We start from the raw sequence: 72,089 nt of genomic DNA, 5'->3' as shown, positions 1-72,089 counted from the left end.
ATGTGTCACGTGACCCGTCTGAAGGAAACCCATACAAATGAATGGAAGTATGGAGGTAGTTGACCTCTCTTATATCTTATAGATATTGGATAAAATACTTCAAAAACCTCATTCCTTATGATTCATTTTTTAACTCTCTTTTTTGCCATTTATAAATGCCTTATTCAATGCATTTCTCTGGGCTACAGTAGTAAAGGCCCAATTCTATATTTTATCAAATCATTTATATTTTTTATACCTGAAGGGATGCTTAAATTAAAAATCAAATAGCTAAATGGTCAATGGTATGACCATCTTAAAACAATTCCAATTTGTTGACCCCCTTCCCCATCCCAACGGCTTAGACTTTTAGAGGTGTGTGTGTGTGTGTGTGTGTGTGTGTGTGTGTGTGTGTGTGTGTGTGTGTGTGTGTGTGTGTGTGTGTGTGCGGTCCATCACATTGTCAGGCAGACAACTCAGACAAGTGAGTTAGGGACAGAAAGAACCATGCCCTCAGTCCATCAACTCCCCATTCCACACACATACCTTTCTCTCTCTCTCATCCACCCCTCTCTCCATCCTTCTCTCAATCGCTCTCTCCATCCCTCTTTTCTTCACTCTCTTATCCCATAACATAACGTACTGTCATGACGTTGCCCTCTTTGGACACAGTGAGCACCATCCCCCTACCTCTGCACCATCCCCCTTTCTCTGTCTCCTACACCCAGGCTCTGTGGTCAGAGAGGTCGACAATTCCTAGAGGAGATCCTCTCCTCATGGCCAGAGTATAGAGAGAGAGTGAGTTTTCAAAGAAAGAACAAAGGAATTTCTTCCACCTCACAGAACTTGAGGTCCGTACAACATTTATGCTCCGGAGAAAGTATAAAAGATCGGTGAAGAATCCAGCTACGAACTGGTCCGTTTGGTACAATTTTGTGAAACTCATGAGAGACAATACGGCCACATTACCATAACGCTGTTTATACAATAGCCTCAGTTATGAGGCTTTACATCTAATTGTTGTATAAAATGACTGACTAAAGATGAAACTATTTGTGAAATTATGTGATGCTATGTAATGATGTTGATGTGAGAGAATTGTATTTCTGTTTTAAAGATTCACAAAGTCATTGGCACGCCCCCAGGGGCACAGACAGGACCTGGGGTCATGGGACAGCCCTTTTCTATGTTACGAATAAAAAAAACACCTGGGTGTTCCCACTTCAGACCGAGCTTACCTCAATTACTAGAGGGTTGAGACCAGCTTACCTCGATAAAGAGAGGGCCAAGGTTTGAGACCAGACCTGTATCACAGAGGGAAATAAGGTTTAAGTAGATTGCTGAATCTTTTAACCATCCCATGTGGTTAACCTGTTGCGTGTAGGGGGCAGTATTTTGATGTTTGGAGAAAAAACGTACCCAAATTAAGCTGCCTATTTCTCAGGCCCAGAATCTAGAATATACATATAATTGTCAGATTAGGATAGAAAACACTCTAAAGTTTCCAAAACTGTCAAAATATTGTCTGTGAGTATAACAAAACTGATATTGCAGGTGAAAACATGACGAAAATCCAACCCTGAAGTGGCTTCTATTTTGAAAGCTCCATGTTCCATAGCCTGCCTTCGCTCCATTTAAAGGGATATCAACCAGATTCCTTTTCCTACAGTCTTTAGTTATGTTCACACCATGTATTTAGACAAAGATCACATCGCATCATTGTATGGCTGTGTCACGGCTGGCTGAAGGACTGGACCAAGGTGCAGCATGGTAAGCGTACATTTGAACTCAATTTAAAAATGCCGCCGACAAAACGAAGAACAAATAAACAACCGTGAAGCTTTGGGCTATGTTCCCTGAACAACTACACAGTTAACTTCCCACAAAACAAGGTGGGGAAAACGATACCTAAGTATGGTTCTCAATCAGAGACTGAGAACCATACCAGGCCAAGACATAGAAATACAGAACATAGAAAAAAGGACATAGAATGCCCACTCTAGTCACACCCTGACCTAACCAAAATAGAGGATAAAATGCCTTTCTATGGCCAGGGCGTGACAGGCTGGGTGCCAGCAGCGTTTTTTATGCGCAACAGCTTGGAGAAGCCATTTTCTCTCTCTCTCTCCTATTGAAGAAGCTACAGTCCCAGTTGATTTATTATCGATTATATATTGTAAAAACAACCTGAGGATTGATTATAAAAAACGTTTGACATGTTTCTATGAATATTACGGATACTATTTGGAATTTTCGTTTGCGATGTCGTGACCGCTCGAGCCTGTGGATTTCTGAACATAAGACACCAACCAAATGGAGGTATTTTGGATATAAAAATAATCTTTATGGAACAAAAGGAACATTTATTGTGTAACTGGGAGTCTCGTGAGTGCAAACATCCGAAGATCATCAAAGGTAAGATATTTAATTTATTGATTTTCTGACTTTCGTGACCAATCTACTTGGCTGCCAGCTGTTTGTAATATTTTGTCTACTGAGAGAGATGTCCTTACATAAACGCATGGTGTGCTTTCGGCAAAAAGCTTCATTAAAATCTGACACGCCAGGTGGATTAACAACAAGTTAAGCTGTGGTTTGCTATATTGCACTTGTGATTTCACGAAAATTAAGTATTTGTAGTAATTTAATTTGAATTTGGCTCTCTGCAATTCAGTGGTGGTTGACGAAAATGATTCCGCTAATGGGATGGGTGCATCAAGAAGTTAAACCCTTAGACTATCGATACCGACAGAATAAGAACAAGTCTTTGATATTAATTACTAGTCTGCAGCTAGGAATTCGATATCATTCAGCGCGAAGACCGACAACCACCGAAACATCGATTCTAATACAGCATTTCTGAATGGGACTCTCAAGTATCCATTCTAACCACGAAAGACAGGCGGCTGAACTTCCAACAGAAATCAAATCAAATCAAATGTATTTGTCACATACACATGGTTAGCAGATGTTAATGTGAGTGTAGCGAAATGCTTGTGCTTCTAGTTCCGACAATGCAGTAATAACCAACGAGTAATCGAACCTAACAATTCCAAAACTACTACCTTATACATACAAGTGTAAAGGGATAAAGAATATGTACATAAAGATATATGAATGAGTGATGGTACAGAACGGCATAGGCAAGATGGAGTAGATGGTATAGAGTACAGTATTTTCATCTGAGATGAGTAATGTAGGGTATGTAAACAAAGTGGCATAGTTTAAAGTGGCTAGTGATACATGTATTACATAAAGATGCAGTAGATGATATAGAGTACAGTATATACATATACATATGAGATGAGTAATGTAGGGTATTTAAACATTATATTAAGTAGCATTGTTTAAAGTGGCTAGTGATATATTTTTACATCAATTTCCATCAATTTCCATTATTAAAAAGTGGCTGGAGTTGAGTCAGTGTGTTGGCAGCAGCCACTCAATGTTAGTGGTGGCTGTTTAACAGTCTGATGGCCTTGAGATAGAAGCTATTTTTCAATCTCTCGGTCCCTGCTTTGATGCACCTGTACTGACCTCGCCTTCTGGATGATAGCGGGGTGAACAGGCAGTGGCTCGGATGGTTGTTGTCCTGATGATCTTTATGGCCTGCCTGTGACATCGGGTGGTGTAGGTGTCCTGGAGGGCAGGTAGTTTGCCCCCGGTGATGTGTTGTGCAGACCTCACTACCCCCTGGAGAGCCTTACGGTTGTGGGCGGAGCAGTTGCCGTACCAGGCGGTGATACAGCCCGACAGGATGCTCTCGATTGTGCATATGTAGAAGTTTGTGAGTGCTTTTGGTGACTAGCTGAATTTCTTCAGCCTCCTGAGGTTGAAGAGGCGCTGCTGCACCTTCTTCACGACGCTGTCGGTGTGGGTGGACCAATTCAGTTTGTCTGTGATGTGTACGCTGAGGAACTTAAAACTTACTACCCTCTCCACTACTGTCCCATCGATGTGGATAGGGGGGTGCTCCCTCTGCTGTTTCCTGAAGTCCACAATCATCTCCTTTGTTTTGTTGACGTTGAGTGTGAGGTTATGTGTGAGGTTATTTTCCTGACACCACACTCCGGGGGCCCGGAGTAAAATATATCACTAGCCACTTTAAACAATGCTACCTAATATAATGTTTACATACCCTACATTATTAATCTCATATGTATACGTATATACTGTACTCTATATCATCTACTGCATCTTTATGTAATACATGTATCACTAGCCACTTTAACTATGCCACTTTGTTTACATACTCATCTCATATGTATATACTGTACTCAATACCATCTACTGTATCTTGCCTATGCCGCTCTGTACCATCACTCATTCAAATATCTTTATGTACATATTCTTTATCCCCTTACACTTGTGTCTATTAGGTAGTAGTTTTGGAATTGTTAGCTAGATTACTTGTTGGTTATTACTGCATTGTCAGAACTAGAAGCACAGGCATTTCGCTACACTCGCATTAACATCTGCTAACCATGTGTATGTGACAAATAAAATTTGATTTGATTTTGATTTGATTCATTATTATTTGACCGTGCTGGTCATTTCTGAACATTTGAACATCTTGGCCATGTTCTGTTATAATCTCCACCCGGCACAGCCAGAAGAGGACTGGCCACCCCTCATAGCCTGGTTCCTCTCTAGGTTACTTCCTAGGTTTTGGCCTTTCTAGGGAGTTTTGCATCCTTCTTTACAACAAGGCACTAGACTATTTATTTTTATTTAACCTGTTTGGGATAGGGGGCTGCATTTTCACGTTCGGATGAAAAGAGTGCCCAGAGTAAACTTCCAGCTACTCAGGCCCAGAAGCTAATATATGCACATGGTTAGTAGTATTGGATAGAAAACACAAAAGTTTGTAAAACTGTTTGAATGATGTCTGTGAGTATAACATAACTCATATGGCAGGTGAAAACCTGAGAAAAATTGTTACGAGATTTTGATGAATAATTACTAAATTAGGTATACATTATTTAGCTTAAAACTACAACTAAACAGAATACTACTATGTTACTGTATGGATGTATGAATCTTATCATAATCATAGTACTGAATATAATGAGTGTAATTATAATCAAGAGTTAGTACAAGGACTGTCTGTTCATTGTTAGAAACTAATGGAGCTATCGTCAGACTGGCTGGAATGATGAGTTCCTTACAAGTCATCCTGTCTCTACACAGGGAGAGGAGAGACCTTGGGCTAGTAGTAGATTATTTAACAGGTGGTGGACAATGTGGGAAGGCTTGTGAACTATATTGCCATTGTATCGGAGTGGAGGAAGGACAGTTTTTAACCTATGATGTCATTTTTAGTTTATAACCTGTTGTAAATTGAACAATGATCAGTAATCTCGAGAATAAACGCTATTGATTGATTTTGATACTGGTCTATGTCTATTTTATGCAAATAAAGTATCTTATAAATTCTTAGAAATGGGCAGAGTGTTTTAATTGAATTGGTTGATAAACATATAGGAATCAAATTCCTTTAACAAAAATCCAACCAGAAAGTGGGAAATCTGAGGATTGTAGTTTTTCAACTCATTGCCTATCGAATATACAGTGTCTATGGGGTCAAATTGCACTTCCTAAGGCTTCCACTAGGTGTCAACAGTCTTTATAACGTTGTTTGAGGCTTCTACTGTGAGGTGGGGGTGAATGAGAGCTGATTCAACCAGAGGCCTGCCAGAGTGCCATGAGCTGATCACGCGTGCACACGGGAGAGCGATCTGCGTTCCATTGCAATTCTAAAGACAAATTAATTCTCCGGTTGGAACATTATTGAAGATTTCTTTTAAAAACATGCTAAAGATTGATTATATACATCGTTTGACATGTTTCTACGACCTGTAATATAACTTTTTGAACTTTCCACCTGAACTTTTGCTGGACTTGCCCGCGCCTTGTGAGTTTTGATTTGTTTACCAAACGTGCTAACAAAAGGAGGTATTTGGACATAAATTATGGACTTTATCGAACAAAACAACATTTATTGTGGAACTGGGATTCCTGGGAGTACATTCTGATGAAGATCATCAAAGGTAAGTGTATATTTATAACTCTATTTCTGACTTTTACTGACTCCACAACATGGCTGGTATCTGCATGGCTTGTTTTTGTGTCTGAGCTTTGTACTCAGACACATGATGGTTTGCTTTTTCCGTAAAGCTTTTTTGAAATCTGACACAGCGGAATGTTGTCGAGACAGCCGTAAGAACTTCTTTATTATATCCTTTATTTAACTTGGCAAATTCTTATTTACAATGACGGCCTACACCGGTCAAACCCGGACGACACTGGGCCAATTGTGCAGCGCCCTATGGGACTCCCAATCGCGGCCATTAGTGATGCAGCCTGGATTCGAAACAGGCTGTATGTAGTAATAGCCCTGGCCTCATCTCTTGGAGCCAAACACAAGGTGTGATGCTTCAGTTGTCAAGGCCTCACATATCCCATCTTATCAGCTGGAGAAGGCCAAAAGGAGTAGTCTCACATCTCCCCTCTTATCAGCTGGACAAGGCCAAAAGGAGTAGTCTCACATCTCCCCTCTTATCAACTGGACAAGGCCAAAGGGAGTAGTCATGTCAAGGAAGGATGAAAGTCTCACATTTCACCTTTATTGGCAGGTATTCTATTGAACATGGAACAGCACACATACAGACTCACACAAAGGGGAAGGATTCTCTCTCTGGTTTAGTTCACTATATTCTATCTCTGTCTTAGTTCCCTATATTATCTCATTTTATCTCTCTGTCTTAGTTCCCTATATTATCTCTCTGTCTTAGTTCCCTATATTATCTCATTTTATCTCTCTGTCTTAGTTGCCTATATTATCTCTCTGTCTTAGTTCCCTATAGTATCTCTCTGTCTTAGTTCCCTATAGTATCTCTCTGTCTTAGTTCCCTATATTATCTAGCTGTCTTAGTTCCCTATACTATCTATCTGTCTTAGTTCCCTATAGTATCTATCTGTCTTTGTTCCCTATAGTATCTATCTGTCTTTGTTCCCTATAGTATCTATCTGTCTTTGTTCCCTATAGTATCTATCTGTCTTAGTTCCCTATATTATCTCTCTGTCTTAGTTCCCTGTAGTATCTATTTGTCTTAGTTCCCTATAGTATCTATCTGTTTTAGTTCCCTATATTATCTATCTGTCTTAGTTCCCTATATTATCTCTGTCTTAGTTCCCTATAGTATCTCTTTGTCTTAGTTCCCTATATTATCTTTCTGTCTTAGTTCCCTGTAGTATCTATCTGTCTTTGTTCCCTATATTATATATATCTGTCTTTGTTCCCTATAGTATCTATCTGTCTTAGTTCCCTATATTATCTCTCTGTCTTAGTTCCCTGTAGTATCTATTTGTCTTAGTTCCCTATAGTCTTATTCTATCTGTTTTTCCCTAGTTCTATCTGTTTTAGTTCCCTATATTATCTATCTGTCTTAGTTCCCTATATTATCTCTGTCTTAGTTCCCTATAGTATCTCTTTGTCTTAGTTCCCTATATTATCTTTCTGTCTTAGTTCCCTGTAGTATCTATCTGTCTTAGTTCCCAATATTATCTATCTGTCTTAGTTCCCTATAGTATCTCTTTGTCTTAGTTCCCTATAGTATCTATTTGTCTTAGTTCCCTATAGTATCTATCTGTTTTAGTTCCCTATATTATCTCTGTCTTAGTTCCCTATAGTATCTCTTTGTCTTAGTTCCCTATATTATCTTTCTGTCTTAGTTCCCTGTAGTATCTATCTGTCTTAGTTCCCTATAGTATCTATCTGTCTTAGTTCCCTATAGTATCTCTCTGTCTTAGTTCCTATATTATCTCTCTGTCTTAGTTCACTATATCAACCTGCAGCAGGAGGCTTATGCTGCCCTCTTCTGGATTAAGGGAGCACTTACAATGCTACAAGTCGGGTGTGAGATTTGCACCCATTTAGGAATGGCACCAACTCACTCTGTCTGTGTGTGTGTGTGTGTGTGTGTGTGTGTGTGTGTGTGTGTGTGTGTGTGTGTGTGTGTGTGTGTGTGTGTGTGTGTGTGTGTGTGTGTGTGTGTGTGTGTGTGTGTGTGTGTGTGTGTTTGTGTGTGTGTGTGTTTGCGCATATGTGCTTGCGCGTGCATGTGTGTGTATTTGCGCATGCGTGTGTTGAACCTGGCCCACGGGAGATGTAGAGGGGGAGGGCAGGGGTCGGGAGGGTTGGAGAGGGGTAAAGTAACGTGTTGTGACTATCTAATAGAAAGAGAGTTGTTTTGTTGATGTGAGCGCTAAAGCTTCTGCCTACTCACCACGACACATAATTGGAGAGTTGATCTGAGGATAGAATCATCTACATGAATAATGCTGTAGTCAATCATAATGCATTAGAAACATGACCTCGTGGGGAAAAACACCATTAACCTCCAGCTTTAACAAACACTGTGAATGATAGAATGTGTTTTTTTTACCAGTAATGTTTCACCACTTACTGTTTACTAGTGTCTGATTTGCTTACAGGACCTCATTGTTCTCAAGCTTCCTATGAGGTAAACATATATATTGCAGTATGACTGCATTGATAGCAGGCTACCTTATAGTGCATTATAACACGTTCTATAAGCACTTATAACAGCTCCTAGTGCATTATATCATCATGGTATCTGCTGTGTCCTGCCACCAGAGAGCACTGTGGTACAATACAAGGATAGTCTACATACTGACAGATACTACACGTTGGTGCTCATCTCTCTGTATCGGCCTACAAGAGTTAACTGTGATTGGACGTTGTTGCACCAGACGAGCTAATAAATGCATGCTCTGCAATTCAACCTTTGCTAAGCCCCACCCCATTGCGTTATTGTTTCTACCAAGGTCAACATTTTCCCGGGAAGCTCAAATAAAGCTCAAGCTCAATTCCTGTGAAGCTCGATTGGTTTGTTTCAAGAAAAAGTTGATTAAGGATGACAAGGGAAAGCCACCCGAGTCAACCCAATACAACACTGGACAGGAAGTGATAACAGACCAAGGTTCCTAGACAGGAAGTGATAACAGAACAAGGATCCTAGACAGAAAGTGATAACAGACCAAGGTTCCTAGAGAGAAAGTGATAACAGACCAAGATTCCTAGACAGAAAGTGATAACAGACCAAGATTCCTAGACAGAAAGTGATAACAGACCAAGTTTCCTAGAAAAGTTATTTGTTATTGGTTTTTATAGTCAACCCCCTCACATATTCCCCCCTAGAGACAATGTCCTCACACGGGCACAATCACAATTTTTTAAATATTTTAATCACTGTTTATTAATAAAAATCCATCTAATTAAGTTAGACGTCCTGGTTTTTGTATGAGCTGAGTCTCAATCCACCGCGTCCATCAATGGCAGCCTTCCTCATCTGTGTTGGAAGGTGGCTGAGGTATAGCGCTGTTTGTCTGACCAATAGAAATCTGTAAAGTCTGACCGGTTTGAGCTACAAACTAATATGGAAAGCTTTAGACCCTCATGAACAGGGATGTGTTTTGCTCTACAAGGCCGACAAGCTTCACAGGACTCGTGGGAAGGCTTACCTTTGACTGCAGTAAAACATTTATGAAAATGAATATACTTTTTGGGAACCATTTAGCAGACACTCTTATCCAGTGCATTTTACACATTCAATTGAGATTAAGTGCCTTGTTCAAGTGTGCATGAATGGATTTTCCAACTAATCGGCTCTGGGATTTGAACCAGTGACATTTCAGTTATTAGCTCAACGCACCAGGGCTACACTTATTTTACACATGCAACTTTCCTATATCTGTCAGATGCATTTCAAACACCTCAAACCATATCTCCTTATAATGTATGTATTTTGTTGCCATATATGAATGTATTAGTCAATTTGTTTTTATGGGATTAAAGCAGTAAAAGCCAACATTCAATGTTTCATCAGATAATTGTTTTCAAAATTCTTCAAATGCAATAGCTTAATGGTCCATCTTATGACCAGGGCATTGGTAGCACCGGTGTTCCCAATGGTCCATCTTATGACCAGGGCATTGGTAGCACCGGTGTTCCCAATGGTCCATCTTATGACCAGGGCATTGGTAGCACCGGTGTTCCCAATGGTCCATCTTATGACCAGGGCATTGGTAGCACCGGTGTTCCCAACTGAAGTGTTGATACAAACACCTGTCTTTGAAAATACAAAGTCATTTGTGTGATATTAGGTTTCTATATTGTGTAAAAGGGCTCCATTTTAGTCATTTATCAGACACTCTTATCCAGAGTGACTTACAGGAGCAATTAGGGTTAAGGGCACATCCACCGATTTTTCACCTAGTCAGCTCAAGGATTTGAACCAGTGACCTTTCTCTCACGAGCCCTATTGAGATTTATTACATTGAAAATATCTACAATGTCTCTTTAAGAGCGTCAAGTTTGTGAGCTATGTCGTGCAAGAGATCAGTCTGTCATTCATTGCTATGATCATTCTTCTTCGATAGAAGCTTTCCCTTTTTCATTTCTTTCTGTGCAACCCAAATATTTAAATATACTGGTAAAGTAACCAGGTTGTTAGCTAGCGAGCTAATGAGTTAACATGACTGAACAAGGTGTACTGGTAAAGTAACCAGATTGTTAGCTAGCTAGCTAATGAGTTAGTTAGTGTTAGTGTTTCTTACTGGAGAGGGAATGCAAATCAACGGCGCTGGACAGAGTGGAATCAGGTGTATCAAAAAGGCCGTTTATTGGTCAAAGATATCTTGTTTTACATCGTGCACGGATCTAGTTAATATAACCCGATGAGGGGTCAGGTGAAAAAGAGAATTTACAGAGGTTACATTCATTTTTATACATAGAATAAAGTAGGTATAGCCTTGTCGTGACGTCTTCTGAATGGTCCCGTAGGGTTGGAGGCGGACCCGCTGTAGCCAGAGTAGAAGCCCCCATTGGTGCACAGCAGTCTTCTGTTCTGGTCACCCGACCAGTAGCAGGAGAGAAGAGTTGTTTATTCTAGGATGCTGTTTGTGTCAGGGGTTCGTGAGGTAGAGGGCAGTTTACTATGGCTGGGTGTATGTGTTCATGCGATGGCATGTCTTTGTTTCCTGGGGTCGTAAGACAGCAAAGCTGAGGAGATAGTGTTAGGGGGTAGTTTTATTGCAGGGAGAGTGACCTGGTTCCTGTTTTAGCAGGGGTACGTAGTTAGGCGGTTTGGCTTAGCGCTGTATAATATATAAGCTATGTGTATGAATATTTATATAACATTAGCTAGCGAGCTTGCTAATGTGGTAACATGACTGAACAAGGTGTACTGGTAAAGTAACCAGGTGGTTAGCTAATGAGGTAACATGACTGAGCAAGGTGTACTGGTAAAGTAAACAAATGCCGGTGAGAGATTTATGAAGACGGCTTCAAGGGGTACTGAACTTCCTTATTTGGCTTAGTTTTTTAGCTTGGCCTTTAAGAAATGCAACAGCCTTGACTGAAGCTAAACCAGAGTGGTTTTGGGAGGGTGGTTTAATGTGGATGTCCCTTGTGTGTGTGTGTTCCTACGTGGCAGACATTTGCATATGAATACACTGAGTGAACAAAACATTAAGAACATCTTAACATTCAGTTGCGCCCTCTCCTTTTTCCTTTAGAACAGCTTCAATTCGTTGTGTGCGTGGACTCTACAAGGTGTCGAAAGCGTTCCACAGGGATGCTGGCCCATGTTGACTCTACAAGGTGTCGAAAAGCGTTCCACAGGGATGCTGGCCCATGTTGACTCTACAAGGTGTCGAAAGCGTTCCACAGGGATGCTGGCCCATGTTGACTCTACAAGGTGTCCAAAGCGTTCCACAGGGATGCTGGCCCATGTTGACTCTACAAGGTGTCCATGCTGCTGGCCCATGTTGACTCTACAAGGTGTCCGTTCACGGGGGATGCTGGCCCATGTTGACTCTACAGGGATGGCCCATGTTGGCCCATGTTGACTGGCCCATGTTGACTCTAAGGTGTGGAAAGAGTTCCACGGGATGCTGGCCCATGTTGACTCTACAAGGTGTCGAAAGCGTTCCATGCGGGTGATGCTGGCCCATGTTGACTCTACAAGGTGTCGACAGGGATGCGTTCCTACAAGGGATGCTGGCCCATGTTGACTCTACAAGGTGTCCAAAGCGTTCCACAGGGATGCTGGCCCATGCTGGTGTCGAAAGCGTTCCACCCCATGTTGACTCTACAAGGTGTCGAAAGCGTTCCACAGGGATGCTGGCCCATGTTGACTCTACAAGGTGTCGACGTTCCACAGGGATGCTGGCCCATGTTGACTCTACAAGGTGTCGAAAGCGTTCCACAGGGATGCTGGCCCATGTTGACTCTACAAGGTGTCGAAAGCGTTCCACAGGGATGCTGGCCCATGTTGACTCTACAAGGTGGATGCTGGCCCATGTTGACTCTACAAGGTGTCGAAAGCGTTCCACAGGGATGCTGGCCCATGTTGACTCTACAAGGTGTCGAAAGCGTTCGGGATGCTGGCCACAAGGGGATGCTGGCCCATGTTGACTCTACAAGGTGTCCAAAGCGTTCCACAGGGATGCTGGCCCATGTTGACTCTACAAGGTGTCCAAAGCGTTCCACATGCTGGCCCAGGTGTCGAAAGCGTTCCACAGGGATGCTGGCTGGCCCATGTTGACTCTACAAGGTGTGACTGCTGGCCCATGTGGACTCTACAAGGTGTCGAAAGCGTTCCACAGGGATGCTGGCCCATGTTGACTCTACAAGGTGTCGAAAGCGTTCCACAGGGATGCTGGCCCATGTTGACTCTACAAGGTGTCGAAAGCGTTCCACAGGGATGCTGGCCCATGTTGGCCCATGTTGACTCTACAAGGTGTCGAAAGCGTTCCACAGGGATGCTGGCCCATGTTGACTCTACAAGGTGTCCAAAGCGTTCCACAGGGATGCTGGCCCATGTTGACTCCAATGCTTCCCACAGTTGTGTCAAGTTGGCTGGGCGTCCTTTGGTTGGTAGACCATTCTTGATACACACAGGAAAGTGTTGAGCATAAAAAAAACAGCAGTATTGCAGTTCTTTACACAAACCGGTGTGCCTGGCACCTACTACCACACCCCGTTCAAAGGCACTTAAACATTTTGCCCTGCCCATTCATCCTCTGAATGGCACACACACACATTCCAAGTGACCAGTGCCATGAGTCAGAAATGATAGATTTCACCTGGAATCACATGGTCAGTATGTCATGGAAAGAGTAGGTGTTCTTAATGTTTTGTACACTCAGTTGTACATTATTATAATCATTTAAAAAATGCATCTGTAGACTTAGTAGATTTTTATCTTTATTTAACTAGGCAAGTCAGTTAAGAACAAATTCTTAATTTCAATGACGGCCTAGGAACAGTGGGTTAACTGCCTGTTCAGGGGCAGAACGACAGATTTGTACCTTGTCAGCTCGGGGGTTTGAACTTGCAACCTTCCGTTTACTAGTCCAACACTCTAACCACTAGGCTACCCTGCCGCCCCGTAGTAGATATCACCATCTAGAGGCTTAGACTCTGACATAAACAACTGCCACTCCCACAACAGGTTGTTTAAGGACACATCTTTTCAGCCCTCTCCCTCTCTCTCTGCAGAAAAAGCTAAATACATATGTTGGCATACCTGCTCCCTCTTCCCCTCCCCCTCCTTGGCGCTCAAAGGTGCCAGGCTCCCCAGCATTACTCACTCTTACCACCATCATTACGCACACCTGCCCCCCCACTGTATCAATATATTTGACTGCATCCGTAAATGTTTCATGCTCTCTCTCTGTTTCCAAGTAGACCATGTGGTTAGTGCACCGTACTACATCTCTGTTGCCAAAATAAACCATGCACTGCTGGGTCATTGATGGCTGTTGAGTCATTGATGGCTGTTGGGTCATTGATGGCTGTTGGGTCATTGATGGCTGTTGGGTCATTGATGGCTGTTGAGTCATTGATGGCTGTTGGGTCATTGATGGCTGTTGGGTCATTGATGGCTGTTGGGTCATTGATGGCTGTTGGGTCATTGATGGCTGTTGGGTCATTGATGGCTGTTGAGTCATTGATTTGGAATCTTTGCCTTCCAAGTGCAACACTGTAGGATGCAAAATAACAGCAACTTCCATGTGTGTCATATCCTTGGATGCGTGCTAGCATATATCAAGTTTTATGCTTTAATACGTTACCCAATGAGGCCATCTTGATAACTCCTCATACAGAATGAATGGCACAAGGACAAATGCAAATATTTATGTAACCTGATTCATTAGCAAGCCAAAACCACAACATATGAAACATATTTACTACATTAATCTATAATAAGTTTTATGTGAGCCTAACTGGTTTGCATGTCCAACCATGTCTGCTTGTAAAGCCACAATGCAAAAAAAAGGTGTCCTCTGTTGAACCAGTCAGCACTTTCCTCAGCCAGCCAGTATTGGTTAGTTTGCAGCCTGTTTGCAGTCAAAACAGAAGCTTCATTCACTGCCTACAAAAAGACTCCTACCACACAAGACAGAACAATGGTAAGACACACCTGTTAATTAAATAATATGTCATAAAGAAGAGATGATTGAGATATCTTAAATTATTTATCAAATGTATGCCAATATGTTATGTCATGTTTCACTGTGAAATCACACGTTTATATAAAAACAGAACATCTCTATGAGACCCGCTGTACTGATTGGTAGAGTAGTTTGTGAAAGTTGAAGGTTGGATTGGCTTATTTATTGATGTTTGTACACTGCCTATGGTATCCAACAACTAATGTATCTACTAACACATAATAGAATGCAGTACTTGTATTATTGATGTACTAGACGCAAGAGTGAGTCAAGGTTAGCGAATGAAATAGCTACAGTGTTGAGGTGAATCAGCTTCTGGATATGCCACACCTGTCAGGTGGATGGATTATCTTGGCAAAAGAGAAATGCTCACAAACAGGGACGTAAACACATTTGAGAGAAATAAGCTTGTTGTGCATTATTTCAGCTCATGAAACATGGGACCAACACTTGGTCGTTTATATTTTTGTTCCGTAATAAATAACATTCAGTCCTTAAACAGACTGATCATTACAGAGGTGCACCTTGTGCTGGGGACAGTTAAAATCTATGAAGTGTTATATGAATTTTAGAAATTGTTGTGTGTTTTGTTTATGTTTTGGTCAGTATACATAGCTCATGCACAAAGCAGTACAAGTTTACTGAGTGACTAATTCAAAACAGCAATATTTTATAAATAACCAGACAAATACATTTGCAGACCTTTTAGATACACAAGTACCAGTCAAACGTTTGGACACACCTACTCATTCAAGGGTTTTCCCTCATATTTTTCCTTATAGTGAAGACATCAAAAACATGAAATAACACATATGGAGTCATGTAACCAAAAAAGTGTTAAACAAATCAAAATATGTTTTATATTTAAGATTAAGATTCTTCAAAGTAGCCACCCTTTGCCAATGATGACAGCTTTGCACTCTCTTGGCATTCTCTTATGTAAAAAAATAGCACCAAAATGAGTTTGGTGTGTCCAAATTTTTGACTGGTACTGTTTTTTTTTTTTATACAAAAAATAGTGCAGTGTAAAACCATTTTTTAATACGCAGGTCAAGTGGTGAAGAGAAGACTAAGTAAACACCAGTAACATGGAAATGAGGAAATGAGTCGATGTAAAACAATGTAATACGCAGGTCAAGTGGTGAAGAAAAGACTAAGTAAACACCAGTAACATGGAAATGAGGAAATGAGTCAATGTAAAAAGTCCAGTAAGTGATCCACCACCTTAACGTGTGAATAAGAAAATCAAACCAAATCCAATTTGTCACAAATGTAGACTTTACCGTGAAAGGCTTACTTACAAGCCCTTAACCAACAATGCAGTTCAAGAAATAGAGTTAATAAAATATTTACCAAATAAACAAAATGTTTTTTTTTCACCTTTATTTAACCAGGTAGGCTAGTTGAGAACAAGCTCTCATTTACATTTACAACTGCGACCTGACCAATATAAAGCAAAGCAGTGAGACGCATACAACAACAGAGTTTGAGAGTCTGCCCCTGAACAGGCAGTTAACCCACTGTTCCTAGGCCGTAATTGAAAATAAGAATTTGTTCTTAACTGACTTGCCTGGTTAAATAAAGGTAAAATAAAAAAATAAAATAAAAAGAGTTACACATGGAGTAAAACAAGGGTACAGTCAATAACACAATAGAAAAAATAACGTCTATATACAGTCTGTGCAAATGGCATGAGGAGGTAAGGAAATAAATAGACCATAGTAGCAAAGTAATTACAATTTAGCAGATTAAAACTGGAGTGATAGATGAGCAGATGATGGTGTGTAAGTAGTGGTACTGGTGTGTAAGTAGTGATACTGGTGTGTAAGTAGTGATACTGGTGTGCAAAAGAGCCTTGCCCTAATTAAAAGCAGTGGTTCGCACTTTCAGTTTTGTGCGAATGCTGCCATCAATCCACGATTTCTGGTTGGGGAAGGTTTAAATAGTCGCTGTGGTTACAACATCACCAATGCACTTGCTAGTAAACTTGCTCACCGAATCAGTGTATTCATCAATGTTAGTGTCCGATGCCACGCGGAACATATCCCAGTCCACTTGATCAAAGCAATCTTGAAGCGTGGAATCCGATTGGTTGGACCAGCATTAAACAGACCTCTGGCAGCTCCTGACTGACGGGCGGCTCTGGCAGCTCCTGACTGACGGGCGGCTCTGGCAGCTCATGACAGACGGGCGGCTCTGGCAGCTCCTGACTGACTGGCGGCTCTGGCAGCTCCTGACTGACGGGCGGCTCTGGCAGCGCCGGAGTGACGGGCGACTCTGGCAGCGCTGGAGTGAAGGGCGACTCTGGCAGCGTCGGAAGTGAAGGGCGACTCTGGCAACGCCGGAGTGAAGGGCGACTCTGGCAGCGTCGGAAGTGAAGGGCGGCTCTGGCAGCTCCTGACTGACGGGCAGCTCTGGCAGCTCCTGACTGACGGGCGGCTCTGGCAGCTCCTGACTGACGGGCGGCTCTGGCAGCTCCTGACTGACGGGCGGCTCTGGCAGCTCATGACAGGTGGGCGGCTCTGGCAGCTCCTGACTGACTGGCGGCTCTGGCAGCTCCTGACTGACGGGCGGCTCTGGCAGCTCATGACAGGCGGGCGGCTCTGGCAGCTCCTGACAGACGGGCGGCTCTGGCAGTTCCTGACAGACGGGCGGCTCTGGCAGCTCCGGACAGACGGGAGAACCTGGAGGGAGGAGATGGAGAGACAGCCTGGTGCGTGCGGCTGCCACAGGACCCACCAGGCTGGGGAGACCTACAGGAGGCCTGGTGCGTGGAGGAGGCACCGGATGGACTGGGCTGTGGAGGAGCACTGGAGCTCTGGTGCGCAGCCTTGGCACCACTCCTCCAGGCTGGATGACCACTTTAGCCCGGACCCTCCAGAGTGCAGGCACAGGTTTAACCGGGCTGTGGGTGAGCACTGGAGATCTGGTGCATATCACTCGCACCTCTCCCTTAGGCTCAATTCCCACATTCGCCCGGCACGGGCGGAGCGCAGGCATAGGACGCACTGCACCCTCCCAGCACCCCGGAGACACAGCACACAGAGCCGGCGCAGGATACACTGAACTGAAACGGCGTACCGGAGACCAAACACGCTGGGCCGGCACAATACGCCCTGGCTGGATGCCCACTCTCGCATGGCACTCTCGCGACACCATGCGCTTGACCACATAACACAGTGCCTGACTGCACTTCTTCCGGTAAGCACGGGGAATTGGCTCGGGTCTATCGCCTGACTACGCCAATATCCCCAAAACATTTTTTGGGGGCTGCCTCTCTTGCCTGTTGCGCTGCCTTACCTTATATCGCTGCCGCTCAGCTTTCACTGCCTGCAGCTCTTCCTTGGGGTGGCGATATTTCCCTGCCTGTGCCCAGGGTCCCTTGCCTTCCAGAGTCTCCTCCCATGTCCAGGAGTCCAGAACCCTCTGCTCCTGGTTACCACGCTGCTTGGTCCGTTTGTGGTGGGTAGTTCTGTAACGGTTGTCTTCCTTTTCTGATGAGGAATATGATGGATCAGACCAATGCTCATCGTTGTAAGTGTTCATATTATATTTATTAAACCGAACACAAAAATAACAAAGGGGAAAACACGACAAAAACAAAACAGTTCTGTAAGGTGCAACAAAAACACTAAACATAAAATAACTACCCACCACCCATAGTGGGAAAACAGGCTGCCTAAGTATGGTTATCAATCAGAGACAACGATCGACAGCTGCCTCTGATTGGGAACCATACCAGGCCAAACACAGAAATACAAAACCTAGAATACACAAAATTGAATGCCCACCCCAACTCACGCCCTGACCAAACTAAAACAGAGACATAAAAAAGGAACTAAGGTCAGGACGTGACACAGGCTTGAATAAATTAAGTAGCCAATAGGCTGGCTTCATTTGTCTGATTCTCTGTAATGATGGAATGGGATTAATAATGCATTTTATTCTGTTAAGTGGTGTCTTGCATCAAACAACACAACTACATGTTCAGTCACCTCCTTGTCTGATGTCGATAAACAGGGTAATGTCAAGCCTTCTATGTTTTTTTCCCAAAAGTCTCATGGAATGTAGGCTTACATTGAACACCACACATTAGCTGCTACTGTAAGCTGAATGAAAGAACAGCTATTTCTATGTTAAAACGTTATGGGATGCATTTTCTCCATTCTTTTTGGTGGTAGGCCACTCTGATACAGTAGGCCTATATTATGATCCAATAGCCACATTAGCCTATTGTTAAAACTTTAAATAAAGCAGGTACATCCTCAGTTTTCACAGCAAATGTGTGTGTGAAGTTGCACAGAATATTCACAATTTTCAAGTTTGTGCTCAGCTGACCTGAAATTTGCTCAGTACCTACATTTTTTTTAGGGGGGTGGGAATTGCTTGCAAGTAGTAGAAGCGAAGTTGCAGAACGTCCATCTCTTCTGTGTTTATACCAGAAGAGATACTGGAAAAAATGACCACAGCAATCTGGAGTACATCCGGGCGGCGAGGAGATTGAATCCTTGCTAGGCAAGGTGGGCCATGTTTTTCACCCGTTTTGTGTTCACTCTATCATACAGACCAGGTTCCCAGAACGCTAAGGCAGACGCACTGTCTTGGATGTATGACACAGAAGAGCGGTCCACGGATTCCACTCCCATACATACGGCTTCTTGCCTAGTGGCACCGGTGGTATGGGAGGTTGACACGGACATTGAACGGGTGTTACGTGCGGACACATACCCAGTGTCCAGTTGGACGTAAGTACGTTCCGTCTGATGTTCGTGATCGATTGATTTGTTGGGCTCATATGTCACCTTCCTCTGGTCATCCTGGCATCGATCGGACACTGCGCTGTCTTGGTGGAAAGTACTGGTGGCCCACTTTAGCTAAGGAATTGAGGATGTATGTCTCCTCCTGCTCAGTGTGAGCTCAGTGCAAGGCACCTAGACACCTACCCTGAGGGAAAATACAACCCCTACCCGTTCCACAACGGCCGTGGTCGCACCTATCGGTGGATTTTGTGAAGGATCTTCCTCCGCCACACGGGAACACCACGATTCTGAAGTTCCTTTGCCCGGTCTCCCTATGGCCCTACAAACTGAGGAGGCCCTGTTTACGCACGTCTTCCGGCACTACGGGGTGCCTGAGGATATAGCGTCTGATCGGGGTTCCCATTTCACATCAAGGGTCTGGAGGGCGTTAATGGAACATCTGGGTCAGTCTTACCTCAGGGTTTCACCCACGAAAGTAATGGGCAGCTGGAGAGAGTTAACCAGGATGTGGTTAGGTTTCTGCGGTCTTATTGCCAGGACCGGCCGGGGGAGTGGTCGGTTTTCATCCCCTGGGCAGAGATGGCCCAAAACTATCTCCGCCACTCCTCCACTAACCTGTCTCCATTTCAGTGTGTACTAGGTTATCAGCTGGTTCTGGCATCAGAGTCAGATCGAGGCACCTGCGGTGGATGATTGGTTTCGGCGTTCGGAGGAAACCTGGGACGCAGCTCATGTACGCCTGCAACGGGCCATCAGGCGACAGAAGGCGAGCGCCGATTGCCACCGCAGTAAGGCCCCGGTGTATACACCGGGAGACCGGGTCTGGCTCTCGACCCAAAACCTGCCCCTTTGCCTGCCCTGCCGGAAGCTTGGTCCGCGGTTTGTGGGGCCATTTAAATTCCTGAGGAGACTGAACGAGGTATGTTATAGGTTATAACTTCTCCCTGATTATTGTATTAACCCCTCGTTCCATGTGTCTCTCCTCAGGCCGGTGGTGGCTGGCCCGCTCCAGCAGTCCAAGGTGAGGGAGGCTCCTCTGCCACTTCTGGACATCGAGGGGGTTCCCGCGTATACGTTGCAGGCCATCATGCACTCTAGGCGTTGGGCGAGGGGCCTTCAGTACTTCGTGGAGTGGGAGGGGTACTGTCCGGAGGAGAGATGCTGGGTGCCGGTGGAGGACATACTGGACCCTTCACTACTACAGGAATATCATCGTCTCCACCCAGATCGCCCTGCGCCTCGTCCTCCGTGTTGCTGGAGGCGCGCGTCAGTGGGGGGGTACTGTCACGACTTCCGCCGAAGTTGGTGCCTCTCCTTGTTCGGGTGGCGTTTGGCGCTCGTTTTCGGGTGGCGTTTGGCGCTCGTTGTCACCGGCTTTATAGCTTCCACCGATCCATGTTTCTGTTTTCCATTTGTTATGTCTTGAGTGAACACACCTGGTTCCCATTAAGTTATTCTTATTTCTCTATTTAACCCTCTGGTTCTCAGTATGTGTGGTGCGTGATTGTTCCTGTTATCCTTTTACGGCTGCTGTCCCTGTACAGGAATCAAAATCAGCAGAAATTTCAGAGCGCCAACTAATAGTACTCGATACAACTCAAACTTTCATTAAAACACACATGCAGGGTACTCAATTAAAGCTACACTCATTGTGAATCTAGCCAACATGTCAGATTTGTAAAATGCTTTTCGGCGAAAGCATGAGAAGCTATTATCTGATAGCATGCAACCCCCGGAATACCCAAAGGGGATGTAAACAGAATAATTAGCGTAGCCGGCGCTACACAAAACGCAGAAATAAAATATAAAACATTCATTACCTTTGACGAGCTTCTTTGTTGGCACTCCTATATGTCCCATAAACATCACATTTGGGTCTTTTTTCCGATTAAATCCGTCCATATTCCAGTCTGTGCTAGCTTAACCTGTTGCTTCTACTCGGGACGCTTGCGTCCCAACTAGAGCTCTGGAAATGCAAATGCGCTACGCTAAATGCTAATAGTATTAGTTAAAACTCAAAAGTTCATTAAAATACACATGCAGGGTATCGAATTAAAGCTACACTCGTTGTGAATCCAGGCAACAAGTCAGATTTTTAAAATGCTTTTCGGCGAAAGCATGAGAAGCTATTATCTGATAGCATGCAACACCCCAAAAGACCCACAGGGGACGTAAACAAAATAATTAGCATTTCGGCGTTACACAAACCGCACAATAAAATAGAAAACATTCATTACCTTTCACCATCTTCTTTGTTGGCACTCCTAGATGTCCCATAAACACTATTTGGGTCTTTATTTCGATTAAATCGGTCCATATAAAGCCTAGATATCGTTATATGTAGACTGTGATAAACGAAAAAAACATCGTTTCAAAACGTAACGTCATTTTTTAAAATTCAAAAAGTCGACGATAAACTTTAACAAAACACTTCGAAATACGTTTGTAATTCAACTTTAGGTATTAGTAAACGTTAATAAGCGATAAAATTCATCAGGAGGCGATGTAAAGATCATTAGCTGTCCGTCTGGAAAAATGTCCGGCTAGAAACTCAACGAAAATATCCGGTCCTAGACCGGATTAGATACGGTGTCCTGTATGTGTTTGACCAAGAAAAAACTCGAAGGGAAATGACAAGACTCTAGACACCCTGTGGAAGCTGTAGGTACTGCAACCTCAGTCAATTAATTGTGGTTCACGTTTATCAATGGGTTCAAGTAGCGCATGGATATATTTTCCCCATTTTCAGTGATCAGTTTTTCCTGTGCTTTTCGATGTAAATGCCGTTCTGGTAAAGCCACAGCAGTGATTTAACCAGTTTTTTAAACGTCTGAGTGTTTCCTATCCACACAGACTAAGCAAATGCATATACTATATTCCTGGCATGAGTAGCAGGGCGCTGAAATGTTGCGCGATTTTTAACAGAATGTTAAAAAAGTAGAGGGTCGACTGAAGAGGTTAACAGTCCTGTAGTTTAGCATATGCTTCATCTGACCACTTTTTTATAGACCGAGTCACTGGTGCTTCCTGCTTAAATATTTGCTTGTAAGCAGTAATCAGGAAGATAGAATTATAGTCAGATTGCCAAATGGTGGGCAAGGGAGAGTTTTTTATGTGGAGTAAAGTTGTTCTTGAATTTTTTACCCTCTGGTTGCACATTTAACATGCTGATAGCTTAAACCGATTTAAGTTTCCTTGCATTAAAGTCCCCTGCCACTAGGAGTGCCGCCTGTGGATGAGCGTTTTCCTGTTCGCTTATGGTGGTATACAGCTCATTGAGTGCAATTTTAGTGCCAGCACTTCTCTTCTCTCATCTCCCCCTCTCCTCTCCTCCCCTCTCCAGGTGTATAACTGTACAATGCTAGATGACTTCCTGTTGAAGAACTACCTGACTCCCGCCTATGCCCTGGAGTTTGCCCTGGGTTTCCCCAGCAACCTTCTGGTGGTTCTGGGTTACGTGTTCTGCCTGCCAGAGTGGAAGAGCACCAATGTTTACCTGTTCAACCTCGCTGTCTCTGATCTCCTCTTTCTGTGCACGCTGCCATACCTCTCCTACCTGTACGCCAACGCCAAATCAGAATACAGCGGCTTCGGCTGCATCATCAACCGCTATATCCTCCATACCAACCTCTACTCCTCCATCCTTTTCATGGTGTGGGTCAGCATGGACCGCTTCCTGCTCGTACGACACCCATCACGACTTCACTTCCTGTTGACCAAGAAGTCTGCCCTCTGCTTGTCTCTCATGACCTGGGTGGCAGTTAACATGCAGGTGGCCCCCCTAATATTCTACATGGTCCAGGACATGCAGAAAGGGAACTGGAGCTTATGTAAGGACTTTGGGAGCCTGGGGGTTATGGAGAACTTGCTGGGATACAGCCTGGGCCTGACGGTGACTGGCTACCTGCTGCCTCTGCTGGGGCTTGGCTTCTTCAGCTACCAAATCAACCGGCTTCTCCGTGTCCAGGCAGAAGTGATTCAGGGCACAGGGACATCGTTCCGCAAGCCCGTACGGGTGGTCTCTGCTGTAGCGACCATGTTTCTGGTACTGTATCTGCCCTATCATTTGATGAGGAATGTGAGGATAGCGTCGCGGCATCCCTGGGCAGGGCTGTCTGACTGCCACAAGATATATATACAGAGTGCATACATCCTGACCAGGCCGGTGGCATTCGTCCATAGTGTTATTAACCCTGTGTTCTACTTCTTCATGGGAGACAAGTTCAGAGAGCTCCTATTGGCCAAGATCAGAGTCCTAGTGAGACAGCTAGAACAGAGGACAGGGACCTCAATGTGAGATCCTGTTGAACACTCACTCACACATACAAACAAACACACACAGTGTCCGGGAAAATATCATGGTATGTTTGAAATATTATTCAAGTAGGCATATTTAACCAATGTTGTGATGTCCCGATCTGCAGGGGAGGGGTGGAACCAGCCACGCTAAGCATTTTTATGTCTACTATATAAGACCTGAGCATTTCTTGTATTATTGGGTTCACTACAAGTCACCTACGATTGGTCCTTGACCAGCTCCATTATTGCAATTCTTGATAATAAATATTGATTGTTTGAAAAAATAACAGTCTCTCTCACTTAATATATTTTTTTATGACAATCTGCTGACAAGGATGGGATCCAGCGGGTGGACAAGGAATCCCGAACATAGAGAAATAAAAAGGTGAGACTGGAATTTCTTATAACAAGCATATGAAAGGCCTAAAAGAAAAAGAGGTGTTGACACAGAGCAATATCTGTGTGAGTTGCCAGGGTCAGAATCTGTGTGAGCGGTTCAACCCCATCTGTGTGAATGGTTGATATTCTGTTTAGAATATCCGACTGGAGTCTGTGTGAGCAGTTGTTCGTATTTTTTTCAATTGCTAACAAGCATCGGTCAATACTGAAGCCACTTTTTCAAAACTCTTGCATTACCAACATGCATTTTGGCCAAACAGTTAATCTCACCGCAAACTCACTCAAACCACCAAAACACTTCATGCATGTCTCAAAATAAGCTTGTTCGAACATAACACTGGCAACAATTCTCACTCAGAAAGAATATATTGTCACTCATAACACACTGACCTAAAAAACACCAATATAAATGATGAACTTTCCTCTTTGAAGATTGAATGATTTCACATAAATCAGTATTTCATTATAGAATTAGAATAACATCTTTTCACTTTGACTGTACTGAAGTATATGGAACAAGAATGAATCAGAAATGCAGCAATTTGCTACAATAGCCTGTATATTTTCTCTATCTTTGCATATAGTAATTTACTTGTGAAAAATAAACAGTTGAAACAAAAACTAATTCCTGACATTCCAGGGCTGCAAAAATAATTACCAAAAAACCATGAACCACATGTATAATCACTCATACTGTGCTGCGAGGGTTCTAGTTCTCCCTCTCCTCTGCATTTGGCCACAAGTTCTCTTCAAATTACATCTATGTGTTCTCTGGCGATGCATCTTGCAAAGTATCTTCTGGAATGTCTAATAACCCTGTCAGACTTCAGGAGAAGTGTCTCCACACCCCACATTCATGGCATCCAGTAAGGACATCTGGTCATATGGATGGTGGTCATTAACCTTCCACCTCCATGCAGAGAAAAACTCCTCTTTGGGGTTTAGGAAGGGGATGTATGGAGGCAGGAATAGTACCGACATCCTGGGATGTGCAGCAAACCAGTCTGTGACTGCAGCAGAGTGGTGGAACGCCACATTATCTCACACAACAATGAAGTTAGGGGAGTTTCTTTTCCCCCTTTCGTCCGCTGGCACAAGTCAATCATGCAGTTCCCCCCAGAAAATAAATTAGCCTCTCTGTATTGTAGGGGCCAAGGAGTGGTTTGTGTAACTGCAAACCATCATTGGACGGTGCCAAGCTGCCCACTCTACCTCTGCTCCCAGTGGTGTTCATATGCCACAGTTCATTACTGCAGGCGTGACTGTGCCTCAGGGCCAAAAGGGCACAGCATGGAGGCGTCGTTGTGTTCTGTGTCGCATGAACTGCACCACTTGTTCAGTTTGCCTCTGCTTTACATCAGAAAGAGACTGCTATGGGACATGGCACAGGCAGCAAAATATTGTGTAGAGGACTTCCAAAGGGTGTACTGTTTTTTAAAAATATTTATTTTCTAATATTTTTTTAAACATTTTTTTTGGTGTGTGTGTTAGTATTGCTTTTTGATATGTTGTATACAGTTATTTGCATTGTTATATATAGTTATAGGTCATTTCACCAATTCGGCCACGGGTACATTTGGGCAACTTATGTGGGACACCTGGGTGACTTCATGCTAAATGTCATGTAGCTCACCCATTCCTGAAGTTATCTGTCTAAAACTTTGCCACACCTAAAGATGCCCTCTTGTGTTATCCAACAAAATGATCTCCAGCATCCTATCTGACTGTGTGGCTATTCTAGTACATGTGAAAGATGATGCTACAACAATAAATAAACAGAAAACGTATGCTCTTTCTTTCTCTTTTCTTCCACAAGATCTACTGTGTTATATTCTCCTACATTCAATTAACATTTCCGCAAACTTCAGAATGTTTCCATTCAAATGATACCAAGAATATGCATATCCTTGCCTCTGGGGCTGAGCTACAGGCAGTTAGATTTGGGTATGTCTTCAGGTGGAAATTGAGGACAAGGGATGCAGCCATAACAGGTTAAAGTAGTTAAACTTGCGCCCCGGTTTGTCATTATATAAGGAACAAACAGAACAGAGTGTTTGTCCCATTTGGCGAAATCCTCTGCTGTAGGCAATGTGCTGTGGGTGACAGCAGGCATAGTGTCACGACTCCGACCGAAGGTGGCTCCCCTTCCCGTTCCGGTGGCGCTCGGCGGTCGTCGTCGCCGGCCTACTAGCTCCTTATGTGTTTATTGAGTACACCTGTTTTGAGTTGGGTTTAATTAGTGAGGCTTTATTACTCAGCCTGGTTCTTTGTGCGGGATTCATTATTGTGACCATCTGTTTTGTAGTAGAGGAACGTGTTTGTTCCTGGTCGTGTATTCTGGTTGTGAGCACCCTGTGTTTTGTGCATTAAAGAGTGACTCCACACCCACGACACCCGGAGCGTTACACATAGGGCATTTGTGAAGAGCAGGCATTTAACCTCTGAATTGTGGAGCGACTATGCATATATGATGAACAGAGGGTTGAGGATTTTTCTATAATAGTGACCAATTTGTTGATGTAAATATTGCAGAGTAGAGGGCTCAGATTGCAACCCTCATGTTATTGTCTCACACAAACACACTCACACACAAACACACACTCACATAAACCCTCATGTTATTGTCTCACACAAACACACTCACACACAAACACACACTCACATAAACATACACACTCACACAAACCCACACAAACACATCGACACAAACACACGCACACTCATACACTCCAACACACACACACACACACACTTATTGCGTCCTTCATCGCTCTGTTTTCCACTGTTTTCTGTTTTGAAAGGTATTGAAACACAAGCCTTACATAAGCCCATCCCTAGACAGCTAATAGCATTAATATTAATTTCATCTCTCCCCCACAGCCCAGCATTCCTGCTTGGCTTCAGCCCTCTCCAGGCTATTCCCCCACAGCCCAATATTCCTGCTTGACTTCAGCCCTCTCCAGGCTATTCCCCCACAGCCCAATATTCCTGCTTGGCTTCAGCCCTCTCCAGGCTATTCCCCCACAGCCCAATATTCCTGCTTGGCTTCAGCCCTCTCCAGGCTATTCCCCCACAGCCTAATATTCCTGCTTGGCTTCAGCCCTCTCCAGGCTATTCCCCCACAGCCCAATATTCCTGCTTGACTTCAGCCCTCTCCAGGCTATTCCCCCACAGCCCAATATTCCTGCTTGACTTCAGCCCTCTCCAGGCTATTCCCCCACAGCCCAATATTCATGCTTGACTTCAGCCCTCTCCAGGCTATTCCCCCACAGCCCAATATTCCTGCTTGACTTCAGCCCTCTCCAGGCTATTCCCCCACAGCCCAATATTCCTGCTTGGCTTCAGCCCTCTCCAGGCTATTCCCCCACAGCCCAATATTCCTGCTTGGCTTCAGCCCTCTCCAGGCTATTCCCCCACAGCCCAATATTCCTGCTTGGCTTCAGCCCTCTCCAGGCTATTCCCCCATTAGAGAAAATGCAGTTGTCCTAAATGATGGTGCAGTGAAACACATCAATCGCTGGGATGATGACTTCACAGTGCAATTTAATTTTGTTAATCATTTTCACAGTGTAGCTGTCAAACAATGCTCATACCGCTTTCCTGCAGACGAAAGACCAAAGCGCCCTTTAGTGGTCTCATGAGTTAAATGTTATTAATATTTTTAGTAATTTCATAATGAATAAAATAAAATGTTTCTATGTCAAATGATTTTGTTATATTTCAATATTCTGTGATGTATATAAAGTGTAATATTGGGACGTAAACTCAAAATGGAATACATTTCAACTCTATATCTGACCTGGTACAGGTGTCTTCTTTTCTTTAAGCCTATGATCATGTGTGTGAGGTGTAGACTTTGGTTTCAAAGTAGATATGTTTAATACTACCACTCTGTGACCCTGATTTAGCCCACTGCAGTACAACGTTAACAAACAACGAGCAAACAAACAAAGAAAGCAAGCAGAACAAGGTTTAGAAGATTAAGAAACAGACATTCTGTAGGGTTCATTGTTATAGTTCATCTTTTACTTCAAATCAATTCTAGGTGCATGACAAAAATGTCACCTCTCCCTGGTTTTATACTTCACTACCTAGCCCAACTAAATGCATCATAATGTTCTCTGATTGCATACTGACCCCCTTGACACATTCACTCAGCCCTGCCAACAACTGTCAACACAACAGCCGGTTATAGAACTGTACCAATATCCTCCCACACAGTCGTGACAAATCAATCTTCATTCACAACAACACCAGGATTTATCTTACAATGATCAGCCCTCCATCACCAGCAAGGTGGAAGGATGAACTCCTGTGTTGTGTTGACAAAACCCCATGATGAGTTCAGAACCTGTGTCGCTTCTGGCTATGGTGGTATAATCAAAGTCAGAGGGAGAGATGGAGAGAGAGACAGAACCCAGCATGGATCCTCTCTCTCATGTTAGAACTATGGGTCCTGAGGTGGAATTCATGTCCTATTCCAAGGGCTTTAAAACCTCTCCTCAGGGAACCCTGGCAATTCCATCTCCTCAGGGCCCCCTGGCCGTTCCATCTCCTCAGGGACCCCTGGCCGTTCCATCTCCTCAGGGACCCCTGGCCGTTCCATCTCCTCAGGGACCCCTGGCCGTTCCATCTCCTCAGGGACACCTGGCCATTCCATCTCCTCAGGGACACCTGGCCCTTCCATCTCCTCAGGGACACCTGGCCCTTCCATCTCCTCAGGGACACCTGGCCATTCCATCTCCTCAGGGACACCTGGCCATTCCATCTCCTCAGGGACACCTGGCCATTCCATCTCCTCAGGGACACCTGGCCATTCCATCTCCTCAGGGACACCTGGCCATTCCATCTCCTCAGGGACACCTGGCCCTTCCATCTCCCCAGGGACACCTGGCCCTTCCATCTCCTCAGGGACACCTGGCCATTCCATCTCCTCAGGGACACCTGGCCATTCCATCTCCTCAGGGACACCTGGCCATTCCATCTCCTCAGGGACACCTGGCCCTTCCATCTCCTCAGGGACACCTGGCCATTCCATCTCCTCAGGGACACCTGGCCATTCCATCTCCTCAGGGACCCCTGGCCCTTCCATCTCCTCAGGGACACCTGTCCATTCCATCTCCTTAGGGACACCTGGCCATTCCATGTATTTGAACTCTTCCTGAGATAGCACACCTGATTCAGCTTGTCAACTAATCATCAAGCCTGTGATTGGTGAATCAGGTGAGCTAATTCAAAAGTCTGAAACATCTGAGGGTCCCCAGAGACAGTTCTGAAAACCACTATCCTACACTGTCTGCTGTATGTCACCAGTCTCCTTGGCCCTGATGGTGATCTCAGCGGACCATCCACCATCTTCCTGTTCAACCCCTCCTCAGGGTCAGGAAAAAAATGACTTACTTTGACTGTGAAATGTGGCTGTCACAGGAGGCTGCTGAGGGGAGGATGGCTCATGACAATGGCTGGAATGGAGTAAATGGAATGGTATGAAATGCATGGGAAACATACGTTTGATGTGTTCGGTACAATTCCATTGATTCCGTTCCAGCCAGTGACGGTGCCACCGGCCGCCTGTGCTGGTTGTCTTATCTTAAAGTTAGCTTTCTTTCAACAAAATCTCTATTCACTTCCTCATCCTCATTGTGCAGTACAGGGGGCTCTGAAAAAAACATAAACAAACGCTCCATAAACACCCCGTCCTTTTAGAAACGGAAACGCTCTCAGTATATTGATGCAGACCTTAAGATGTTATACACATGAAAATGTGTGATTTATAACTTAATCGGCAAAATTACAGTGGGTAATTTAAAGTAGAGTCATTTTAAAGTAGAGTCATTTTAAAGTAGAGTCATTTTAAAGGAGAGTCATGTTAAAGTAGAGTCATACTGCAGCACAGCTTGCGAGATGTTGTGTAATGTTATGGCATGTTTGAGTGCATGATGTCATAGTATTTTACTGTGAGCCATTGTTGCATTTAATGCTAGTTTTGACCACCAGAGGGCATCTTTGAGGGCATCTTTATGAAGCTTGTTGGTGCTTGCTTACTTTTCCAAATAATCCTAGAGGCCCATGCAGGTCAGACGTTTTGATTGCTATATCCTATCCAAAATAGCACATTCTAAGGTTTTTAAGTTAACATACTTTCAGACAGAAAATATTTTACAGATGGTCTCTCTTTCAAAATATGTTTTCCTAGAATAACCATAACTCCATGTCTACTAACGACAATAAACAAATAGCCATCTGGGGAAAAATATCCTTTCCATTGTAGTCTGTTATATTCCATCATATATTCATATTGTAAAAGGCTGGGGAATATAAGCATGTGATGTCTGCTAATGAACAAGTTATTTTCATACATGGTGTAGCCAAAGCCTCAGCTATTATAGCACATGGTGCTTTGAGGATGAAATGCTCAGAAAACATGTGCATTTTACGATATGTATCTTCATGTAGGCCTACGGCTAGAGTGTAAAATACAGATATTTAGGAAAAGTCAGGGACAGGTGGGTTCAAGGTTTTTATTGAGATTAAGTTATTGAAATGACATGGAGCTGTAAGTCTAAACTATTGAATTCACAAATGCATTTTACGGTTTTTAACATTAGCTGTACTAGAGACTATAAGGGATTTATAGTAATTTGTCTGTAAATTATTATTGTATTTGTTGTGCTGTTTGTACTGTTAGAAATTGAGCTTAATTCAATTGATTAATATTATGGTGTTTCTATTACACTAAAAACTCAAATGCATTTTACAGTATCCTATTTAGGCCTCAGGATTTCCATTAGGAAAATATGGCGCTGTACAACGTGACCGGTCAGTAGTAGACCGAGGTGCGTCACCTGAGTGGGTTGATTCACTGATTTGGTCATCTTGTCTGGGTTGGCGCCCCCCCTTGGGTTGTGCCATGGAGGAGATCTTTGTGGGCTATACTCAGCCTTGTCTCAGGATGGTAAGTTGGTGGTTGAAGATATCCCTCTAGTGGTGTGGGGGCTGTGCTTTGGCAAAGTGGGTGGGGTTATATCCTTCCTGTTTGGCCCTGTCCGGGGGTGTCCTCGGTTGGGGCCACAGTGTCTCCTGACCCCTCCTGTCTCAGCCTCCAGTATTTATGCTGCAGTAGTTTATGTGTCGGGGGGCTAGGGTCAGTTTGTTATATCTGGAGTACTTCTCCTGTCCTATTCGGTGTCCTGTGTGAATCTAAGTGTGCGTTCTCTAATTCTCTCCTTCTTTCTCTCTCTCGGAGGACCTGAGCCCTAGGACCATGCCCCAGGACTACCTGACATGATGACTCCTTGCCGTCCCCAGTCCACCTGGCCGTGCTGCTGCTCCAGTTTCAACTGTTCTACCTTATTATTATTCGACCATGCTGGTCATTTATGAACATTTGAACATCTTGGCCTTGTTCTGTTATAATCTCCACCCGGCACAGCCAGAAGAGGACTGGCCACCCCACATAGCCTGGTTCCTCTCTAGGTTTCTTCCTAGGTTTTGGCCTTTCTAGGGAGTTTTTCCTAGCCACCGTGCTTCTACACCTGCATTGCTTGCTGTTTGGGGTTTTAGGCTGGGTTTCTGTACAGCACTTTGAGATATCAGCTGATGTACGAAGGGCTATATTCATAAATTTGATTTGATTTGACCTAGGCTACTAAGCGACTGCAAGTGAAGAGCAAAATAATCAAAACAGTTCCACAGCCTAATTGTAGTCTAACCAATATCCAAACGGAGATTCAGTGAAAACAAAAATCCCATTGACTTACAAAGACCAGTCCCAATGCAAAGACCAGTCCCAATGCAAAGACCAGTCCCAATGCTTGTCTCAAATCCCATTATAACAGTTGGATGACTTTGGGTGTTTCGGTAAGCAACACTTGGATACCTTCAATTTCAGTAGCCTACATTATTCCAATATTTTTGTCATTCAGTGATATACAGTACAAGTCAACATTTTGGACACACCTACTCATTTGAGGGTTTGAACTATGAAATAACACATAGGGATTCATGTATTAACCCAAAAATTGTTAAACAAGTAAAAAATATGTTTTACATTTGAGATTCTTCAAAGTAGCCACCCTTTGCCTTGATGACAGATTTGCACACTCTTGGCATTCTCTCAACCAGCTTCACCTGGAATGCTTTTCCAACTGTCTTGAAGGAGTTCCCACATATGCTGAGCACTTGTTGGCTGCTTTTCCTTCACTCTGCGGTCCAACTCATCCCAAACCACCTCAATTTGGTTGAAGCCGGGTGATTGTGGAGGCCAGTTCATCTGATGCAGAACTCCATCACTCTCCTGCTTGGTCAAATAGCCCTTACACAGCCTGGAGGTGTGTTGGGTCATTGTCCTTTTGAAAAACACTGTAATGTCGCACTAAGGAAAAAAACAGACGGGATGGAGTATTGCTGCAGATCGCTGTGGTACCCATTCTGGTTAGTGTGCCTTGAATTCTAAATAAATCACAGACAGTAGCTGGCCTGATGTTATCTACAGTCTTGAGCTGCACTGTCCCACTCAGTGGGGGATAACACCCACTCTTCCTTTATGTTATGGACTGCAAGGCACAAGTATCCTATTTTTTGAAAATGGTCAGTCCACATGTCAAGTGTAATTGCTCCATGGAATTCAACCAAGTTCTCTCTCAATTCCGGGACCATCTGCCAGCTGATTTTTTGTTGTTGTTGCCTGATGGAGGACTCTAGTGCAAGAGGAAAGAGACTCTGGGACTGAAACATTCACACCTCCATTAATTTACAAATGGATAGTCTAATAGCTGGGCTAGGTGTGAAAAATCCCCCAATTTGTGCCACAGTTTAGACTACCGATAGATCAACGTTATAACTCCCTCCTGTGATAATGTGGCACAATGACAGAATGACGCAATTTACCACCATCTGTTACCGTCTACCAACAACTTGCGGCATAAGCTCGAAACGTTTAATTCATGAACCTGTATGTTCTATTTTATACGACTCAAGCTGTTTCCCTATTCAGCTGTTCCCGTCTCAACACACTATCACAGCTCATTGTGAAATACAGTAGAAACAAACTATATATTTGAAAATAGTGACAGGCACACAAACAATAAATGTATTCATTATGCATTTCAAATCAAATCAATCAAATCAAATGTAATTTGTCACTTGCGCCGAACACAACAGGCGTAGACTTTACAGTGAAATTCTTACTTGTGAGCCCTTTTCCAACAATGCAGAGTTTAAAAGTAAGAATAAATAAATAAAGAAAGAAAGAAAGAGCAGTCAATGACACCGCCAGGTATAGAGGACCCGGATGGCAGGTAGCTCAACCCCAGTGATGTACTGGGCTGAACGCACCTTATAGTCTGCCAAGCATTTGCCATAGCAAGCGATGATGTAGCCAGTCAAGATACTCTCGATGGTGCAGCTCTATAACCTTTTGAGGATCTGAGGACCCAGTCCAAATTCTTTCAGCCTCCAAGAGGCATTGTCCTTCGCTCTTCACGACTGTGTTGGTGTGTTTGGACCATAATAGGTCCTTAGTGATGTGGACACAGAGGAACTTGAAGCTCTCTCATTTTGTGTGTATTACATGGTTTTCTATTTTCAGAACCTAGATTACACAAATTCCAATTTGGCTAATGTTAGCTAGGTGAGCTAGGTGGCTAAAGTTAGCTAGGCTAAAGGTTAAGGTTAGGCTTAGGGCTTAAGGTTAGTGTTAGGTTCGGTGTTAGAGGTTAAGGTTATAGCTAAGGTTAGGTAAGGAACCTGGGACTAAAGACCTCCCTCTCAAACTGGATCCTGGACTTCCTGATGGGCCACGCCCAGGTGGTGAGGGTAGGCAACAACACATCTGCCACGCTGATCCTCAACACTGGAGCTCCCCAGGGGTGCGTGCTCAGTCCCCTCCATTACTCCCTGTGCACCCACGACTGCATGGCCAGGCACGACTCCAACACCATCATTAAATTTGCTGATGACACAACAGTGCTAGGCCTGATCACCAACAACTACGAGACAGCCTATAGGAAGGAGGTCAGAGACCTGGCCGGGTGGTGCCAGAATAACAACCTATCCCTCAACGTAACTAAGATCAAGGAGATGATTATGGACCACAGGAAAAGGAGCACCAAGCACGTCCCCATTCTCATCGACGGGGCTGTAGTGGAGCAGGTTGAGAGCTTCAAATTCCTTGGTGTCCACATCAACAACAAACTAGAATGGTCCAAACACACCAAGAAAGTCATGAAGAGGACATGACAAAGCCTATTCCCCCTCAGGATTCTAAAAATATTTGTCATGGGTCCTGAGATCCTCAAAAGGTTCTACAGCTGCAACATCGAGAGCATCCTGACCGTTTGCATCACTGCCTGGTACAGCAATTGCTCGGCCTCCGACCGCAAGGTACTTCAGAGGGTAGTGCGTACGGCCCAGTACATCACGTTGGCTAAGCCCCTCTGCCATCCAGGACCTCTACACCAGGCCCTGAAAATTGTCAAAGACCCCAGCCACCCCAGTCAAAGACCGTTCTCTCTACTACCGCATGGCAAGCGGTACCAGAGTGCCAAGTATAGGACAAAAAGGCTGCTCAACAGTTTTTACCCCCAAGCCATAGGACTCCTGAACAGGTAACCAAATGGTTACCTGGACTATTTGCATTGTGTGGCCCCCTCAACCCCTCTTTTTACGCTGCTGTTACTATCTGTTTATCATATATGCATAGTCACTTTAAACTATACATTCATGTACATACTACTTCAATTGGCCGACCAACCAGTGGTCCTGCACATTGGCTAACCGGATTATCTGCATTGTGACCCACCACCCGCCAACCCCTCAACCCCACGCTACTGCTACACTCTGTTCATCATATATGCATAGTCACTTTAACATACCTACATGTACATACTACCTCAATAAGCCGGACTAACAGGTGTCTGTATAGAGCCTCGCTACTCTTTTTTCAAATGTCTTTTTAAGGTTGTTTTATTTATTTACTTGCCTACACACACATGCTTTTTTTTCTCCGTAACTATTGGTTAGAGCCTGTAAGGTCACTGTAAGGTTCACCTGTTGTATTTGGTGCACGTGACAAATAAACTTTGATTTGATTTAACATAATATCTAACATACTAATAAGTAAGTTGATAAAGGGTTTTAAGGATTAAAGCAAAGTAGTTCAAACATAATAAGTTGTTGCTAAGTTGTTCAAATGCAAAAGTTGTTCATGACGTGATTCGAACAACACAATGTTTGGGCTGCTAGACGGTTACTTCATGTGACCACCCCGACCAACCTCACCCCTATTGTTTGTCTTCAGTAACCTACTGTCTTTATCTGTGATTAAAATGCACTGTCTGCATAATTGTGTACTGCACATGACAAAAGCCTTCTCAGACAAGTTTTTTCCAGACAAAGGCCATCTTTCTCCTCTCTGTAAAAATCAATACACTGGCCTGTGTGTGTGTGTGTGTGTGTGTGTGTGTGTGTGTGTGTGTGTGTGTGTGTGTGTGTGTGTGTGTGTGTGTGTGTGTGTGTGTGTGTGTGTGTGTGTGTGTGTGTGTGTGTGTGTGTGTACTGTATGTGAGTACACTGGCTTAGGGTTGTCTATGATTCATTCTGTGAAAATCCCGGAGTTTATCAAATGTTTTCCAAATCACATTGCTTTCATTAACCATCCATAAAATGGGAACAATCTCGGAAAAAGTTTTCTTAAGGGATTGTTGTTGATGTGCAGAAACAGAGGAAAATGTCTGGCAAAGAACTAGCGCAACACACACACACACGCACGCACGCACGCACGCACGCACGCACGCACGCACGCACGCACGCACACACACACACACACACACACACACACACACACACACACACACACACACACACACACACACACACACACACACACACACACACACACCTACCACTGAATGGAGTAGTTTATTCCCAGCCGTTGCCCGCCGGGTCCAAGTGTTTTAGTAGTCATAGTCAGCAGGGGAAAGAACCAGGTGGACAAATTCTGTTTTGTGAAACCTTTACCTCTCCGAGGATGGAGAGAAAGTAGTCCATGCTATGCCCAGGAGGCTGGGCTGGGCATTTCTGGAAGTCCCCTTCGGGAGATGATCCATTTCTGTGAAAATGGAGGTCGAAGGAGACATTCCATAAAGATGACGGGCGTGGAGTAATTAATCATCATCTCTGCTGGTTGTCTGGAGCGGTTTGCTGTGATTTACAGGGAAATAGGAACACCTTGATTCTCTGGCCTGTTAATATGAATCTCAACAGGTGTTTAATTTGGTAATGCGTTCCACATTGACAAATTATTTGGCACATTATTTGACCGTTTTTCTTTTTGGCTTCTAATCAAAAATCACTATGGTTTTCACGCACACAAACACGCACGCACACACAAACACTCTCTCTCTCCTTCTGGCCCTCCTGCTATCTCCCTTCTGCTCTCTCTCCTTCTCTCCTTCTGGCCCTCCTGCTATCTCTCCTTCTCTCCCTCCTGCTCTCTCTCCTTCTCTCTCTATCCTCTCTTCTTCTCTCCCTCCTGGTTTCTTTCTCCTCTCTTCAACTTTTCTCTCGCCTCTCTTCTTCTCTCTGTCCTTCTCTCCCTCCTGCTTTCTCTCCTTATCTCCCTCCAGCTCTCTCTCTCTCCTCTTCCTTCTGCTCTCTCGCTCTCCTCTCCCTCTCTACTTCTCACCCTCCTGCTCTCTCTCCTTCTCTCCCTCCTGCTCTCTCTCCTTTTCAGCCTCCAGCTCTCTCTCTCCTCTCCCTGACCCCATAACTACTGATCCCACAGGAAATGCTTCAGTCAAGCAGCTATGACTTCTCAGAAGCAATATCTCTCTCTCCATCTATCTCTCTCTTTCCCTCTATTCATCTCACTATCTCTTTCCCTCTCTCAATCTTTCAGGATGGTGTGACAAATCATAGTTACACACACACACGCACGCACGCGCGAGCACACACACACACACACACATTATCCAGACAGTCATTATCTGGGACAGAATGGGCAGCAGACGGTCAAATGTGGGTTCATTTTATTGTGAGAAAACATAACAAAATGATGCATGTCTTCAATTCTCTGTATTTCACATGAAAAACAACAGGCCATGATATTTACAAGGATTTGTAAGGAGAATACTGAAACAAAAATGAAATAGATTAGATTATCAGTCATCAAAGCCATCAAAACACTTTCTCAGAAAAACGCTAATCCCATGATAATGAACACTGAGATATATTTCCCCAACAACATAACAAATCTGCAAATGGTGGTGAGGGGTGTCAGCTGAGCTGGGGAGGCTTTCTAAGGAAACATAGGGAGACCGGTAGGGAGACCATTAGCTCTACAGTAAGATCAAAGCTACTACTTTAAACTGCACTCAATTGACTGCAGCTCTGTTAAACCTCAAAGCCTCAGACTAGAAACACTCCAAACCTGACATACTGTTAGGGGTTTCACCCATTGTCCCTCCCCTCCTCATGTTTGTCCTTCCATGTCACAAGGCAGGTGGATTAAGACCCAGTTAGACAGAGAGAGAGAGAGAGAGGGGGGGGGGGGGAGAGAGAGAGAGAGGTTGGGTGGGTGGGTGGGGAGACACGTGAAGAGGCTGATGACTGGACCTACAGCGCCTGTATGGGATGAGAACTAAACTGAAGAACACAAGTACTCTTTACTGGTCCTCAATAATAGCATGAGTAAAAGTAAAGATACCTTACTAGAAAATGACTCAATTAAAAGTGAAAGTAAAATAGTAAAGTACTACTTGAGAAAAAGTCTAAAAGTATTTGGTTTTAAATATACTTAAGTATAAAACGTAAATGTATTGCAATAATATACTTAGGTATCAAAAGTTAAATTATAAATCATTTTAGGAAATTTAAATGATTTATACATTTACTTTTGATACTTAAGTATATTTTAGCAATACATTTACGTTTTATACTTAAGTATATTTAAAACCAAATGCTTTTAGTCTTTTTCACTATTTTATTAAGCAAAGTAAACACACAATTTTCTTGTCATTTTATTTATTTTATGGATAGCCAGGGGACCAATCCAATACTCAGACGTCATTTACAAACAATGCATTTGTGTTTAAGTGAATACGCCAGATCAGAAGCAGTAGGGATGACCAGGGATGTTCTCTTGATAAGTGGGTGAATTGGACCATTTTCCTGTCTTGCTAGTCATTCTAAATGTAATGAGTACTTTTGGGTGTCAGGGAAAATGTATGCAGTAAAAAGCACATTATTTTCCTTAGGAATGTAGTGAAGTAAAAGTAAAAGTTGTGAAAAAAACTACTTAGATAGTACTTTAGAGCATTTTTACTGAAGTACTTTACACAACTAAATAACAAGTGATACTACAAGTCAGTATTCGTGGAAACCGGACACTGGCCACTAGGGCCAACATTGAGCACTGTTACCTTCAAGTAGGTTTCAGTTTTGCTCGAGTGTTGTGGACAGGGACTGCAGATGGGCACAGGTGGACAGGGACTGCAGATGGGCACAGGCATCTGCTTCTGATTCCAAAGGTTGCAACTTTGAATCCAGTGATAGATAGTTGTTTTTGAGAGTTTCGTTTTAAGCCTAAACCTTAGGAGTCAACGACCTTAAGATGTACATTTTTTAAATGTTATATGTTCTATTATTTTAGCAGATGTTTTTATCCAGAGCAACTTACAGTTAAGTAATAAACAGTAATGAAGTAATGAACACATACATTTTAATACTGGTCCCCCATAGGATTCAAACACACAACCCGGGTGTTGCAAGCATCACGCCACCAGGAAGTTAATGACAAAACTTAACCTTAAACACTTTGAAATGTGATGAGAATCAGCTGCGGTATCAGATGGATGTGTCAGAAATCAAATGTCAATCAAATGTCTTGTATCTGCTATCAGTTGCTTAGCCTCATGTTCTGCCTCATTGGTTGCCTTGGTGATTAGAAAATCCAGACAAACCTGTTTTTGACTGGTATCTGGTATTGTCGTTGGGACACAGTGCCATAGAGAGGAAAACCCCTCAGTTTGCAAGCATAAACAAAAACACTGTCTGTCACTGAATAAACAACCAAACAGACAAAAATCTAAGCAGCACCTAAACAACGGCTATTGAGTTGCTAGGGGAAACAGGAATGAACATTGAAAGATCGTAACTTTTCTTCTGTTTTCTACAAGTTAAGCTGCAGCCATTTGATGAAGTTTTCCGTCATCGTGCGTCCAATCAGGAAGTCGGTTGGCCACACCGTGAACATGAGGGCGCCGTGGAAACCACTGGCGTAGTGTTCGTGTGTCACCTCCACACCCGCGCGGCGCAGGCGCGCGGCATACATCACCCCGTCGTCCCGCAGCACGTCGTACTCACACGTCAGAACGTAGGCCTTGGGTAGCGAGCGTAAAGCAGCGTCTGGGACCAGAAGGGGCGAGGCCCGGGGGTCAGCGATGGAGCGCGATGGCCCGTCCGACCCTGCCCCTCCAGCTGACAACGCCACGACCGGAGCGCTGTAGTTATACTTGCCCCGGTAGGACTCTGGCAGGAAGGCACTCCAGTTGACAAATTTGAGCAGAGCAGCGGACTCTGGGCTGTTGTGAGTGTTGGTCATCATGGCCCTGAAGAAGGTCTTGTCACTGGTGAAGTACTCGCTCCAGAAGCGCACCATTAGGGTACGGGGTAGGATAGGCATATTCTGGTTCTGCTGGTAGGACGGGGTATTGAGGTCCAGAGCCTGCAGCACAGGGTAGAGCAGGGCCTGGACCTTCAGCTGCAGATGCTGTTCTGGATCCTGCTGCAGCTGTAAAGACACACACACACACACACACAAACACACACACACACATACCCACACACACACACACACACACACACACACACACACACACACACACACACACACACAGGACCTTAAGACTTACTGTTCTGTACTGTACTGCAGTCTTGGACTGTTCCTCCTAATCTCAGCTAATTAAAACAACAGTGGATAGATAATACTGCCGCTAACACACACACACACTAACAGCTAACCTGCTGGGACACACACACACACACACACACACTAACAGCTAACCTACTGGGACACACACACACACACTAACAGCTAACCTGCTGGGACACACACACACACACACACACACACACACTAAGCGCTAACCTGCTGGGACACACACACACACACTAACAGCTAACCTACTGGGACACACACACACACACACACACACACACACACACACACACACACACACACACACACTAACAGCTAACCTGCTGGGACACACACACACACACACACACACACACACACTAAGAGCTAACCTGCTGGGACACGGCAGCAGCCAGGTTTCCCCCGGCGCTGTCCCCGGACACAGCGATACGTCCTGGGTCTACAGTGTACTGGGCCAGAACCACCCTCTGGAGGAAGTGCTTCACCACCCGGTACACATCCTCATATGGGACAGGGAAGTGGTGCTCTGGGGCCAGGCGGTACCTGGGTGGACACAAGGGAGGGGTCAGAGGTCAACTCAGCTAGAAAGCTGAGGTAGCTACAGTTAAATGACTTAATATGCAAATCTATACATGTTATGTACAGTCAATATGTAGCTAAAGCCAACTGGGGGTGGAAGAATAAGGACATATTAACTCATCTCTATACAAACTCAACAATAAGGACATAGTGACTAATCTCTATACAAACTCAGCAATAAGGACATATTAACTCATCTCTATACAAACTCAGCAATAAGGACATATTAACTCATCTCTATACAAACTCAGCAATAAGGACATATTAACTCATCTCTATACAAACTCAGCAATAAGGACATATTAACTCATCTCTATACAAACTCAACAATAAGGACATATTAACTCATCTCTATACAAACTCAACAATAAGGACATATTAACTAATCTCTATACAAACTCAGCAATAAGGACATATTAACTCATCTCTATACAAACTCAGCAATAAGGACATATTAACTAATCTCTATACAAACTCAGCAATAAGGACATATTAACTAATCTCTATACAAACTCAGCAATAAGGACATATTAACTAATCTCTATACAAACTCAACAATAAGGACATAGTGACTCATCTCTATACAAACTCAGCAATAAGGACATATTAACTCATCTCTATACAAACTCAGCAATAAGGACATATTAACTAATCTCTATACAAACTCAGCAATAAGGTCATATTAACTAATCTCTATACAAACTCAGCAATAAGGACATATTAACTAATCTCTATACAAACTCAGCAATAAGGACATATTAACTCATCTCTATACAAACTCAGCAATAAGGACATAGTGACTAATCTCTATACAAACAACAACAATAAGGTCATATTAACTCATCTCTATACAAACTCAGCAATAAGGACATATTAACTAATCTCTATACAAACTCAGCAATAAGGACATATTAACTCATCTCTATACAAACTCAGCAATAAGGACATATTAACTCATCTCTATACAAACTCAGCAATAAGGACATATTAACTCATCTCTATACAAACTCAGCAATAAGGACATATTAACTCATCTCTATACAAACTCAGCAATAAGGACATAGTGACTCATCTCTATACAAACTCAGCAATAAGGACATATTGACTAATCTCTATACAAACTCAGCAATAAGGACATATTAACTCATCTCTATACAAACTCAGCAATAAGGACATATTAACTCATCTCTATACAAACTCAGCAATAAGGACATAGTGACTCATCTCTATACAAACTCAGCAATAAGGACATATTGACTAATCTCTATACAAACTCAACAATAAGGACATATTGACTCATCTCTATACAAACTCAACAATAAGGTCATATTAACTAATCTCTATACAAACTCAGCAATAAGGACATATTGACTAATCTCTATACAAACTCAGCAATAAGGACATAGTGACTAATCTCTATACAAACTCAACAATAAGGACATAGTGACTCATCTCTATACAAACTACTAGTATAGCTGTAAAGCAGCTCTGACTCACTGGTTATGGCCCAGGTGTTAACTTCACTACAGGACTTCTAACCTGTCGTGTTGTGTTGACATCACTAAAGCAAAACATCCTAATCCGGTATGATCAGTGTACTTTATGGGATCTATCTAAATCAGGGACCAAAGGCTAGCTGATACAAGAGCATTGTTTTACAAACTAGCTGGTATTAGATGAATAGGACTAATCATATAAAATACAGCAATAAGGACATAGTGACTAATCTCATTAAACGTTATCAAAGAAACATAGTGACTCATCTTGGAGCAAACTACAGTTTAGCATTGGAACATCTGACTCATTGTTATGGCCCAGGTGTTAACTTGCAGTTTGCAACCTGTCAGTACCCCTGACATCACTAAAGCAAAACATCCTAATCCGGTATGATCAGTGTACTTTATGGGATCTATTTAAATCAGGGACCAAAGGCTAGCTGATACAAGAGCATTGTTTTCATTAGCTGGTTTAGAGATGAAAGGTAAGTCATATAATGATACTGCATAATACAGTCATATGACTCAGCCCATTAACGTTATCAAAGAAATATATGAAAACAGTTTGGAGCCGAACACATTTTAGCATTGGAACATCGAACACAAGCCTGTTGTCAGTAAAAAAGCCTGAGTTTGCAAAAGCCCGTGAGACAGTAATAAACACCGCAGCCAGACAGGGAATCACAGGTGTAATGTGGTGAGACAGTAATAAAAGCCTTCTGATTTAGACAGAAAAAAGCCCGGTTAGAGAGTGAATAAAAGCCTGGTGAAAAAGATAAAAGGGGATAGGAAAAGGTGGGGGTAGATGAGAGCGAGATGGAGAAAAAAAGATGTGACAGTGCTGCTACTGTGGGTGAAGACGTTGATTTGACAGAAAAAGCCTGGTGAGACAGTAATAAAAGCCCGGTGAGACAGTAACAAAAGCCTGGTGAGACAGTAATAAAAGCCTGAGTAATAAAAGCCCGGTGAGACAGTAATAAAAGCCCGGTGAGACAGTAATAAAAGCCTGGTGAGACAGTAATAAAAGCCTGGTGAGACAGTAATAAAAGCCCGGTTAGACAGTAATAAAAGCCTGGTGAGACAGTAATAAAAGCCTGAGTAATAAAAGCCTGGTGAGACAGTAATAAAAGCCTGAGTAATAAAAGCCTGGTGAGACAGTAATAAAAGCCTGAGTAATAAAAGCCTGGTGAGACAGTAATAAAAGCCTGGTGAGACAGTAATAAAAGCCTGAGTAATAAAAGCCTGGTGAGACAGTAATAAAAGCCTAGTGAGACAGTAACAAAAGCCTGGTGAGACAGTAATAAAAGCCTGTTGAGACAGTAATAAAAGCCTGGTGAGACAGTAATAAAAGCCTGGTGAGACAGTAATAAAAGCCTGGTGAGACAGTAATAAAAGCCTGGTGAGACAGTAATAAAAGCCTGGTGAGACAGTAATAAAAGCCTGGTGAGACAGTAATAAAAGCCTAGTGAGACAGTAATACAAGCCTGGTGAGACAGTAATAAAAGCCTGGTGAGACAGTAATAAAAGCCCGGTTAGACAGTAATAAAAGCCTGGTGAGAGAGTATTAAAAGCCAAGTGAGACAGTAATAAAAGCCTGGTGAGACAGTAATAAAAGCCTGGTGAGACAGTAATAAAAGCCCAGTGAGACAGTAATAAAAGCCTGGTGAGACAGTAATAAAAGCCCGGTGAGACATTAATAAAAGCCTGGTGAGACAGTAATAAAAGCCTAGTGAGACAGTAATACAAGCCTGGTGAGACAGTAATAAAAGCCTGGTGAGACAGTAATAAAAGCCTGGTGAGACAGTAATAAAAGCCTGGTGAGACAGTAATAAAAGCCCAGTGAGAGAGTAATAAAAGCCTGGTGAGACAGTAAAAAAAGCCTGGTGAGACAGTAATAAAAGCCTGAGTAATAAAAGGCTGGTGAGACAGTAATAAAAGCCTGGTGAGACAGTAATAAAAGCCTGGTGAGACAGTAATAAAAGCCTGGTGAGACAGTAATAAAAGCCCGTTGAGACAGTAATAAAAGCCCGTTGAGACAGTAATAAAATATGTATATATTTTTGCATGAGTGCATTTACAGTGCCTTCACCCCTTTACGTTTTCCACATTTGTTGTGTTACAGCCTGAATTTAAAGTTAATTAATTTGATATGTTGTATGTATGTTGTATCAATGATCTACACAAAATCCCCCCAAAATATCAAAGTTGAATTTTGTGTGTAGAAAAATTATCAAAGTGTCATGCCCTTACCATGGAGATCCTTTAGTTCTCTATGGTGTGGTGGGTCAGGGCGTGACTAGGGGGTGATCTAGTATAGATATTTCTATGTGGTTGCTGATATGGTTCCCAATTAGAGGCAACTGTTTAACGTTGCCTCTGATTGGGGATCATATTTAGGTAGGTTGCTTCCCCACCTGCATTTGTGGGATATTATTTTGTGTTTTGTGCATGTGCACCACGTCGTCACGTTTCATTGTGTTAGTTTATTTGATTTATTGTTTTGCTAAGTTTCACTTCATAATAAATATGTGGAACTCAACATCCGCTGCACCTTGGTCCGTCTCTCCTCACGTACGTGACACAAAGGCTGCAGTAAAGTACAGAATAGAAAGTAATCAAATAATTTAAAGCTGAAATATCTTGAATTAATAAGTATTTAACCTATTTGTTATAGCAATCCTAAATAAGTTGCATGGACTCATTCTGTGTTCAATAATACTGGTTAACATGATGTTTTATTGACTGTACAGAAAATCGTAAGGTCCCTCAATCAAGTAGTGAATTTCAAGCACAGAATCAACCACAACAACCAGGGAAGCTTTTCAATGCTTCACAAAAAAGGGTACTGATTGTGTAAATAAAATAAAAAGCAGATATTGAATATCCCTTTGAACATGGTGAAGTTATTAATTATGCTTTGGATGGTGTGTCAATACACCCAGACACTACAAAGATACAGGCATCCTTCCTAACTCAGTTGCCGGAGAGGAAGGAAACCGCTCAGGCCAATGGTGATTTTAAAACAGTTACAGAGTTTAATGGCTGTGATAGGAGAAAACTGAGGATGGATCAACAACATTGTAGTTACTCCACAATACTAACCTAATTGACAGAGTGAAAATAAGGAAGCCTGTACAGAATACAAAATATTCCAAAACATGCATTCAAGGCACTTAAGTAATACTGCCAAAAGTGTGGCAAATAAATAAACTTTTGTCCTGAATACAAATCAGATCAAATTTAATTTCATCAAATCAAATTGTATTGGTCACATACACATATTTTGCAGATGTTATTGCGGATGTAGTGAAATGCTTGTACAAAACGTAATGTTTTGGGCCAAATCCAACACATCACTGAGTACTACTCTTCACTGGTTAGAGCATTGGGCCAGTAATCGAAAGGTTGCTGGATCTAATCCCCGGGCTGACAAGGTAAAAATATGTCATTCTGCCCCTGAGCAAGGCAGTTAACCCACTGTTTCCCGGGCGCCGAAGACGTGGATGTCGATTATGGCAGAGAAGAGAAACGTCATACAGCTATAAGCACAGGCATAATTCTAGAGGAAAACCTGGTTCAGTCTGCTTTCCAAAGGACACTGGGAGACAAATTCACCTTCCAGCAGGACAATAACCTAAAACACAAGGCCAAATATACACTGGAGTTGCTTACCAAGATGACATTGAATGTTCTTGAGTGGCAAGACTTGAAAATGGCTGTCTAGCAATGATCAACAATCAACTTGACAGAGCCTGAAGAATGCTTCTAGAAAGTATGGACTCGGGATGGGAATACTTGTGTAAAATTAGATATTTCTCGATTTCATGTTCAATGAATTTGCAAATATGTATAAAAACATGTTTTCACTTTGTCATTATGAGGTATTGTGTGCAGATGGGCGAGAAATTAAATGCATTTTGAATTCAGGCTCTAACACAACAACGTGCGTAATACATTATAGAGTACGAATGCTTTCTGGAGGCACTGTATGTGTTCCAAATAAAAAGAGAACTGCCTTTTTCACACTTTTACAAAATGTAAACAACCAGACGTTCATCTTTTGCCTATCTGTCCTTTCACAGCAACCTGTTAGACAAGATATACAGTATAACATACGGAACACTGATACCAGACGTATGTCAGATATACAGTACATCAAATATATACTCACTCTACAGACACGACCACAGAGTTAAGATCAATGACCATCTGCCTAGCTAGGAGGTCGTACGGTCCCATTCCTACACAGAGAGGAGAGAGAAGAGAGAGCCGTCAGAGACAATATTATCTAATAGCATCTTACATCGTCAACATAGCTACAAAGTACTCAATAGTATCTTGCGCATCTCATGCTCAATAGGCTTGTAGTCCTGACAAGTCACACAGACACACACACAGCAGATTGCAGGCACAACATGACACATGTCTCATGTCAAATAATTGCTTTTGGTTACCAGGGGGATACCACGGTCTCTGTGTTGAACAGCTTGAGCAGAGTGTATGTTCCTCAGGAGAGGTGGAGGGTGAACAGCGTGTATATGAATTCAACAGTAAACTGTAGTATAGTGTAGAATGCTATAGTAAATCATATCTGCAAAAAAACATTGTTGTAAATACTACAGTAATGTCCGCAAAAATATTTTATTTGAACTATAGTAAATACTACAGTGTTTAAAGATGCACTATGCAGAAATCGCTTTGCCATTTCCTGGTTGCTAAAATGTGAATCGTTTGCCTAATTTCCGTTTATGTGACAAAACAAGCAAGTAAAGTGTAGAGAATCACTGTACCATCTATTCCACTGTGAAATAGTGTTATAACTTATATACTGTGTGCATGATCCCACCTGGTTTGCGCTTAGTGGGACTATCATTTGTTTTCAACAGGACAATGACCCAACACACCTCCAGGCTGTGTAAGGGCTATTTGACCAAGAAGGAGAGTAATGGAGTGCTGCATCAGATGACCTGGCTTCCACAATCCCCCGACCTCAACTCAATTGAGATGGTTTGGGATGAGTTGGACCACAGAGTGAAGGAAAAGCAGCCAACAAGTGCTCAGCATATGTGGGAACTCCTTCAAGACTGTTGAAAAGGCATTCCAGGTGAGGCTGGTTGAGAGAATGCCAAGAGTGTACAAAGCTATCATCAAGGCAAAGGGTGGCTATTTGAAGAATCTAAAATATAAAATATAATTTGATTTGTTTAACACTTTTTTTGATTACTATATTATTACATATGTGTTATTTCATAGTTTGATGTCTTCACTATTAATCTACAATGTAGGAACTTAGTAAAACCCCCTTGAATCTATATGACCGGTATTGTAAGTAAAAAATATTGTATTTCAGCATTTTGATACTTGTGTAGAAAACTGAAAGTAAAAGATACAAAAACTAAACTTAAGAAGCAAATAATCAAATCATATTTGTCACGTGTCGAATACAAATAATTGCAGAGAAATGATTAGTTAACAATGCAGTTCAAGAAATAGAGTTAAGAAAATATTTACTAAATAAATTTTAAAAAAATACAATAAAATAACAACAGCGAGGCTATATACAGGGGGTACCGGTACCGAGTCAATGTGGAGGCTATATACAGGGGGTACTGGTACAGAGTCAATGTGCAGGCTATATACAGGGGGTACCGGTACAGAGTCAATGTGGAGGCTATATACAGGGGGTACCGGTACCGAGTCAATGTGGAGGCTATATACAGGGGTACCAGTACAGAGTCACAGAGTCAATGTGGAGGCTATATACAGGGGGTACTGGTACCAATGTGGAGGCTACCGAGAGTCAATGTGGAGGCTATATACAGGGGGTACCGGTACAGAGTCAATGTGCAGGCTATATACAGGGGGTACCGGTACAGAGTCAATGTGCAGGCTATATACAGGGGGTACCGGTACCGAGTCAATGTGCAGGCTATATACAGGGGGTACCGAGTCAATGTGGAGGCTATATACGAGTCAATGTGCAGGCTATATACAGAGGGGTACCGGTACAGAGTCAATGTGGAGGCTATATACAGGGGGTACCGGTACAGAGTCAATGTGGAGGCTATATACAGGGGGTACCGGTACAGAGTCAATGTGCAGGCTATATACAGGGGGTACCGGTACAGAGTCAATGTGCAGGCTATATACAGGGGGTACCGGTACCGAGTCAATGTGCAGGCTATATACAGGGGGTACCGGTACCGAGTCAATGTGCAGGCTATATACAGGGGGTACCGGTACCGAGTCAATGTGCAGGGGCACCGGTTGGTTAGTTGAGGTAATTTGTACATGTATATAGGGGTGAAGTGACTATGCATAGATAATAAACATCAAGTAGAAGCAGAGTACAAAACAAATGGGTGAGGGGGGGGGTCAATGCAAATAGTTCTGCTGGCCATGTGATTAATTGTTCAGCAATCTTATTGGTTGAAGCTGTTAAGGAGCTTTTTGGAGACTTGGCACCGCTTGCCGTGTGACAGCAGAGAGAACAGTCTTTAACTTTTGTAACTGGAGTCTTCTGCACATTTTGGGGCCTTCCTCTGACACCGCCTAGTATAAAGGTCCTGGATGTCAGGAAGCTTGGCCCTAGTAATGTACTGGGCCGTACGCAGTACCCTCTGTAGCGCCTTACGGTCAGATGCCTTGCAGTTGCCATACCAGGCAGTGATGCAACCGATCAGGATGCTCCCGATTGTGCAGCTGTAAAACTCTTTGAGGATCATGGAACTCATGCCAAATATTTTCAGTCTCCTGAGGGGGAAAAGGTGTTGTCATGCCCTCTTCATGACTGTCTTGGTGTATTTGGACCATGATAGTTTGTTGGTGATGTGGACACCAAGGAACTTAAATCTCTCGACCCGGTCCACTACAGCCCTGTCGATGTGAATGGGGGCCTGTTCGGCCCTCCTTTTCCTGTAGTCCACGATCACCTAGTTTGCCTTGCTCACTTTGAGTGAGAGGTTGTTGTCCTGGCCCCACACTGCCATGTCTCTGACCTCCTCCCTATAGGCTGTCTCATCGCTGTCTGTGATCAGGCCTACCACTGTTGTGTCGTCAGCAAACTTAATGATGGTGTCGTGCTTGGCCACGCAGTCGTGGGTGAACAGGGAATACAGGAGGGGACTAAGCACGCACCCCTTAGGGGCCCCCGTGTTGAGGATCAGCTTAGCAGATGTGTTGTTGCCTACCCTCACCACCTGGGGGCGGCCCGTGAGCTTTGAGGACACTATGGTGTTGAACACTGAGCTGTAGTCAATGAACAGCATTCTCACATACTGTAGGTGTTCCATTTGTCCAGGTGGGAAATGGCAGTGTGGAGTGCGATTGAGATTGCGTCATCTGTGGATCTGTTGGGGGCAGTATGCGAATTGGATTGAGTCTACGGGATGACGGTGTTGATGTGAGCCATGACCCGCCTTTCAATGCACTCCATGGCTACCGGCGTGGTGCTAATAGAGCACATAAGACAGATTTACCACTTCTTAGACTTGCTTTCAGTAAGAGTGACAGATCTATAACTTACATTTCTATTTGAATTTAGTCAGGTCGCCCAAAAAGTGACATATTGCAGCTTTAATTTGCATGTACCCGATAGCCCCTCCCCCATGTCGCTTGGGCCTCTGGTTATTTCTTGTCTGGATTCCCAGCTGACATTCAGCCCACTGAACCTCTCCAACATCACATTGTGGACGGGTGGATGCATGGATGGATTAGCTGTTTTATTTATTTTTTTATTTCACTTTTATTTAACCAGGGAGGCCAGTTGAGAACAAGTTGTCATTTACAACTGCAACCTGGCCAAGATAAAGCAAAGCAGTGCGACAAAAACAACAGAGTTACACATGGAATAAACAAACATTCAGTCAATAACACAATAGAAAAATCTGTATACAGTGTGTGCAAATGAAGTAAGGAGGCAAGGCAATAAATAAGTAATTACAATATAGCAAATGGACACTGGAGTGATAGATGTGCAGATGAGGATGTGTAAGTATAAATACTGGTTTGCAAAAGAGCAGAAAAAATACAAATATGGGGATGAGATAGATGGTTGGATGGGCTATTTACAGATGGGCTATGTACAGCTGCAGCGATTGGTAAGCTGCTCTGACAGCTGATGCTTAAAGTTAGTGAGGGAGATATAAGTCTCCGACTTCAGTGACTTTTTCATTTCATTGCGGACTGGAAGGAAAGGCGGCCAAAGTAGGTGATGGCTTTGGGGATGACCAGTGAAATATACCTGCTGGAGCACGTGCTACAGGTGGGTGTTGCTATGGTGACCAGTGAGCTGAGATAAGGCGGAGCTTTACCTAGCAAAGACTTATAGATGACCTGGAGCCAGTGGGTTTGTGGACGAATATGTAGCGAGGACCAGCCAACGAGAGCATACAGGTCGCAGTGGTGGGTAGTATATGGGGCTTTGGTGACAAAACAGATGGCACTGTGATAGACTGAATCCAATTTGCTGAGTAGAGTGTTGGAGGCTATTTTGTAAATTACATTGCCGAGGTCAAGGATCGGTAGGATAGTCAGCTTTATGAGGGTATTTGGCAGCATGAGTGAAGGTGGCTTAATGTGAGTCTGGAAGGAGAGTTTATAGTCTAACCAGACACCTAGGTGTTTGTAGTTGTCCACATATTCTAAGTCAGAACCGTCCAGAGTAGTGATGCTAGACGGGCAGGTGAGTGGGTGCGGGCAGTGATTGGTTGAAGAGCATGCATTTCGTTTTACTAGCATTTAAAAGCAGTTGGAGGCCACGGAAGGAGTGTTGTATGGCATTGAAGCTCGTTTGTAGGTTTGTTAAGACAGTGTCCAAAGAAGGGCCAGAAGTATACAGAATGGTGTCATCTGCGTAGAGGTCGATCAAATAATCACACAAAGCAATGAGTGGATGGATGAATGTGGGTGAATGAATAAGTGGATGGATGGATAAATATACTGTATACGCCTTGACTAATTGCTTGCTAGATGGATTAATTACCAAGCACCTAACTGCTACTCACTGGCGCTGCCCAAGCACCATCCTCCTCCATGCAGGTATATGACTGCTCTCCTCAGCTCAGTGTCGCCGCCCTGCAGTTTGGGCTGGTACACCACCACCTCCACCCCATCAAACAGCTCCTCTGTGACGTGCACACGTTGGTCTGATACGGGCACCACCCGCTCAGCGAACGTGATGAACATCATCACCCCCATGTAGTCCTTCAAACCCAGCAGCTCACTGAAGTCTGCCTGCAGAGAGAGATGAAGAGGCATGTTGGAGCAGAGGGGTAGAGAGAGATGAAGAGGCATGTTGGAGCAGAGAGGTAGAGAGAGATGCAGGGACAGAGAGAAAGGCACACAGTTATGAGGGATGTTGTGAGGGTGGACAAAAACAGAGGGAGAGCGAGAAAGAGAGATATGGGTCGATAAAAATAAAGAAAAATGAGTCTGTTTGAAATCTGAGGGAATCAGATGATCATTACGTAACGATACAATCTAAACAGGAGAGGAACAAGCAGGGGATTAAAGGGCTTTCCCCTGAGTCATGTGAGCTTCAGAGAGAATCTACAGTAGAGGGTCCCAACTGTCCACCAGAGAGAATCTACAGTAGATGGTCCCAGCTGTCCACCAGAGAGAATCTACAGTAGAGGGTTCCAGCTGTCCACCAGAGGGAATCTACAGTAGAGGGTTCCAGCTGTCCACCAGAGAGAATCTACAGTAGAGGGTCCCAGCTGTCCACCAGAGAGAATCTACAGTAGAGGGTCCCAGCTGTCCACCAGAGAGAATCTACAGTAGAGGGTTCCAGCTGTCCACCAGAGAGAATCTACAGTAGAGGGCCCCAGCTGTCCACCAGAGAGAATCTACAGTAGAGGGTTCCAGCTGTCCACCAGAGAGAATCTACAGTAGAGGGTCCCAGCTGTCCACCAGAGAGAATCTACAGTAGAGGGTCCCAGCTGTCCACCAGAGAGAATCTACAGTAGAGGGTCCCAGCTGTCCACCAGAGAAAATCTACAGTAGAGGGTTCCAGCTGTCCACCAGAGATACTCTACAGTAGAGGGTTCCACTTGTCCACCAGAGAGAATCTACAGTAGAGGGCCACAGTTGTCCACCAGAGAGAATCTACACTAGAGGGTTCCAGCTGTCCACCAGAGAGAATCTACAGTAGAGGGCCCCAGCTGTCCACCAGAGAGAATCTACAGTAGAGGAACCCAGCTGTCCACCAGAGGGAATCTACAGTAGAGGGCCTCAGCTGTCCACCAGAGAGAATCTACAGTAGAGAAACTCAGCTGTCCACCAGAGAGAATCTACAGTAGAGGGCCCCAGCTGTCCACCAGAGGGAATCTACAGTAGAGGGTTCTAGGTGTCCACCAGAGAGAATCTACAGTAGAGGGTTCTAGATGTCCACCAGAGAGAATCTACAGTAGAGGAACCCAGTTGTCCACCAGAGATAATCTACAGTAGAGGGTTCCAGCTGTCCACCAGAGATAATCTACAGTAGAGGGTTCCAGCTGTCCACCAGAGATACTCTACAGTAGAGGGTTCCACTTGTCCACCAGAGAGAATCTACAGTAGAGGGCCACAGTTGTCCACCAGAGATAATCTACAGTAGAGGGTTCCAGCTGTCCACCAGAGATAATCTACAGTAGAGGGTTCCAGCTGTCCTCCAGAGATACTCTACAGTAGAGGGTTCCACTTGTCCACTAGAGATAATCTACAGTAGAGGGCCACAGTTGTCCACGAGAGATAATCTACAGTAGAGGGTTCCAGCTGTCCACCAGAGATACTCTACAGTAGAGGGTTCCACTTGTCCACTAGAGATAATCTACAGTAGAGGGCCCCAGCTTTCCACCAGAGATAATCTACAGTAGACGGCCCCAGCTGTCCACCAGAGGGCCTCAGCTGTCTACCAGAGGGTCCCAGCTGTCCACCAGAGGGAATCTACAGTAGAGGGCCCCAGCTGTCCACCAGAGGGCCTCCGCTGTCTACCAGAGGGCCCCAGCTGTCCACCAGGGGGCCTCAGCTGTCTACCAGAGGGCCCCAGCTATCCACCAGAGCGCCCCATCTGTCCACCAGAGCGTCCCAGTTGTCCAACAGAGGCCCCAGCTGTCCAACAGAGGCCCAGTCATCACATGCTGTGGTGGGGAGGCTAAGGACCCAGTTGCATAAAATGTCTTTAAACTACTGTATTCTCTTAGGTAAGGGATAATTATTACTTAAGGTTAAACCTTAAGAGAAACAGTTAAGCTGTGTTATTCAACTGGGCTCAGGGCTGGGCAAGGAGATGACTGGGGCCAATCAGCTGACTACTGAGATCTCCTCATCCACTCCCTGTGCTCTCCAGAAGTAGAATGATATCGCCCCTAAATCCACTGATCTTAAAGTGTTGTGTTACCTCCTTATGTATAAGGGTTTGGGGAGGGTAAGCTGCTAGCTCTGTGTCTAGCATAACATTGTAACTTTCTAGCCAGAGGGTGTCTCAGAGCTGACCTATTCTGCTGTAAGCTTGCAACTAGAATTATTAATCATTATTATAATTATTTAATGCTCAACATCCCCATTGAACTGGGTCCAGAGAAAAATGTTGTCCAGTCTAGAAAAACAAAAATATTATCTCCAAATTATTATACAGTATAAATCGATTATAAAGCAGACAATATTTCACTCTGTCCTGGTTGAGTGAGAGAATGGACCTAAATACATGTTTTATCATGTGTACAATGGGGTAAACTTCCTCAGGTATTCAGTCAGCGATTTGTATTAATTAAATCTTCATTACCCACGGTCATGCCTGTCTCGCAAAAGGTCAAGCCTTTTCTGAAACCTTTTGGCCGGTGAATGGCACCCATATAAATATCAACAGAGAACGTTGATTGGGTTGATTTTGGAAGAAACGTTGACAATGTGTGCTTTTTGAGGTCGGGCCCGTTTCAGTTCCATTATTAAATTAAAATGATTATTATGTTGCATGCTGTAACAGCACAGAATAAACCAATTAATACAAGTCCCATGATGGTAGTGTCACGTTCTGACCTTAGTTCTTTTGTTATGTCTTTGTTTTATTATGGTCAGACAGGGCGTGAGTTGGGTGGGTTGTCTACGTTCCTTTTTCTATGTGGTGTTTTCGTGTTTCGCCTGGTATGGTTCTCAATCAGAGGCAGGTGTCGTTAGCTGTCTCTGATTGAGAATCATACTTAGGTAGCCTTTTCCCACCTGTGTGGTGTTGGTGATTATTTTCTGTTCAGTGTTTTTTTCAGCACCATACAGGACTGTTCATTTGTGATTTTATTTGTTTTTGTTCATTTGTGATTTTATTTGTTTTTGTTCAGTGTTCATTACATTATTACATTTACATTTAAATTAGCAGACGCTCTTATCCTCACCTTTTATTTTATTTAACTAGGCAAGTCAGTTAAGAACAAATTATTATTTTCAATGACGGCTTAGGAACAGTGGGTTAACTGCCTGTTCAGGGGCAGAACGACAGATTTGTACCTTGTGAGTTTGGGGATTTGAACTTGCAACCTTCCGGTTACTAGTCCACCGCTCTAAACACTAGGCTACCCTGCCGCACCTTCCTCCACCACAGACGAGCATTACTGCTGATCACTTATTAACCATAATTTATTCACATTACTTTACTTTAATTCAATATTTCAGTCTTGTGTAAATTACATTCGTTTTATTTGATTACTTTATTATTTCATTCCAAGTCATCATCTGATCTCTATAAAGCTGCTGCCTATTCTGTCTGACAAAACCACTATTTTTGTTGTTCTTCAATGTAAATAAGGCATTTATGACTGCTGAATATCACCGATCAGTAACTTAGATCATGTATTGTCAGGTAGAGATACTTCGCGAAGCAATTCCTCTCTTGATCATGGGTTCTTATCTCCCTCGCTGGTCTACCGCATACAGAACGGACAAGTAGGCGCGTAATGGATTATGGCCATTGTAGTTAATTACCACATTTTCTGAGCAAAACTATGTACTACAACTCCCAACTACATTGCACAGTTCGGCCTTGATCCGATTTATCTCTAGAGAAACAGCGTATAGAGATCAAAGAAAAAACAGAATGAAATGGAATTCAAATAATTTAACCGACATGGTCAATTAGTTGTTTAAAATAACAGAAATGTTGGTTAATCGCTCAGCACTTGGAAAGGTAGCACGTGGCACAGACCCTTTCTCCTCCTTAAGCAAATTTGCGGGTGTTAAAATCTCAGTGTTGAGGTAAAAAGTATTATGAGTGTTATATCTGAGTGTTGAGTCTAGTGGGGTTCACACCAGTGTCATATCTGAGTGTTAAGTCTAGTGGGGTTCACACCAGTGTCATATCTGAGTGTTAAGTCTAGTGGGGTTCACACCAGTGTCATATCTGAGTGTTGAGTCTAGTTGGATTAACACCAGTGTCATATCCAGGTGTTGAGTCTAGTTGGATTAACACCAGTGTCATATCTGAGTGTTGAGTCTAGTTGGATTAACACCAGTGTCATATCTGAGTGTTGAGTCTAGTTGGATTAACACCAGTGTCATATCTGAGTGTTGAGTCTAGTTGGATTAACACCAGTGTCATATCTGAGTGTTAAGTCTAGTGGGGTTCACACCAGTGTCATATCTGAGTGTTGAGTCTAGTTGGATTAACACCAGTGTCATATCTGAGTGTTGAGTCTAGTTGGATTAACACCAGTGTCATATCTGAGTGTTAAATCTAGATGGATTAACACCAGTGTCATATCCGAGTGTTGAGTCTAGATGGATTAACACCAGTGTCATATCTGAGTGTTGAGTCTAGTTGGATTAACACCAGTGTCATATCTGAGTGTTGAGTCTAGTTGGATTAACACCAGTGTCATATCTGAGTGTTGAGTCTAGATGGATTAACACCATGTCATATCTGAGTGTTGAGTCTAGTTGGATTAACACCAGTGTCATATCTGAGTGTTAAATCTAGGTGGATTAACACCAGTGTCATATCTGAGTGTTGAGTCTAGATGGATTAACACCAGTGTCATATCTGAGTGTTGAGTCTAGTTGGATTAACACCAGTGTCATATCTGAGTGTTAAGTCTAGATGGATTAACACCAGTGTCATATCTGAGTGTTGAGTCTAGATGGATTAACACCAGTGTCATATCTGAGTGTTGAGTCTAGTTGGATTAACACCAGTGTCATATCTGAGTGTTAAATCTAGATGGATTAACACCAGTGTCATATCTGAGTGTTAAATCTAGATGGATTAACACCAGTGTCATATCTGAGTGTTGAGTCTAGATGGATTAACACCAGTGTCATATCTGAGTGTTGAGTCTAGTTGGATTAACACCAGTGTCATATCTGAGTGTTAAGTCTAGATGGATTAACACCAGTGTCATATCTGAGTCTTGAGTCTAGATGGATTAACACCAGTGTCATATCTGAGTGTTGAGTCTAGTTGTATTAACACCAGTGTCATATCTGAGTGTTAAATCTAGATGGATTAACACCAGTGTCATATCCGAGTGTTGACTCTAGATGGATTAACACCAGTGTCATATCTGAGTGTTGAGTCTAGTTGGATTAACACCAGTGTCATATCTGAGTGTTGAGTCTAGTTGGATTAACACCAGTGTCATATCTGAGTGTTGAGTCTAGATGGATGAACACCAGTGTCATATCTGAGTGTTAAGTCTAGGTGGATTAACACCAGTGTCATATCTGAGTGTTGAGTCTAGATGGATTAACACCAGTGTCATATCTGAGTGTTGAGTCTAGTTGGATTAACACCAGTGTCATATCTGAGTGTTAAATCTAGATGGATTAACACCAGTGTCATATCTGAGTGTTGAGTCTAGATGGATTAACACCAGTGTCATATCTGAGTGTTGAGTCTAGTTGGATTAACACCAGTGTCATATCTGAGTGTTAAGTCTAGATGGATTAACACCAGTGTCATATCTGAGTGTTAAATCTAGATGGATTAACACCAGTGTCATATCTGAGTGTTAAATCTAGATGGATTAACACCAGTGTCATATCTGAGTGTTGAGTCTAGTTGGATTAACACCAGTGTCATATCTGAGTGTTAAGTCTAGATGGATTAACACCAGTGTCATATCTGAGTGTTAAATCTAGTGGGGTTCACACCAGTGTCATATCCGAGTGTTGAGTCTAGATGGATTAACACCAGTGTCATATCTGAGTGTTAAGTCTAGTGGGGTTCACACCAGTGTCATATCTGAGTGTTGAGTCTAGATGGATTAACACCAGTGTCATATCTGAGTGTTGAGTCTAGATGGATTAACACCAGTGTCATATCCGAGTGTTGAGTCTAGATGGATTAACACCAGTGTCATATCTGAGTGTTAAGTCTAGTGGGGTTCACACCAGTGTCATATCTGAGTGTTAAGTCTAGATGGATTAACACCAGTGTCATATCTGAGTGTTAAGTCTAGTGGGGTTCACACCAGTGTCATATCCGAGTGTTGAGTCTAGATGGATTAACACCAGTGTCATATCTGAGTGTTGAGTCTAGATGGATTAACACCAGTGTCATATCTGAGTGTTGAGTCTAGTTGGATTAACACCAGTGTCATATCTGAGTGTTAAGTCTAGTGGGGTTCACACCAGTGTCATATCCGAGTGTTGAGTCTAGATGGATTAACACCAGTGTCATATCTGAGTGTTGAGTCTAGATGGATTAACACCAGTGTCATATCTGAGTGTTGAGTCTAGATGGATTAACACCAGTGTCATATCTGAGTGTTAAGTCTAGTGGGGTTCACACCAGTGTCATATCCGAGTGTTGAGTCTAGATGGATTAACACCAATTGGATAGTAATTTACACCAACTGCGGTGAATAAATGAAGTGTTATTTGAATCACAGTGGAATCGCCACTGACTGGTGTTGTTGTTACTCGACTGTGTTGAATTAATTTCCCGTTAACTCAGAGTGAAAAAGACATCGGAGAGGCCTCACTATCATATTTCTCAGCATCTTTTGTTGCAGGTTGCTTTTTACAACAGTTGGTTTTAATATATAGGTTTCTGCATGCACATTGATTCATTGATATTATACTACACAATGATAAATAGTATACATTTTTCTAAACTGATCTTATCTGTAAGTGGTTGGACTTTTTCCACACGTTAATGAAATGATTGTTCCAGTTTAGAAGGGTAAGACGTTTCATTTATTAACCTTCCCTACCTTGGCAGTCACTCTAACTGCAGTTGGGGTTGATTAAAAGTTGAAATTGTTGGCTATGCTATCTCTGGCTGGATTACAATAAGAATTATATAACACTCTGCAAGCCAACATATTGTGACTTGCAGATTTCAGTGTTAGGGAATTAACACCTGTGGTGTTACAGTAATTTCCGTAGCGTGTAAAGCCTTATTAGCATATGTATTTAAAAGGGTGCCAGTACCACCATTTTCCAGTACCACCATTGTCCAGTACCACCCATGGCTGTGTTTGATAGTGACAGACATAATTGTTACATTCAATGGCTTTCAGTCCTGTAGCCTTCACTAAGTGACTGCCTGCCTAAGTGAACGTTTTATCATGAAAATGTTTTTATTATTTTAAATACATAGCTTTTTTTGTTGACAACCCCGTACTTCAACATCCTAGTTTTAGCCTAACACAGTGGTATGAGGAAGTGGAATTGCATCAACTCTAAAGTGTTCATTTAAGTTGGAATTTACGGCGTTAGGGACCCAACACTCTTGGGGGTTAGTTTATCAACACTATGAAAAGTGTTATTTTTTTCAACACGATTTGAGATGGTCACGTCAGAAAGTGTTAAATGTATCACTGTATATCGTGTCACATAACTAAAACATCTCTGGTGTCATGCTGGCGGATAAACAGTCGTCTAATTTGGTGGTCTCCCGTTCAGAAATACACCATCGCTTTTCTTAATAGGGTCTATAATTAGAACAGGTGAGCAGGATTACAATACCTGGATTACCGTTTGACATAATCTGCTGTAACTGTCATTCAGCATGTCTGCATGTAACACATCAATCTCAGCGGAATCAATATTAAAATAACACAACAGCATCTTTACATTGCCTATAATTAAATATATTTTTACGTACGGTAAAACAAAAGATATAGACATTTATTTGAATGTAATATATATATATATATATAATAGTAAGCTATGCATACAAAACAAGAGAATGTCCTCTTTACCATCTTTATGGTAGGATAATAAAATCAAACTGTATTTGTCACATGCGCTAAAATACAACAAGCGTAGACCTTAACGTGAAATGCTGAATACAACAAGCGTAGATCTTAACGTGAAATGCTGAATACAACAAGCGTAGATCTTAACGTGAAATGCTGAATACAACAAGCGTAGATCTTAACGTGAAATGCTGAATACAACAAGCGTAGATCTTAACGTGAAATGCTGAATACAACAAGCGTAGATCTTAACGTGAAATGCTGAATACAACAAGCGTAGATCTTACCGTGAAATGCTGAATACAACAAGCGTAGACCTTACCGTGAAATGCTTTACTTACAAGCCCTTAACCAACAGTGCAGTTCAAGAAGAGTTAAGAAAATATTTACCAAACTAAAGTAAAATAATAACAATAACATAACAATAACATAACAATAACGAGGCTATATAGAGGGGATACCGGTACCAAGTCAGTGTGCGGGGGTACAGGTTAGAGGTCATTTGTACATGTAGGTAGGGCCTTAGTGACTATGCATAGATAATAAACAGTGAGTAGCAGCAGTGTAGAAAACAAATGGAGGGGGGATGAATAGGGAGAGGACCAGAGAATGTTACCTTGACTCTCTTTATGTAGGGAGAGGGACAGAGAATGTTACCTTGACTCTCTTTATGTAGGGAGAGGATCAGAGAATGTTACCTTGACTCTCTTTATGTAGGGAGAGGGACAGAGAATGTTCCCTTGACTCTCTTTATGTAAGGAGAGGAACAGAGAATGTTACCTTGACTCTCTTTATGTAGGGAGAGGAACAGAGAATGTTACCTTGACTCTCTTTATGTAGGGAGAGGGACAGAGAATGTTCCCTTGACTCTCTTTATGTAGGGAGAGGAACAGAGAATGTTACCTTGACTGTCTTTATGTAGGGAGAGGAACAGAGAATGTTACCTTGACTCTCTTTATGTAGGGAGAGGGACAGAGAATGTTACCTTGACTCGCTTTATGTAGGGAGAGGAACAGAGAATGTTACCTTGACTCCTTCATACTCAGGGTTGTACAATCCCGTCTCCCGCCCTACCCGCCTCCTCCCCATCCGTCCCCCACTCCCTTCCTCCCTTCCAGGATTGTACCATCCCGTCTCCCTCCCTACCCGCCTCCTCCCCATCCGTCCCCCACTCCCTTCCTCCCTTCCAGGATTGTACCATCCCGTCTCCCTCCCTACCCGCCTCCTCCCCATCCGTCCCCCACTCCCTTCCTCCCTTCCAGGGTTGTACCATCCCGTCTCCCGCCCTACCCGCCTCCTCACCATCCGTCCCCCACTCCCTTCCTCCCTTCCAGGATTGTACCATCCCGTCTCCCTCCCTACCCGCCTCCTCACCATCCGTCCCCCACTCCCTTCCTCCCTTCCAGGATTGTACCATCCCGTCTCCCTCCCTACCCGCCTCCTCACCATCCGTCCCCACTCCCTTCCTCCCTTCCAGGATTGTACCAACCCGTCTCCCTCCCTACCCGCCTCCTCACCATCCGTCCCCCACTCCCTTCCTCCCTTCCAGGATTGTACCATCCCGTCTCCCTCCCTACCCGCCTCCTCACAATCCGTCCCCCACTCCCTTCCTCCCTTCCAGGATTGTAACACCCCGTCTCCCTCCCCACCTGCCTCCACTCTGGACCTTGGGGGGATGGTAGAGGGGACATTGCCGGCGATTCCCCACTAATATGGTCAGCATCACAAGTGGCAAGGGTGGCAGTACAATATTGGTTGCTTATGATGTTATTATAGTTCAAGTTTCACCTTCATAAATAATTGTCTAAGAGGTTTGGAGGGTGGGTTCTTCATATTTTAAGCAGCCAAGTTAACTATAATGTATAGCCAAGTTAACTATAATGTATAGCCAAGTTAACTATAATGTATAGCCAAGTTAACTATAATGTATAGCCAAGTTAACTATAATGTATAGCCAAGTTAACTATAATGTATAGCCAAGTTAACTATAATGTATAGCCAAGTTAACTATAATGTATAGCCAAGTTAACTATAATGTATAGCCAAGTTTACTATAATGTATAGCCAAGTTAACTATAATGTATAGCCAAGTTAACTATAATGTATAGCCAAGTTAACTATAATGTATAGCCAAGTTAACTATAATGTATAGCCAAGTTAACTATAATGTATAGCCAAGTTAACTATAATGTATAGCCAAGTTTAGAAGATAAATCCTTTAGAATATATTGTAAATATCTATACGATTCCCATTGACAACGTTAATAGAAATCCTATAGGAGAAAAAAAAACGATTGACATCTGATAGGAACCTATAGGATTCCGAAACAAAAATCCAATTTGATTACAATTAGAATCCAGATTTTGGAACCAGTCCCATTGGACTCTATGAGATTCTATCCTTTATGGTTTTGTCTTATAGGATCCTTTATGATTCCAATACCAATAGAAAAATGGCCAGGGGTTGACTGGGGCCAATCAGCTGACTACTGAGATCTCCTCATCCACTCCCTGTGCTCTCCAGAAGTAGAATGATATCGCCCCTAAATCCACTGATCTTAAAGTGTTGTGTTACCTCCTTATGTATAAGGGTTTGGGGAGGGTAAGCTGCTAGCTCCGTGTCTAGCATAACGTTGTAACTTTCTAGCCAGAGGGTGTCTCAGAGCTGACCTATTCTGCTCTGAGCTTGTATAGGAGGAGACAGGGTCTTGCGTGTCTATCCATGCAACCAGGTCCCAGTAAACCTGGGTAGATGATTTAAATTGACGTTGGCCTTTTCTGAGTTTTTACACTACTTTTCCTCATAAATCCATTCAATCAATGTTCCCTGTTGGCAGTGGCGGTTCTAGCTTGTATGGCTCCCTGGGCAAACCCCCCCTTCAGCGCCCCCTCCACCAAAAAAAAAAAAAAAACATTCTGCACTAACTGTCATTTTTATTCAGACATTTGGAACAACAGAAATAAATGATCATAACATTTTAAACTATATAAATATAAATATCAAAAAGAAGTAACAAAGACAAATAGAAACTAATTTGTGTTGATTTGGTATTCCAGCATCAATACATTACCCATCCCCCAATACTGTCAACTAAGAGTCAAGACTAAACCAATTCACCTTGGTGGTGTGCAGACTGGTTTTATATTATTCTTAACGATTTAGCACAAACCAGAAAAAAATGCAACAATATATCTGTGAAACTATATATTCACAGTATTATGAATGAATTGTGGTTCATTTGGTAGCATTTTGTAGTGTGACTGCTTTTAATAATTGCATTTGTACTGTACAAAGTTAGAGGTGCGCTATTTGATAGATTCCCCCACTCCCCCTACCTCTGGCTTCCAGTGGGGAGACCCAAGGTCAACCTACCCCCGCGCCCATCCCCATCTCATACTTCTGAGTTCCGGGAGACCTTCCCAGGCAGTAGCCTGCCTAGCTCACAAACTGGAATCAGGACGCCCACTCCGACAAGGTTAATTGACCCACAATCCCACACGGTGACATGATATCATTGACCTGACGTGCAAATAAGTGATAGAGAACCGATCACATAAATATCACCATTCCGATTGTTTTTTTTTGTGCATGCTGTCCCCGGCAAGATGCCGCCCTGAGCGCCCCATGCTGTCCCCGGCAAGATGCCGCCCTGAGCGCCCCATGCTGTCCCCGGCAAGATGCCGCCCTGAGTGCCCAATGCTGTCCCCGGCAAGATGCCGCCCTGGGTGGCTGCCCATGTCGCCTATACCTAAATCCGTCACTGCCTGTTGGTACTGTATTTATATGCGTGCCATGCACCGGACAAATATGCACCAGAAAAGGCATGGTCCTTGCTCTTGGACAGAGCCACGGCATGACCGTGGTCCTTGCTCTTGGACAAACACAGGCATGACCGTGGATAATTCAGTTGTCAAAATGTAATAACAATAGGTGACTGAATACCAGGGGAAGTTCACCCCTTGACCCCATGATCAAAATACATTTGTTTTACTTCTCTCACTTAACTCGGACTGAGTGAAATATTGTCTGCTTTATATAAGCAGTTACAATGGGGACATTGAGCAATTATAATGAACAACAATAATGAATAATTCTAGTTAGAAGGAATTTAGCCTGGTTTAACACATTTTTTATATTTTACCATCTGAAATAATAAATACGATGTTGAATTATATCATATCTAAATCAATAAACACCTCTGGTGTCATGTATGCTGGGGTATAAACAGTCTGGTGTTCTTCCGTTCATAAATACACCATCGCTTTTCTTAATAGGGTCTATAATTAGAACAGGTGAGCAGGATTACAATACCTGGATTACCGTTTGACATAATCTGCTGTAACTGTCATTCAGCATGTCTGCGTGTACACATCAATCTCAACGGAATCCATTTCTAGGCTATAGCCTACTAGGTTATTTACCAAGTCTATTTACCGTGCCAAAGGACTGGCCAATAACCACGTCATTCTAGTAAAAAAATTACATCTTAAAACCATACATGTAATTATGCCAATAAATATATATTTAGGCATGACTCCCTCGCACACCCGAGATGCGCAGTACGAACCGTCTATAATAGTAACTTCACAACAATATTTAAAACACATCAACAGGATAAGTCTGCATCAAATATTTTCTGAATCAAAAACTAATATTCTAGCTCATTGTAAAATCCATTCTTGCATTATTCTTACCAGGTGGCTGAGACTTCTGAAGAAGCAGTCGGTCAACATGAGTTTCCATCTCTCCTCTATCTTGTCTGGAATGGGCTGGTAAACATAATAAGAGGTGAACGCTCCTAAAGACAGGAGTAAAAATATGCCTTTCAGCTGCATTTTACGAGGAGTCCGCAACTATTGATGACAAAACTATACTATGTCAGTTTTGTTTATGATCAAGTCACTTAAGTCTGAGCAAAGCGTAATCTTGTATTAATTTTGGAACTGAGACAGCCAGATATGAAAGCACGTGCAAGAGTTATCTGATCATTAAAAGCGAGCATGATCATAGCTTTTCACCGTGACTATCACTGCCTGCGCGCAGCAGGCGGTTGTGTCGTATGATTCCCTGTCCTTCACACCCATGGAAATAGAACAATGTGTTAACGCGCGCCGGTGGGTTGAAGTGCCCCAGTGAGTTGAAACGATAGAACTGAAGGGATAGCACCCCCCTCCCCTCCCCCTCCCTCCCTCACTCCACTTGGTCCCCAGCCGGGTGAGAAACATGAGCCAGAAAACTTGCTGCGACGGCGCAACTTTCACCACTGCGGCGCCCTCTATATTTGTTCGCAGGTTGCAGGTTATTATATCGGCGTAGATTGCAAAGTGTTAAGGATTCCGACTGGTGGACAATAATTTCACAATTATTCATATTCTTCAACCCGAAGCACAAGATGTGGTGTCAGCACTCTCCACCCAGGCGAGATGGACGCAGCCAACAATTTATGTACGCTAGGTGAGTTACACGGGACGCTATTTTGAAGCCGCCGCGCCTCCATCTTGGCCCTCCCCCACATCATAAAACATATTTTGGAAGCTATGGAAATGCATTTATTAATGTCTACATTCGTTTTTTTCCATGTTTATTCTATTACTGACAACTTAATATAATTTTAAAGTATGCATTATGTGAGCTAAACAAAGAAAAAAAAGATGTGTATATAATTATAAATATTTTCCTTAAACGCCCACACAAGTAGAAATCCTATTTTTTGAGCTGAAAGATGATGGCCAGAACCATGATGTTTTACAACAATGTATTTCAATACATTTCAGTCTAAACCGTTCAACATTTCTGTCTATGTATACGGTGAATTTGCAATTTTGATAATGCATTAATATATCACTGAACACTTTAGATTAATGCATTAATATATTACTGAACACTTTAGATTAATGCATTAATATATCACTGAACACTTTAGATTAATGCATTAATATATTACTGAACACTTTAGATAATGCGTTAATATATCACTGAACATTTTAGATAATGCATTAATATATCACTGAACACTTTAGATAATGCATTAATATATCACCGAACACTTTGGATAATGCATTAATATATCACTGAACAATTTAGATAATGCATTAATATATCACTGAACACTTTAGATAATGCATTAATATATTACTGAACCCTTTAGATAATGCATGAATATAGCCGAGCGGAAATGGAGGAAAACTCGCCTCCCTGCGGACCTGGCATCCTTTCACTCCCTCCTCTCTACATTTTCCTCCTCTGTCTCTGCTGCTAAAGCCACTTTCTACCACTCTAAATTCCAAGCATCTGCCTCTAACCCTAGGAAGCTCTTTGCCACCTTCTCCTCCCTCTTGAATCCTCCTCCCCCTCCCCCCCCTCCTCCCTCTCTGCAGATGACTTCGTCAACCATTTTGAAAAGAAGGTCGACGACATCCGATCCTCGTTTGCTAAGTCAAACGACACCGCTGGTTCTGCTCACACTGCCCTACCCTGTGCTCTGACCTCTTTCTCCCCTCTCTCTCCAGATGACATCTCGCGTCTTGTGACGGCCGGCCGCCCAACAACCTGCCCGCTTGACCCTATCCCCTCCTCTCTTCTCCAGACCATCTCCGGTGACCTTCTCCCTTACCTCACCTCGCTCATCAACTCATCCCTGACCGCTGGCTACGTCCCTCCCGTCTTCAAGAGAGCGAGAGTTGCACCCCTTCTGAAAAAACCTACACTCGATCCCTCCGATGTCAACAACTACAGACCAGTATCCCTTCTTTCTTTTCTCTCCAAAACTCTTGAACGTGCCGTCCTTGGCCAGCTCTCCCGCTATCTCTCTCAGAATGACCTTCTTGATCCAAATCAGTCAGGTTTCAAGACTAGTCATTCAACTGAGACTGCTCTTCTCTGTATCACGGAGGCGCTCCGCACTGCTAAAGCTAACTCTCTCTCCTCTGCTCTCATCCTTCTAGACCTATCGGCTGCCTTCGATACTGTGAACCATCAGATCCTCCTCTCCACCCTCTCCGAGTTGGGCATCTCCGGCGCGGCCCACGCTTGGATTGCGTCCTACCTGACAGGTCGCTCCTACCAGGTGGCGTGGCGAGAATCCGTCTCCTCACCACGTGCTCTCACCACTGGTGTCCCCCAGGGCTCTGTTCTAGGCCCTCTCCTATTCTCGCTATACACCAAGTCACTTGGCTCTGTCATAACCTCACATGGTCTCTCCTATCATTGCTATGCAGACGACACACAATTAATCTTCTCCTTTCCCCCTTCTGACGACCAGGTGGCGAATCGCATCTCTGCATGTCTGGCAGACATATCAGTGTGGATGACGGATCATCACCTCAAGCTGAACCTCGGCAAGACGGAGCTGCTCTTCCTCCCGGGAAGGACTGCCCGTTCCATGATCTCGCCATCACGGTTGACAACTCCATTGTGTCCTCGTCCCAGAGCGCTAAGAACCTTGGCGTGATCCTGGACAACACCCTGTCGTTCTCAAATAACATCAAGGCGGTGGCCCGTTCCTGTAGGTTCATGCTCTACAACATCCGCAGAGTACGACCCTGCCTCACACAGGAAGCGGCGCAGGTCCTAATCCAGGCACTTGTCATCTCCCGTCTGGATTACTGCAACTCGCTGTTGGCTGGGCTCCCTGCCTGTGCCATTAAACCCCTACAACTCATCCAGAACGCCGCAGCCCGTCTGGTGTTCAACCTTCCCAAGTTCTCTCACGTCACCCCGCTCCTCCGCTCTCTCCACTGGCTTCCAGTTGAAGCTCGCATCCGCTACAAGACCATGGTGCTTGCCTACGGAGCTGTGAGGGGAACGGCACCTCAGTACCTCCAGGCTCTGATCAGGCCCTACACCCAAACAAGGGCACTGCGTTCATCCACCTCTGGCCTGCTCGCCTCCCTACCACTGAGGAAGTACAGTTCCCGCTCAGCCCAGTCAAAACTGTTCGCTGCTCTGGCCCCCCAATGGTGGAACAAACTCCCTCACGACGCCAGGACAGCGGAGTCAATCACCACCTTCCGGAGACACCTGAAACCCCACCTCTTTAAGGAATACCTAGGATAGGATAAAGTAATCCTTCTCACCCCCCTTAAAAGACCTAGATGCACTATTGTAAAGTGGCTGTTCCACTGGATGTCATAAGGTGAAAGCACCAATTTGTAAGTCGCTCTGGATAAGAGCGTCTGCTAAATGACTTAAATGTAAATGTAATGTAAATGTAATATATTACTGAACACTTTAGATAATGCATTAATATATCACTGAACAATTTAGATAATGCATTAATATATTACTGAACAATTTAGATAATGCATTAATATATTACTGAACACTAGATCATGCATTAATATATCACTGAACACTTTAGATAATGCATTAATATATCACTGAACAATTTAGATAATGCATTACTATATCACTGAACAATTTAGATAATGCATTAATATATCTCTGTTTAATCTATGTAATCTATGCAGTGATGTATATACCAGAGAGAACTAAAAATATAGCCATTTGATAATGTCCGTGTGCATGTCCAAATATGAATTATGTCTGGAATCCGACACGGTTTCACTGGAATGATCAAATGGCAAGAGTCAGACAAACATCAACCCTCAACACGACAACAGCTAGTACAGACAGGGTTCAGCTGAGGTATTCTTTTTCTGAAATAAAAATGTTCACCTGATTTACGGTATGCCTGTCCTAACTGAAATGGTGCTGAAATAACTTTCATTAGCTGGCTACGGTTAACTTAGCCTGCTAAATAGTTACACTGACAGCTGATCAATTTGATCAATTTGTTATTATTTTTCTGATACCCTTGGAAATCACCACATCATTCCCACCCCCAATTCCTGAATATATATTAGCAGTCTGCTTCAGTCTTCGGCGGTGGAACCTAAATGAGAATTTCCTATCTAGGACAGGAATAACTTTAAATAGGTGCTGCAACTTCCTCTGAGGTGGGTCTTTAGTGACCCAGAAAGAGAGATCCAAACCTCTCTGCCAATAACAGCTGTTTTTCAGTTTGCCCCTCCCAACTCAGACCACTACCAGACTGTGCTAGAAAAAAATCATTACTTGAGAAATAGTCATTTTTGTTTATTCTTTTACCATTTGAATTGAAACAATCACATTGTTTAAAGGTACCTAATTGTTACCCAGAAATAATTTGATATTGAGAAAAGTAAACAGCTGTATTGGACTTTAAAGTATACCACAATAAAAAAAGTTGCCTCCCGTATGGCGCAATGACACCAGAGACTTAGGCTCTGTCGCAACCGGCCGCGACCGGAAGGTCCGTGGGGCAACGCACAATTGGCCTAGCGTCGTCTGGGTTAGGGAGGGTTTGGCTTGTCTCATCACGCACCAGCGACTCCTCTGGCGGGCCGGGCGCAGTGCACACTAACCAAGGTCGCCAAGTGCACGGTGTTTCCTCTGGCACATTGGTGCGGCTGGCTTCCGGGTTGGATGCGCGTTGTGTTAAGAAGCAGTGCGGCTTGGTTGGGTTGTGTTTCGGAGGACGCATGACTTTCGACCTTCGTCTCTCCTGAGCCCGTACGGGAGTTGTAGCGATGAGACAAGATAGTAACTACTAACAATTGGACACCACGAAATTGGGGAGAAAAAGGGGATACAATTTAAATCTAAATTTAAAATTAAAAATTAAAAATTTAAAAAAGTGAAATACATGTCATTTTATACTAACATTTAACAGGATTCAATTCATCCTACAGAGGACTGCTTCTTCTGGGTAGTGCCAATATGGCCGACTGGTGGTTTCAAAGACTCTCATTGGCCAATACATAGCATCAGCAATTCAGGGTTTATATACATCATTGGGAGCAGCACATCAGCATTTCTTTGCTGCAGCACTCAGGGAAGAGTGGTCTGCCGGGGTGACATCTTATATATAACCTCCTCTGAGACCGGGAGAACCTCGGGATAACCCCTAACACCAGTGTGGCGATGGAGCACGGCATGGGAAAGTGTTGTCACTGAACTGTCTCTGAACTGAGACTGGGAGTAGGACTAGGCATACCAATGACTGGGTTACATTTGTGGAGTTGCTCAGTCGTCACATATAAGTTGTAAACACATTTGATCTACGGTGTATCCCGAAAGTTCAGACCCGTTTCAACATTTTGTTATGTTACAGACTTATTCTAAAATGGATGCCATTAAATGTTTTCCTCGTCAATCTACACACAATAACCCATAATGACAAAGATTTAAGACATTTTAGCAAATGTTTTAAAATAAAAAACAGATATCTTATTTATATTAGTATTCAGACCCTTTTCCATGAGACTCGAAATTGAGCTCATGTGCATCCTGTTTCCATTGATCATCCTTAAGAATGTTTTTACAAATTGATTGGAGTCCAACTGTGGTATATTCAACTGATTGGACATGATTTGGAAAGTCACACACCTGTCTATATAAAGTCCCACAGTTGATAGTGCATGTCAGAGCAAAAACCAAGCCATGAGGTTGAATGAATTACCCATGGAGACCCCCAAGACAAGATTGTGTCGAGACACAGATCTGGGGAAGGGTACCAAAACATTTCTGCAGCATTGAAGGTCCCCAAGAACACAGTGGCTTCCGTCATTCTTAAATAGAAGAAGTTTGGAACCACCAAGGCTCTTCCTAGAGCTGGCCGCCTGGCCAAACTGAACAATCAGGGGAGAAAAGCCTTGGTCAGGGAGATAACGAAGAAGCTCCGGAGTTCCTCTGTGGAGGTGGGAGAACCTTCCAGAAGGACAATCATCTCTGCAGCACTCCACTAAACAGGCCTTTATGGTAGAGTAGAGTGGCCAAACAGAAGCCACTCCTCAGTTACTGGATTGGTGCCCTCCCCCGTGGGACGGTTGAGCTAATGTGCGCTAATGTGATTAGCATGAGGTTGTAAGTAACAAGAACATTTCGCAGGACATAGACATGATATGGGCAGAAAGCTTAAATTCTTGTTCATCTAACTGCACTGTCCAATTCACAGTAGCTATTACAGTGAAGGAATACCATGCTATTGTTTGTGGAGAGTGCACAGTTATGAACTTGAACATGTATTAATGAACCAATTAGGCACATTTGGTCAGACTTGATGCAACATTTTGAACAGAAATGCAATGGTTCATTGGATAAGTCTAAAAATTTGCACATACACTGCTGGCCAAAATCTGAATTGCGCCTATTCATGTTTTTTCTTTGCATTAATCTATTACCAGATATAATGTGTTATATTCTCCTACATTAGTTTCACATTTACACAAACTTCAATGTGTTTCCTTTCAAATGGTATCAAAAATATGCATATCCTTGCTTCAGGTCCTGAGCTACAGGCACTTAGATTTGGTTAAATCATTTTTGGCGTAAAAAAAAATGGGTCTGATCCTTAAGATGTTTTAAAGGCTCATGACAGCCAGCTTGGAGTTTGCCAAAAAGCACCTAAAGGACTCTCAGACCATGGTAAACAAGATTCGCTGGTCTGATAAAACCAGGATTGAACTCTTTGGCCTGAATGCCAAGCGTCACGTCTGGCGGAAACCTTGCACCATCCCTACGGTGAAGCATGGTCGTGGCAGCATCATGCTGTGGGGATGTTTTTCAGCGACAGGGACTGAAAGACTTGTCAGGATCGAGGGAAAGATTAAAGGAGCAGAGTACGGAGAGATCTTTCATGAAAACCTGCTCCAGAGAACTCAGGACCACAGACTGGGGTGAAGGTTCACCTTCCAACTGGACAATGACCCTAAGCACACAGCCAAGACAATGCAGGAGTGGCTTCGGGACAAGTCTCTGAATAATCTTGAGTGGCCCTGCCAGAGCCCGGACTTGAACCCGATCAAACATCTCTGGAGAAACCTGAAAATAGCTGTACAGCGAAGCTTCCCATCCAACCTGACAGACCTTGAGAGGATCTGCAGAGAAGAATGGGAGAAACTCCCCAAATACAGGTGTGTCAAGCTTATAGCGTTATACCCAAGAAGACTTGAGGCTATAATCGTTGCCAAAGGTGCTTCAATAAAGTACTGAGTCAAGGGTCTGGATGCTTACAGTACCCGTCAAAAGTTTTGGACATATCTACTTATTACAGTGTTTTACATTTGACTCTTTTCTACATTGTAGAATAATAGTGAATACATTAAAACTATGAAACACATTTGGAATCATGTAGTAACCAAAAAAGTGTTAAACAAATCAAAATATATTTGAGATTCTTCAAAGTAGTCACCCTTTGCCTTGTTGACAGCTGTGTAGACTCAGTTTAAAGTGGAACTGGCAGCATTTTAGCCATATGAAATCTGATCTTATTCAAATATGTGCATATTTTATTTTAAAAATTAAACCAGGTAAGTCAGTTAAGAAAAGATTCGTATTTACAATGACAGCCTACCCCTGCCAAAGCCAGACGACGCTGGGCAAATTGCACGCCGCCCAATCACAGCCAGATGTGATGCAGCCTTGATTAGCAGTAACGCATATTGCACTTAGATGCAGTGCCTTAGACCGCTGCACCACTCGGGAGCCATATTCGTTTTCAGTTTGTAGTTGGCCGTCAATTTGATTGACAACTAAGAGATGTGTTAACTGTGGATTGTTGTTCAAGTTTAGCATAGCTAGCTAGCAAAGTGATTCACATTTATTTCCAGCTAACCAAATGACACCTGTAACTTTAGCTGTAGCCACTGAAAAATGGTATAGGGGAAAGAAGTTGGCCACTTACACACTCGTCCAATGACATGACGTCGTCACAGTAGCTAGTCAGTTAGCTAGCTGACGTTAGACTCCATGTTTTTGGCTTACTAAATAAATAGCTACATAAATAGATAAGCTAGCCTATTAACCACAATATGATTGACTTGTGATCATTGCCCTTGCTAGTTTGATTGTATTGACATTCCCAGCCTTAGTTACATTCGTCTGTTT

The 72,089-nt window shown here is 43.2% G+C and overlaps 2 protein-coding genes across 2 annotated transcripts; one reads left to right on the top strand and one right to left on the bottom strand.

Moving 5' to 3' along the window:
• Nucleotides 1-14,284: 14,284 nt before the first annotated feature.
• On the top strand, nt 14,285-23,860 carry LOC115120547 (succinate receptor 1-like). Its single transcript, XM_029649510.2, has 2 exons — nt 14,285-14,481; nt 22,627-23,860. The coding sequence occupies exons 1-2, from the start codon at nt 14,479-14,481 to the stop codon at nt 23,578-23,580; spliced, it is 957 nt and encodes a 318-aa protein (XP_029505370.2). The 5' UTR covers nt 14,285-14,478; the 3' UTR covers nt 23,581-23,860.
• A 14,076-nt stretch (nt 23,861-37,936) lies between these two features.
• On the bottom strand, nt 37,937-64,345 carry LOC115120548 (arylacetamide deacetylase-like). The gene is made up of 5 exons (XM_029649511.2): nt 63,857-64,345; nt 50,999-51,227; nt 46,165-46,234; nt 40,290-40,461; nt 37,937-39,771 (listed from the first exon to the last, which is right to left on the bottom strand). The coding sequence occupies exons 1-5, from the start codon at nt 63,995-63,997 to the stop codon at nt 39,151-39,153; spliced, it is 1,233 nt and encodes a 410-aa protein (XP_029505371.1). The 5' UTR covers nt 63,998-64,345; the 3' UTR covers nt 37,937-39,150.
• Between the last annotated feature and the right edge of the window lie 7,744 nt (nt 64,346-72,089).

The sequence above is a fragment of the Oncorhynchus nerka genome, linkage group LG11 (assembly GCF_034236695.1).
Source record: "Oncorhynchus nerka isolate Pitt River linkage group LG11, Oner_Uvic_2.0, whole genome shotgun sequence".
Taxonomy (NCBI): domain Eukaryota; kingdom Metazoa; phylum Chordata; class Actinopteri; order Salmoniformes; family Salmonidae; genus Oncorhynchus; species Oncorhynchus nerka.
The sequence above is the reverse complement of the archived record's forward strand: the minus strand, read 5'-3'. Positions and strand labels throughout refer to the sequence as shown.

Coding starts and splice junctions, on each gene's coding strand:
- LOC115120548 (XM_029649511.2), bottom strand. CDS start 63,997: ATGCAGCTGAAAGGCATATTTTTACTCCTGTCTTTAGGAGCGTTCACC. Junction 51,228..63,856: donor TCAGAAGTCTCAGCCACCTG/GTAAGAATAATG, acceptor CTCTCTCTGCAG/GCAGACTTCAGTGAGCTGCT. Junction 46,235..50,998: donor ATGGTGCTTGGGCAGCGCCA/GTGAGTAGCAGT, acceptor CTCTCTGTGTAG/GAATGGGACCGTACGACCTC.